Below are 72,089 nucleotides of genomic sequence, written 5' to 3'. Positions count from 1 at the left end.
TTAAATTCCGACACCTATGAGACCAAAAACAATAAGAGCCTTGTAGTTTTAGTTTACTTTAACATAAAATCTGTTCTATCAATCCAGTAACTCAAATCCGTCAGTTTGCCCCTAAGTTATATTTAGAAATGAACCCGGTCATGTCCATGATTTTGCAGTGTCGGTTCCAACTTTGCCTCAAGGTATTGCGCCAATCCTGGAGCAGCAGGTCTAAATATCTTTTGAATATTGGGTCGACTGTGTAAAATACAGCTCTCAAAGCTACGGTTAGGCTTACGGAAATTTAATCCAGTATTATTACCTAATACAAATATTCACATAATATACACTGCAATGGATTTACATGGAAACGCAATATATTTCCCCAGACAAGAAACCATAAAGAGGAATTAAAATATTAACAATTTCTATTTTTTCTCAAAATAGTCATGTTTTGCGTCCATTGAATTTACATGAGGTAAATTGATGAATTATCACAAACTGACACCATCATAAGTATAAAAGTATACATATGAGGCTTTAATTGACTGACTATTTATGTATCAGGTTTTACGTCAATATGATTTAAGTAATAATCACTCACCAGCTCGAAGTAGCCGGTAGTTGTCAGGGCCTGATTTCGGACATCCTGGTCAAGGCGCGTATATGAAAAGACAATTGACACTTCAATAAAATATCTATTCTTAGCCGAGTTATAAAGAAAGTAATAACTAAAGTTAATACAGATATATAACACAGAAATCAATAATCAATAATTTTCCCATTATTGATACTTTTAATTTAAGTATCGACTGTGTTTCCTGGCAAAATTGTAGACTAGTGAGTGAAACCTACACAAAATTTGCTTGGAAGCTAGTGTTTGTTTGTCAAGTTATTGGATAAATACAGGTCAACATCATTACCTGATGGAAGCCTTCGCCCCATTGTCATCTTATTGGCCAGGTGCAAATAAAACAACCTTTTAATGTTATTAATCAGCTTATTCCATCTGAGCCCAGTTACAATACAGAAGTATGATGTATTGTTCCGAGACCGCAGGCTGATAGCTTAAGTAACATACTAGGGACTATTTATTTGGCAAATTTCAAATTAGCTGATTACTGACACTTTTATGAACTTACTTCCTAAACACAACCCAAAAATAAAAGTATTTAGTTTAACAAATTGTAACAAAATGTATTCCCCTGATTTCTTCAAAGACTCCAGGATCGAGCCGATCTTCGGTCTTCGTTTGATGTGTCTTTGAACATTAATCAATCATGATTGATTCATATACTAAGACGTGTTCTCATTGTTCCTTGTGAAGGATTTTAGAACTTTGTACCACGTTATTTGTTTGCCCAGTCTACCACATATATGCCCATTTTATCAATATCGGTTCAATTCTACCAATATTGGTTCAGTTTGACCGATACATTCAAAAATTGCAGGGCAGTCTTCCCACATTATTATCAACATGCAAAAAGGTTAATCAATAAAACAGCCATTCTCGATTCCCAAGCTTAGCCCGAGTGAAACATGATTAATTGAGGGAAAAGAAAGAACAGTGTTTACCTACCATACGGGTATTAAATGTTTTATTATACACCAATAGAACAATTAAATGGCAATGACGAACATCAGACTTCCCATGCCATTGTGGTCGTCTCCTTAAGTCACTCGGGCCTCAGTTTCAAATGATCGGGAAAACTTCAGCAGGTGAAGGGAATATGTTTCATGTTACCATTAAACATGCAATCCAATCAGACACATTGTAATGTAAATGAGGTAAACAAATAGACGCTGTACTATGATTGCCACGATGGAAAGACTTTCCGACAAAATATACGTTTACAAATCATAAGCTACAGAGGCGTAAACCTTGTACATTTATGGAAAAAGGATCTTCTTGGTTTGAAAAAAATCACACCAACGCTTAGTCTGAAAATCTAGATCCAAACAGGTAGTTGATCACTAAGGCTCCGTGATAACAGACACGGACTCCTAAGATGAAGGAAAACTAGTTATCCCCGGCCATATTTTCAATACCTTAGACAGATATAACAGCAATATAATTTGGTTCTAAAGAGACTTCCGTACAACAACATGATATACCTATTGATGTCATAAATATAGTGACACTTATCAACGAATTGAACGTAAAGATATAGTACTCTGTTATCTCTAGATATCACCCTACCTATATGCAACTGTCACTTCATCAAGTGTATATATTCCATGGCAGACAAGTTGATACACCTGTCCAAGGTAAAAGTCAATTGAACGTCATCATAATGAACTTAAGGCCTAACTCTTTAGTCTAGATACAATCCTATTCTCCAAAGAGGTGGATAAGATTATGGTGAAGGTGATGTTGAATTACACTATCCTCTCTAAGTACCACGTCGGCGCTTATCATGAATTAACACGAAAACGGTGATATGAATTTCATCCTTGAAACAAAATTATTCCATGACTTGTTTAGAAAATCTTAATACACGTATAGCAAGAAACTAGAGTCTGGTGAAAGGCTAAGGTGCGATCCACTGCTTTACTTGACAAGCGTTAAGGTTTCTGAATGAATTTTGTCTAAAGTTGATGTTGACCTCCCCCTATCCCCTCTGGGTATCGCACCACTTACCAGATAGTGCGATATTAAGGATGTACTCTTCTGAGGTTTCAATCACGTTCAAGTCTCGTTTTGATCTGGTGTAATGGGTTTTTGTAATATTTAACAACTTATTATCAAGTTTATTAGCAAACACGCATTTGAAAAATATGTCAAAAAACTAGATGCCTGTTGTTTGTAGAACTTTTTTTACAAGAATTTAAACAATTACCAAATCGGCGGCCATTTTGAAAATGTGTATTATTGTGTAAATCTTGTGCTTCAAAAAAGGCCAAAATATCACCTTTTTTTGGCACTAGATTGATCACTTAAATTGTCATTGTGTCGCCATTTTTTTATTGTAGCAGGTAATTTTTGCTGTACAACTTTAAAATGTTCAATATGATAAAAATGATATGCAACAAACTGGAAAATTATACATTATTGATATTTTTTTTACGTATTTAGTGTAACTGAAGCACTCTTGATTTTTGACCCCGAAAAAAGTAAAAAAATAACACAAATGATAATGGGACAAAAAAAGAAACGCACTGGCCCCCCATTTTTGTAGATGTTTTAGAAAGAGAAACACGTTTTCATTTAATTCATTAAATATTAAAAAAAGTTAATTACCCGAACTTTTTATATCAAGCGTTTAATCTGTAAAAAAAATGGTAAAACATGAGTATTTTTTCATTAAAAAATAGGGGGTAGGGGTAACTAAAATCGACTTTTTGAGTTAAAACAATAAGATTAAGAAATTTTACTTCCATGATTTTAAATAAAATAATATTTTCAACAATTCTACAAACATTTATACATATCTGATAACACACTTGGAAGAAATTGTATGAATTTGTTCTGCAAGTGGTCAAAACCCTAAAAATCACCTAAAATCACATGTTGTGGTAAATTTGTATCTTTGACCGATCATAGCACAAAAACGAGCACACGGACATATGTTTTTTTTTGCATTTTCTTCTATGCCATTTACTCCTTTTTCCAAAAATCCATATAAGAAAAAAAGTTTAATACAGGAAATTTTTGACTTCTCAGAGGTGTACATTCTTAAGACGCTGAGTGGGATTTTGACATCATTTTCCTTCTAAGTAGTACTTTCATCACGAACCAAGGAGTTGCGGTGTTGACCTCCCTAGTCCCCTCTAGGTTCTATGTACAACACTTAACAAGAGGATTACGGGTTAAACACTGAATGTAGCTTTGTCCTCCCCTATCCCCTCTCGGTACAACGTACACCACTTACCAGGGAGTTGAATGTTAAAATGCTGAGTGTAATGCTGACATTGACCGTGGCAGCTGGCCTAGTTTGTATCTGGTATTCACGTGTTGTGAATAGATACGTTCGAAGGGAGTTTTCCGCAGAATAGGTGAAAGCTGACTGAACAACCGGTATCCCTGAAAGGAATAAGACTGTCTTAAAGCAAAAGTCAGGTTAATATAAGATTAATATATCCTTATGGAGTAGACCATACCACCAAAGGGCCATTTACCCAATAAAAAACACTGTCTGCAACTATCAAGTATGTAAGTATTGGTACCACCAGGATTTAGAAAACTGATAAAGACCTGCATGACAACTGAGAATCTGATCTGTAATACGTGAACTGTAAAACAAAATAGTTTGGACACATTTGGAGATATTTACAAGTACCAAGCAGGACTTAAAAGAGGTATGGCGGGTTGCTATGCCTATTTCCCCGAATGTTATGTTACGCTAGTGCGCGCATCCAACCGTGCACTGTTATGACGCGTCATCAGGTATTTTTATACAGGTATACGCAGCTATATTGGAATCCTGTGTCTAAGAATAGATAATTGTAAACAGACGAATTTAAGGCCATGTGTATTAATACATGCGTTTAACGATAAAGGCTCAACACAATGCTTATTTCACGTTTTTTTATATTGATTTATAACAAATTATCCGCTTATATGTAATACAAGATCGTGCAATCTATACGAAACAGTTTTGAACGGATTTAATTTTCAACACTACTACCTGTGTTCGGTAAATCGGTAGCATTCAGAATGTGTTCTGAGAAAGTATGGGGTCTCGGGCGATAATCCGCATGTCGCACTAAATAGTAACGAAATTATTACTAACAAAACTGATAAATCAATAGGTATGTTATTAAAATGTAAACAAAAAATTTCATCTATTTGAAAAACAAAATATTGCTTTATTAAGGAAAATGATCACTTGCCTAAATATTTAAAAAAAGAAAAGAAAAAAACCTGAGGGAGGATTCGAACCTGCACCGTTTATTTTTTAGTCACAAGTAAACTGCGATACACATTCGGCTACATAGAACATATAGATATTGGCAATTACAAACTGATTTAACCCTAGAAACACCTGTCGCAGTTTAGAGAAACTTGATCAACCCTGTTTTTCATTATTTGAGCACTTTCCCAAAGGAGGACCACTTTTCCGTAATACGATTTGATTTTGCATATTACATCACGGTCACAAAAAGTTTATTTAAAAGTTGGTCCTCAGATGGGAAAGTGTTGAAAGTATTTTTTTAAGTCCGGGAAACCCCATCACTTTCATAGATATAGTGTATATGGCTATATTTGCAGTGTCATATTAGCAATACCTAATTTCTCAGCTGTTTAAAAATTCATATTCAATTGGTTCTATATCTTTTGTATGCATTTTTGATACCCGAAATGTTTTATTCCCTAATTTGTTTTCCCGTTTTCATAAATGCCGACTTAGGGAAATATGGGCAGTTTTCCGCCATACCTCTTTAGAAAAAATCTGACATGCGGGTCTCCAGACTCAAGAATTACAACAAATGTATGCTTCATTTTAAATTTGTCTTTTTTTATTTTAAACATTCAATATAAAAATATAGTAGAAAAATATAGTCAAATATCACCAAATGTACACCTATTTCTAAGAGAAATCGTCATTATATAGGTATTTAAAATTTGAATTTGATCTTAAATGTTAAGTGTGTGTTACGATCCTGGTGACTGATATGGACTTTTAAGCGTTGACAGGTATGACGTCCTGCCAAGCGTCAAAATGACGCTGACTTCAATTGTACCAAGCGTCACCATGACGAGTTAAAGATTGATATAGATCAAGCGTCACAATGTCGAGTTAAAATTTGATACAGATCTAGATCAAGCGTCACAATGACGAGTTAAAGATTGATACAGATCTAGATCAAGCGTCACAATGAACTTATAACATTGGCGTCATAACTACACTGTGCGTTCTTCATTTGCATTTGCAATACAATAAGATTGTAAAGTTAGATTAAATATTAAAAAAAAAACTTTTAGTTATGTTATGCCTCATAGTTTGTTTCTAAAAGGCAGCACGGAGATTTTATCTGAGACAAAAAAATGTAATCCACGCGTTTTCAATTTAAATTATGCAAAAGATTGTGCATTATTTGTATTTTTTGTAGGTAATATTTAAACGATGTGCCATGTTTTATTTAACAGGACAAACATATGGGTTTGTACATCGTCTCGACAGAATAGCTATTGTGTATTCAGACTCACAATATGGTACTTATCTATAATAATTGTCATCACCTACGCATTTAGACATTTCGAGCGTGTATGACACAGATAATTATTTTGTTAAGGTAAACCATAATATTTTGCATCCACAAAATAAAGTATCTTAGCTGTCTTTTTATCTAGGTACTCGATTGTGTACTCGCCTTTACTATGTATTATGTAGATCTTACTCATATTGTGTTTAAGATTTAGTGACACAGTGGTCGGTATATGGAATAGAATTTATTGCACTGGATATTTGTTACATTTAGCTGAGCTGACTAAGAAATGCATATCCTACAATAGATAGATTCTAAAATGTGTTCTGACACTTCTGGTATGCAGCTGTATATACAATATGTACAAGATTTACAATCCATTTATACACTAGTTACCTCTTTAATAGAGAAATAGCAACATATTTATGGCATAATTGTTAAGTTCACAACTAATTGTTCTTGGTTTTTCCCTGCAGTCTGGGTTATGTTATTGTTTCAGATTAAGGTGTCATCGAACCTTGTCATTACCTGACGCTATTATTATATAGGTTGAGTATGTCTTTTTTTCTTAAAGAAGGCATTAGACTTGATGATGTAAATAATGATACACGTTTTTATTCAATTAGTAAAACACAGCTAAAAAGAGAAGGTGTTCCGAAGGTTTGAGTGTCCCCCCACTCGGAACTTCTCGGCCGATTCGGTCTGAAGGAACTGCAATCGGGGCGAGGTGTTCTGAAAGTTTGAGTATCCCCTGGTCCATCGAAGACACCTGCCATGTGAAGCTAGATCAACTACAAGTAATACCACGTCATTAAAGTGGAAACCGGGATAGCGTAAACGAAACGGTGAACACTAATGAGCATAATAAAACTTCGACATTCATATCGCAATAGTAAACAGAATATTTACCAATGCGATCAAAATGGCAAACATAAAACTGTCCCATAACCTTTATAAACCAGCATCTTATGGAACCTTTTGTTGAAAAATAGACGTTATATATCAACTTCAGTCATGGAAATGGTAAATATCTTAAGTTTACATTTTTGAATTCCCCTTATATTGTATTTTAATGATTGCAGATATAAATGGATGATTCATAAATAACTAGTGTGATTACAATATATGGTTAACAACAGCAATTGTCATTATTTAGGAATGCTTCAATATACACAAATTATACGTTATTATTTAAAGACGTTTTAAGTGATTAAATATAGCTAAAATATGTACTTTATAAGTAAGTCCCCTCTGTCCTCAAAAAGTGTTTGGTATAATTATCTGACGCATGATTATTTTGTATTAATAGACGAGTAGTGCCTAAGGTGATTATCCTCCTCAATTGTCAAGCCTGACGGTCCATATGTTCTAGATAGTTACCGTAGTTTAACAAACATGATATGGGTAGTCATGTGTATTTTTGTGTTTGCCTTGCACCTTAGACATTGATTTAATGATTCGAGGAATTAAAATGAAGGTTTCACCCCTAAGTCATAACGAGTGGATTTAGATATTTATTTTGCACGTATATTTGCGAGCAGAGTATATTGCGTAATAAGACATCTTGATTTTCTCCTGTAGAGTAGTGAGGTGTGCTTCGTACATTGAAGAAGCAGTACGATTTGTTTTCCTGTGAAAGCTGATTCGTGTTATTTAAAGAAGCTATAAGCTCTTTTTATTGTTCAGTTCGAAAATACAAAATTCTTACATATAATCAATTAAAGTTAATTACAAAAATAGGTACCCACGAATATCAAACGATTTTATTAGATAACTTGATTAATTTATTCAATTACACAACGTGCATTGATTATCCCATCCGCGATATCAAGGGGTTACGCTCACGTTCGCTCTCTGCACACCTGAACTGATGTCATAGCTAAATTGAAGGCACGAAGATATCTGTTTGATTGGTCTCAGGAAAAAAAACTAACCAATCGCTAGGCTGATACCTGTCCTTTGAAGATTACAAAAGAGAAACCCCCGACTTCAAAGCCTGTCATTTTTTACGGTTATGCGACCGCGAGATTCTTTTGATGTACCTCAAAGGATCAAACTAGTCTTCTTAGTACACTGGACCTTCGATTTTGCTATGACATATTCCAGTGGGTGCAGAGAGCGTAGGTGAGCGTAACCCCTGGATATCGAGGATGTGATTATCCTAACCATACAATAACAGTGTAAAACCGGATCTGTATGCTAGTTAGCAAACGACGCTCACCATGCGAGAATATCTGGGCCCGTCTTCATGTAATCCAAATTCTTTGCCCAAGCAAAATTGTTCGTGTCAGTGACAAATTAATATAGAAAATCATATTTTGTCAATGTTACGTAAGAAGTTTTGTAAGACTATAGCCAATTACTGTTTTCAGTGTTTAAAATTGACTATTGACCATGATGAAACCGTTCTCATGTGTAAGCATGATTTCTGCAATTTCTTGTAACCTGCTGAAATAAATGTAGTGTACATTTATTTCAGCAGGTTACAAGAAATTTGGCTTCAGTGCAGAAATCATGCTTACACATGAGAACGGTTTCATGAATACGGGTCCTGGTCATACTCCCCGTGCATTTTTTCAATTGTATTCATGTAAATCTTCCCTTTGTTTATATTTTACCCGTGGTTTATCGATTCTTTGTTCGAATTACGGTTTAGCTGACTTGTGGTATTCTGTTGTTGTTTTAGCATGTTAAACATAACTTCCACCCTTTAAAAATTATGTTATTGCTTACTTTTCAGAAGAAAAGGGTAACGAAAAGAACAAATGTTTTATGCTTTATCTTTACTTTTTTCATAATACTGACTTATCTCACGATATGTTCGCAAAATAATTGAAATATTTGATTATTTCACACCTGCAAAAAAATAACACAACACTCGTTGATGACATAGTAGACGAAAGGTAAAAAAAAGGGGGGGAAGGGAACCTACTACACTTTCTCTCAAAATGCAAATATAGCTACAAAACTAGAACTTTTCACCGGGAGAAAATTCTAAATGTGATGGTTTGCACAACCTGGACAAATCAGCAAAAGAATTCAACCGGAAACCTTTACTTCAAACGATATGAACTATCCTTAAAAAGAGAAGATTGAAAATACATATTATCCCTAAGAATCATACAACGAACTATGAGATATCTAGTTTTTAGCGTTGCTCATAAATTACCATGGCTATATTGATTTTTAATTCGAATAATCTCTTTTATCTGATTTTCGAGCAAAGACATGAACTAACAAAGCTATTGTTTTTTCCCTTAATGGCAAACACTACTGAGATATAATTTACAATGATTTTTATTACATATATATTCCTATATACATTTAATCGAGATGCACAGCGTAACAAAACAAAGGACAAACTTCATACAAAATGATACCAAAACAACAACAAGATTTCATAAGCTCTAGCCAAAATGAATTGTTATCTTTTAAACGAATAAGCTTACAGTCAATTATAAATCATCCTGACCTTAAAGGAATGATTTTCTCTACGAATTTTACAAGAGGAAACTTACCTGTAGTAAAAAGACCGAGTATATATAAAATCCAAAACGTGTTCATGCTGGTGCCGTATATATCCGCTTCGATGTTTATCATGTACCTTTATAAAGGTAAAAGCACAGGTAAAAATAGGTATTGACGGATGTGATGGTAAGGCGAAACTAACTCCTTAGTGTTTCAGCGGCGAAACCATCGTGAAGGGGTGTTCTATAGTCAAATATACCCCCTTGAAAAGGCGACAAATAGTCGATAAATAATGGTTTAGAACTGATGTGTTAATTATGTGCAGGAACAGAACAAGTTTACTGAGAAACTAATCTAATATGTATCTAGAAAAGGATACAATCTACTATTGACTGTATCGATTATCCTCAATATGTATGGCAAGCCAACTGTATGTATACGGTTTATTTGTTACATTCAATGCTAGCTGCTGCTCATATTATTTCTTAATTACTTTTTTCCCTTTTTGTTACATAACGTTAACCATGCCATCGGTGTATGTTGTAAAAAGATATTACAATATAATATGAGCAGCAGCTAGCATTGAATGTACCAAATAACCCGTATGAAATCAACAAAAGGATTAACTGTTAATTGCAAGCATTAACTTGAACGAACAACTTAGTCTCTCTTTGCGTTTTCAAAGCATAAACTATCTGACTTTTGGTCAGTGTAGCATGTCAAACGCCCCTCTTACTACTATAACACTCTACTGAGCCTGTTTAATTTACATACATTCATATAGACTAGTATTGTCAGAAAATATTTGGTGTTAGGCAAGGAGATGCACTTTGGTCCTTGTACTCTAAATCACAGGAAAATGTGTTTTTTAGTAAAAAGGCATTGTGGGATAAGTATGAAACTTTCACAAATTGAATATCATCATATAACTAAACTCTATGCCAAGTTACATGCTTATCCCCAAATGCTTTTTATGTACAATCAGCGGATAAACATTGGAAATAGGCAGAACATTTGATAAATCAATCGGTTAACTTTAACGATTAAAGCAGATACTTTCCTTGAGGCTAGGAGACTTAAAATTACCAGCAAATCAAACGTCATATATTAAATCAATCATTTTACAGTAGTTGTGGTGGCAAATGCCATTTTTGATTTGTAAGTTAACTTTGATAAGTAAAAAACCAAATCAGGACCTGGACCTCACTTCAGCCACAGGTGTTGAGCAAATTTTATATGATATATATATAATATACAATACTAACAATTGATATCTTATACTTATAGCATATAAAGGTTGTCATGCACCTTTAAATTCACTTGCAATTGAGAGATATTTGAAAGGTCAAGTTTGAGATGAGTCCAGAAGCCATAACTCAGTATAAAACAAGAGGAAAGTATGTAGTCAATATGCAATTTATGTAAGTCTACTTAAACGAGTGAAGTTGTAAATTTCAAGCCAAAAAATTAATTAGAAAGGAAATTATTGAGAAAACAAATTACCTTTCAATTGAAAATGACCAAAAAGACCCCCCTGACGTAATCCTTCGTTTTATAAAAACAACCTTTAATTGACTATTGAATTTCTGTCATTTTTTATTCTGTTACATATGCTTGTCTAATTTATACATGTTTTCAAAAACAGAAATAGTATTATTTCGGTTTTTAAGCTCATTTTGAACAGCAAACTATATTTGTGATTTACCATACCCCTTTTGGTACCCTTAGAAACCCACTTTCGGTCAAAGTTTTTCCTTAGTTGTTCCGCAGGTCATACAATAGGACATCTTTGAACAAAATAAGGACGTAAAAATCCGAATATACCGTGGCCCGTGGTTGTTGGTTCGCTGATATTTAACATATCGACCCCACGTTTCTATTTTTGTCTGGCACGTGACCATATCGATATCATATTTCTAAATCTAAATAAGAGATTTCAGTATATAATCGCGATTTTGCATGTGGATACCTTAGAAGATGCCCAGTTGTGGTATTGGTGTGAAAAAGCGGCATAAGACCTATAACAATATGCCCTGGCCTGTTGAAAACGAAAAATTAACGATTATGTACTGAAATTCGAAATGATGCCCAGTGGACATCTTTAGCCTGGGATATCGTTGATGCCGGTTTGCATGTGGATACCTTAGAAGATGCCAGGTTGTGGTAAAGGTGTGAAAAAGCGGCATAAGAAGTATTATGTTAGGTACATTTAGATATATTACTATCCCAATATTGAATAAGTAACCAACTTCACGCTGGTTTACTACCGTACGCCAGTTTGTGATTGTTGACGTCACTACCTTTCATTATATCAAACATCTGGTACATTCTGTATCCCCAAGGATACATCGTATATTTAGTGGTTCCCAACTCGTGATGGTTGGTTATAATGTTTGTCTTCCTCGAGTTAGCACATTTTTAAATTGTATAAAGACACGAGACTTGAAGATATTTATTTATTTTTACAATTTGTAAAAAAAAAAACGATTAAGAACCGTGGGTCGAATAGAATTTTTCATTACCGCCGGAAATGCGGATATTTCGGTTTAGTATGCAAAAAATCCTTGTCCTTCCCTAGGGTTGAGACGGGGGAATTCCCCTATTCATAACAATCCTACAACGTCATTTCTCCAACTCTCCACAGGTGTGTATCCCTTTTAAGCCTAAACAGATCAGCTTTTCACCCTAGGGGGAGATAGCCTCGCGCATAATGGCCCGATACAAGCCATAGCAATAGTATGTCGTCACGTCATCAATGCATTGACGTTACGTCAACAGTAGCAGACTATGGAAGACAACTCTGAATTTGCTAGGAACAAAAACATGCAACAACGCTTGTATTCTATGCAATCACTGCTTGTCGGCGGATTTGTGAGTGAAACAGGATGGGAGAAAAACGATCACCCCCTACCTTGAGGGTGTGACAGAGAAATATCGAACCCTCAGGATGATATTCTCGAATATCTTACCCTTGGCAAAGCCTCGGGTAAGAACCTCAAGAATATCATCCCTCAGGTTTTTGTCATGTCTCGCGTCAGTGCTTTTTGCTTCAAGGTTTACTATGTCATATTCTCTTTCAATGGGCTGCACGCAACAAGCTTACTGTCCTCCTACTTCACAATGGTGTTACAACTCACTATATAGAGGTCAGTATACTTGTACTGAATTCTGTTCAGCAGATTTGACGAGGCAAACATGTTTCAATGTTAACGACGTGTGTATTACACTAATTTCGCGTTATGACGACTTATATTTTTTACTTATTATGTGTTTATTTCGCGTTATTACGTGTTTATTTCACACTTTTCAATGTTTCTTTCGCGTTTTAACGTTTTTGTTTCATGTTATTACGTCACGGATATTTCGCGTTATCACGCGTTACCACGTGTTTATTTGCGTAAAACGCGTTTGGTCAATTTAGAACGCGTTTGTTTGCGTAATAATCTTCTTCTTCTTCTATTACAAGGATCAGATCTCCAAGATTGGTGTGCAATTGACCCTGGGAGGTGGCACTTCAAAGAATATATTTTTGTATTTTTTAGGTATTATTTTAAAACTATGTAAATAACGAGGATGCAAAATTAGTAGAGAGATTGGTGATAACCTTCAAGTGAGGACTTGAAAGAAGGTAAATCCTCATTAAGGGCCAGTGACGTTGGAAATGAGTGTGTGTTGCTAGCCTAATGACAGTCTGCCACCATTTCAAAATATTAACAGAAAACCCTTATATTGGCTGGCCCCACTTCCCCTAATTTCTTGTGTTCTTATAATCACAACTCAACCGTATAATGTACATTATGTGTATGCATGACTCACCTGTGTATAAATGTTCATAGTCGACACACGCGCCACTTGGATAGGGTGCAAACCCATGCTTTTTGTGGGATTTGAGCTCTGTCCAGGTGATGGCCCTTATGTCAAGGCGTACGTTATATCGACATTTTATATAAATTATGAGCAAAGGTAACCAGTGATCTAACATGAGGCATGAATTATTAATGATTTATATATACCCTCACATACGTGAATGCATTCTTCTTTTATTAATTTTCATAGTTTAGGTCAAATTTATTTATAGTCATCACACGATCAAAACTGTGACAGTGTTATACTGTACCGATTTCTTTCAACTATTCAGTGTTTTTTGTTTACATAACATGTCCTGTTTGTTCGCTTAAATATATTGTAATAAGGTTTGACAATTTCAATTGCTGGTTTGCACATCATATTTTTTTCATGAAATTCCGGGTATAGATTCGCTATTCTACTTCATGTTTGTGTTACATAATTGACAATGGATACTTATTTGATGTGTCATAGAATAGCGATCGGTACCATCTATTCTAAGGTCTACGGAAGATGTGTGATGAAGTCATTTATCGCTTTTTGTTTTGGTGTAAATTCTGTGTTAAAACTACTTCATCAATTGCATAGCTATCTTTTTTGGTTAAATATTATATTTATTTCTTGTTTCCGAAATTTCGAGTTTTCAGTGATTTTGTTAATAATATTACTACAGCATATGGATGTTGAATCCAATCCTGGTCCAAGACTTGGCGAGCTTTCTATATTTTATTTAAATATTAGGAGCGTTAGACACAAATTAGACAATATTGAGGACATAGTAAATGAATACGACATTGTGTGTCTAACCGCAGAACTCGTTTAGATTTTGATTTATATAAATAATCTTTTGAAAGTTGATCGTTTGCCAGAATTGGAATATCCTGGTGATGAGGTAATATGGACATAAATTGGCCTACCCCACTCGACTTACATTATAGGAACAGCTTATAGACCAGAAAGCTCTATCCTACCGTTGTAGGGAAATTTAATGTCATCTTTAAATAATGCTCTTGATATCTCTCCTAATGTTATATAGTAACAGGGGACTTAAACGTTGACTACTTCACTGCTTCAAATAATCACGTTCTTTTTGACATCATTAACTCCTTATCACTAACTAATGTTATAAAAGATCCTACTCGTACTGGACGTACTAGATCTATCTTACTAAATCCTATACTATTATCTGACTCTATTTCTTGTATTGACTCTTCTGTAATTTCTGTTGATAGATCATTTAGTTTCCATGATGGTTGTACTGCTTCCATTAACCTTCCTTGTCTTTTTAAACCAGTCTATAAACGTAAGATTTGGCAGTACAAGAGTGCAAATAAAGAACTTATATCTAATCATAATTGGATATATTTTTTTTATAATTCTGACTCAGTTAATTAAGCATGTGGTCGTTTTACGAACATTTATCTATCTTTTGCCAATGAATGTATTCCTAGTAAAGAAGTAAATATAAAACATAATGATAAGCCATGGATGACCTCTGAGCTTAGACAAAACTTAAGAATTAGGGATAGATTACATAAAATAGCGAGGTCAACCAAACGTTTGGTAGATATCAATAAATTCAAATCACAGCGAAACAAAGTTAATAGTATGAAAAAGCATGCACGTGTTACTTTTTATGAAACTGTTTATGATATTATTGGTGGGTACTCATCTTCTGATCCTAAATCTTATTGGAAATTAATTAAAAGGTTAATTAAAACGTCTGATACTTCACAATCTATACCTTCCTTAATCGATCCTATTACTAATGACATAGTTACAAGAGATGAAGATAAAGCTGAATTATTAAATAATTATTTTTGTAGTATTTCTAGAGTAGATGACAGTAACACGGATGTTCCGATTATTGAGCAAAAAACTGACAAACAAATTAGTTCAATTAGATTACATTCAACTGAAATACGCGATGTTCTACAGATATTGAAGCTCGGCAAGGCCTCGAGTGGGGATGGAATCAGCCACCATATGCTAAGAAAAACTGTTCACACTGTTTGTACTCCGCTCGAAATAATATTTAATATGTCCTTATCAACAGGGATTTATCCAAATAAATGGAAATTAGTTAATAGCATGCCATTGTAGACCAATTTCCTTGCTGTCCACTGTTGGTAAAGTTTTTGAAAGAGTGATTTTTAAACAATTGTACAACTATATATATATATCTACTTTATAGAAAATCTTTGTCTTACAAATATCAGTCTGGTTGTATGCATGGTCATTCTACAGTGTATGAACTCATTTATATTTATCACCAAAATTGCACTTGAATAAAAAAAAAAAAAGCATACGTTTGTTGTATTCTATGACATATCCAAAGCTTTTGGCATAGAGGTATTGTAGTGAAGTTATAATCGTACGGAATTTCAGGTGAATTGCTTATGTGGTTAGACATTATTTGTCTCTGGGACACCAAAAGGTATTTGCAAACAGTTCATATTCTTCTGTAGGTCTAATTGAGGCAGGGGTTTCACAAGCCTCTATTCTTGGCCCACTTTAATTTCTTATATTTATTAATGACATAGCAGATTTTTTTGAATCCACGTCTCGTTTTTTTGCAGACGATACATCACTACTTAAATCATCTTCATCTTGTCTAGAAATTCAAGTTCAAGAAACTTTATATAGAGACCTAGAGATCTCAAATACTTGGTGAAAAACCTGGTTGGTTAATTTTAATCCTCAAAATACTGATGTATTGTTTATTTCGAATTCAATCGATATCGAGGAAGACTTAGATTTAGAATCTGATGGGAAAGTCTTAAACTTTACGGATTATCATAAACATTTAGGGGTAACTTTTAATTCGAATGCAAAGTGTGTGTGTGTGTGTGGGTTGGGGGGGGGGTCATGTAAATGGAAAAATATCAATGTCTTACGAAAACTGAAACACTTATATATAAGTAGGGATGCTCTTTTTATGATTTACAAGACTTTTATTTTACCTGTTTTAGGATATGCTTGTGAGTTTTGGGACGGTTGCACTCTTTTTGAATCGGATTATCTCTTACTAACTCTTATTTTATACCGTCTACACTTCACTATTGTAATAACTTAGAAAATTCGGTTCGACCCCTACCCTCTATTAATTCAATCCTGTTTAACATCAAATATTCAGTCAAGTCCACCTATTTACTTTAAAATCGGAAATCGTAAACTTAATATTTTGCATACTAAGCTCCGACACTAGTGCAGTTCCCTTAATTATGACCTTTTTAGAGTTAACCTTGTTGAGAGTACATCTTGTAATTGTGGTCATCCTTGTGAGAATGTCTTTCACTATGTTATGGAATGTCACCTTTTTACAAACGAAAGACGTATTTTTGGTTCAAAAATTGATTAATTTGAATGTTGCGTTACATTTAGAAATTATTTTGTTTGGCAATTCACAATTTTCCGTGGACCTTAACTCAAACATTTTTAGATCTGTGCAAAACTTTATTTAAATCCAGCAATAGATTTTGAGTTCAAATTGTAACAACAATTGTATATATTTATTGTCATTATTATAATGTCATTTAAAATTTATATTGGGAGAAGGCGTTGATAAGCTGTTATAGCTTGTGCCTAATCCCTTGTCTAATTTTGGCAATAAATATGTTTAAACTAAACTAGATAGTTATTGGGGGGAAAAAAGAGAATTTATAGGCGTCTTAGCGGTAGATATTGTGTTTATTTTATGTGCCCCCCTTGTTCGTCTGTCACCTGATGTCCAGTATGATGATGGGTTAATTTGAACGATGTTATGCGAGATCTTGTATAGCATTGACAATCTGGCTTTGCCCATCTTTGTGATAAAGATTTCCAATCTATTGATTTCATCATGTTTGTAATACAGCCTGGATCTACAGACCTGTACTCATTAAAAGTGTATCTCGCTGTTCTACGTTGTACATGGTCTAAGTGTTGTATGTGGTTGATGGAATAGCATAGGGATCCCAACAAGTTGAGGCATATTCTAAAACTGGTCTTACAAGAGTAGTGTATGCCTGTGATTTAACTTTCCTAGTACTTTCAACATGTATTTCGACGTAGGAAGCCCAATGTCGTATTGGCCTTGTTGGTCACTGATTGAATGTGTTTGACCCAAGTTAGGTCTGAACTGAAAGTGACACCAAGATATTTATTAGTATCTACACTTTCTCAAATCTGATTATGAAGGATACAATTATAATTAATTGTGTTGCTGTTTTAATAATAGAACATGTACTGGTGTTAAAATTCATTTGCCACTTTTCTTCCCATTTTCCTGAAGACTTCGGGTCATTATTCAACTTAGCACAATCTTCAATAGAGTTTAAAGACACTAATAGACTCTCCTACTCTTAATATTTCAATTATAAGGCAATGTTTCCTGTAATCCATACTGACTACATATGTATGTTATACCAAATTAAAAGAAATCAAATCAGTGGTATACAATGTTATATAATTATTCAACCATAAAATAGTCCGACTAGTCCCGATCCTGCTCGATTCTGCCCGATCCTATATATCGCCGCCCGATTCTGCCCGATCCTGTAAAGAAAGCAAATAGATACATTATGTCTGCGCATTTTGTTTGTATATTACATCATTATTTTAATATTTGTTTAATTTTCTCGTTTATCAGCTATAAAATATCCTTAAAATTGAAAGTTAATACTTAAAAATGTATAGGTTGCTTTTGGTCTGGTGCTCCTTATCTTAACACTACCTCACCCCTTAATAGTTTATTTACTTCCGGTATCTCTTCCGGTAAGTGTTGCTGCCATATCATGCAATCGACTTGCCATGCGGTTAAAAGGATTTCAAGATATTTTCATTTTCGCATCATACCAATAGGCAGATCACCGAAAAGAATGGCTCATTGCAATGTTCGATTTCTTCCTGATGAAGAAAGGGCAAGTATTTCATTTCAATATGGCCTTCAGCCTAAATCACTGAAGAAGTTTAATTTTGAACGTCGTCTTGATGAAACAGTAGGCGAATTCATCGAACGCTTAAAAACTGGTATCGAAAAGAAATGTCTAAAAAGGAAGAAAAAAAGTGAAGCAGCAGAAAATGAGCCACTTATTCCAGCTATATCAATTTCTTTAAATGGAATCGTATTCACAAAAGAAACGATAATCAGAGACTCAATGGTTGATGGTAGTATTTTGAAAATTGACGATTGTAGACTTCCAGTGATTGTCAATGCGCCGTTTATTAAAACATTGTCTATTCCTGAATCAACAATGGCCGGATTCCCTGTTTTGCCAGTGATCGATGGAGAATTCCTTGATATGAATGACACCGAATGTGTGTGGGGTAGGTTTAAACTACAACCAGATGTTGTGCTTAAAGCTGATATGAGGTTCAGTGACTGTGAAGAAGTTGGTCGGACATGTGTCTACAATACCACTGTTGATGATGTTGGTTGGATGCTTATGCTTAAGTGTATTCCTCGAAGAAAAGACATATCAGGGACTGAAGCGTTTGCAGTGATGAAGTATCCTATAGCCCCAGGACCAGGAATTTGTCCTTTTGAAGCCAGACATGTTTTTACAGATTCAGTTACAGACTCCAACTGGTACAGTAGTTATATGATCTAGGTTGTTTTGTCCTGAATCCTGTTCGCTATACAGTACAGGTCTTTTTGCCCTAATATTAATGTTTATGTTTAAGTTATATATAACTATTGAAGTGTTTTCAATGATTCAAAAACTTGATGTTTTCATATCTATATATATTTCAAGAACAAGTGTGTAGTCAGAAGGATTTCATCCAGTGTAGCTATATTAACATTGTATGAAGATTCTGGCTGACCACTTACACATCCGGCAAGTCTAGTGACTAATAAAACATAGGGAAGCCTTGAAAAAAGATTTTTTTTTAAAGACTATAAGCCATACACAACTAAACAGGGCTTAAAAGTTTTCACCCTAAAAGTATTTTTAGGGAGAAACAACTTAGTGCGAATCAAACTGGGGCGAACAGAATTTAAGGCGAAACAACCTGTCACTGTAATGCACAGCGCTGGCATTGCTTACTGATGTTTAGATACGTTTAGTAATTTCAAAAGATGTTTTGAAACTTGAGAAATAGATATATAAACTGTAAATAGGAAAATCAATAATTTAAATTTTAATGTAATGTTTTTTAATAAAAAAAATGACCTAATTTGATAACTCAATGGGGTTCAGACATTTCGATACTTGGTCCTTTCTTACAGTAAAACTGTGATGTTTCCATCAGTGTTTCAGATGTTCTTCCCAAAAATTATTTTAAAATATTTTAGAACTAACTGTTAATCTTTTTACAGTGTTTGTTTTTTGGGCTTGTGTATTGCTGATTTCATATTTTTCAGCATTTTTCGTCTTGAAAATCTTTCCAGAAATATCCTTACTCTCAAGTACATATGTACCAAAACAGCTGGGTACCGAAATTACTACAATTCAACTCTATGTGGTTTTCCTTTAAGTAGCCACATACAAAACACATACTTATATAATTAATATGATATCCTCTACAGAACTATTATTATATGACGCTGCTAAGGGCTATCGGTGCTAGGATAATCAGCAAATGAAATCTCTGTGCCATCAGAGAAATTGAAACTATATCTGTTATCCCCCATTTTTCCCTTACCAAGAGCTCAAGGGAAGGAATGCAAATTGTATAAGGAACTTCCGAGAGGGGTCACAGCGGAAAACAAATCAGTCTTTTTTCCCATGTAAACGATATTATGTGACACCTAGGAATAAGGCTGATATTTAATATAAGTGTATTCAAGACATTGGCAGAGTTTCATAATTTCTTTTGGCTTTGTCTCCAACTTGTCTTATACATCTAAATATTGTCTCCACAGTATACGGGTGATGAGCTATAACATCCTGGCTGACTACTACGCTGACACTGACTACACAAGAGACATCCTGTACTCTTACTGTGCACCCTATGCCCTCAAAGGGGACTACAGGAAACCGCTGCTCTTAAAGGAAATCTACGGTAATTCGTCTTATTGACAAAACATTTAGAAATGGACAGTTTAAAATCACAATTGGTTTGTAATCAGAGGTAGTAAACTGATTGATGATTGGTTTCATTAATCATCAGCTCACTTTATAATTCAATGGGAAAGAATATCAAAATAAAGTGACAACATTATTTTTATGTTTTTCGACAGAATTGTTTACTATTTATCAAATTTCTTCTTCTTTACATTATTGGTTGCTTAATTGTATGATTTGTTTGATTGGACAGGCTACAACTGTGATATTATGTGTCTTCAAGAAGTGGACAGAAAAGGATTTAAATCCTATCTCTTACCAGCATTAGATTCAATTGGATATACAGGGATGGCGAAATGGAAAGGTACTAATGCACCAGAGGGAGAAGCCATTTTCTTCAGGAAGTCTAAATTCAGGTATCTATTCAAAATTTATAGTTTAACCCTTTCACCCCTAGGTAACTTAAGTAGACTATACCATACATTTATCTGGGTGAGTCCACTCTATAATGGACTACAGTGGTGAAAGGGTTAAGTAGTTCGGTGATTTCTCTATGTTGAGTCATGTTATTTTGAAATAGAACTGATGTTTGAAGATTTAGAAATTATGTAACTATCTTTTACAAACAGTTTTTATTTCACTAAGGCTTTATTAAATATTGCATCTTACACAATTTCAAAAGGAATTGGGAAACAGGCGTAACGCCTATACAAGGCGTAATGCCTATACAAGGCTTAATGCCTATACAAGGTTTAATGCCTATACAAGGTGTAATGCCTATACAAGGCATAATGCCTATACAAGGCTTAAAGCCTATACAAGGCGTAATGCCTATGCAAGGCGTAATGCCTATGCAAGGCTTAATGCCTATACAAGGCGTAATGCCTATACAAGGCTTAATGCCTATACAAGGCGTAATGCCTATACAAGGCGTAATGCCTACACAAGGCTTAATGCCTATACAAGGCGTAATGCCTACACAAGGCGTAATGCCTACACAAGGCTTAATGCCTACACAAGGCGTAATGCCTATACAAGGCGTAATGCCTATACAAGGCGTAATGCCTATACAAGGCATAATGCCTATACAAGGCTTAATGCCTATACAAGGCCTAATGCCTATACAAGGCGTAATGCCTATACAAGGCTTAATGCCTATACAAGGCGTAATGCCTATACAAGGCATTATGCCAATACAAGGCGTAATGCCTATACAAGGCGTAATGCCTATACAAGGCGTAATGCCTATACAAGGCGTATTGCCTATACAAGCGCCCTCCCCTTTACAAACAGTTCAAGCTGTAGGCTACACAGACATTTTTTCAAAGCATTTCAATTCCAAGCTAAAAAAATGTGTTCCTTGTTGATATGACATAAAAAAAATATCAATATTTAATTATACATTCTAACATGAAATTAACATTTGTTTTAACCCTTTCACCCCTAGGTAACTTTAGTAGACTCTACTATCATTTTATATTTTATCTAGATGAGTTCATTATGGTCGACAGTCATGAAAGGGTTAAAGGTTGAATTTTTTAGTTGTTTAAAAAATGTTGGATTACAACATTAATCTAATGTATATATTGTTTTAACAATATTTTTTATCGTTTCAAAACTTCAAACATTACCTTGGTATATTCATATTCCTGCTCTTATTTGAGACATTAATGTTAGGCAAGGCAGACAAAGAAAGTTCCTACAGTAATCTCAATTGTTTCATTAATTTGATATTTTAATTGTTTATTTTAAATTTGAAAAATCAAAAAATATATAGACTGTAAACAATATGTAATGATGCATGTACTTTTGTACAGGGAATGTATTCATGGATATATTATATGTACATTCATAAACAAAAAGATGAAACAGGATAATTACATATTTTTTTTAAAATTACAGTATTTAGCAAACAAAAAAGAACTGACTGATACTCACTATTCATCATTCAATGAAGATATGAAAAGATAAGTTTCAGTTGGCAAAAATGTAACGCTCGAAATCAGGCCAAACTCTGGGAAACGGTATTTCCATTTTTTTTTATTTTTCACCCAGCCACTTTCATTTCAAAAGGACAGCAAATAAACAGTTGCTATTTGCCATCCTCAAGATAAACACTAAAATTTGCTCGAGAAATATTCTCTTTTTTTGAAAAAGATAATTATGTATGTTTTCCTATAACTCTTTAACAGCTTTGAAGCAGATCACAGCATTCTCCTCTCAGAACAGCTTAAGAACAACCCAGCATATGCTGATATAGGCGAGAAGATCAGTATAGATAAAGAACTTACAATATTGATAGAGGGCCACGGAGCTGTACTACAGGTTTGTACGGCAATATTAATATCACTCTGAGTGAATGGGAATGGAAGAAGTGATGTCTAATGTCTATTCATAATTTTTTACTTCATCAATTTTGAATTATTTTTATAAACTCTTCATAAGGTCTATGTTATTGGTAGGAGCTGTGAGTTTCTCTAGACCTTTGGTCATATACATGATACATGTATGATGATCAAACATATTTCTTGTTTTTCACAGCTTAATCAGATATTAATGTTTTGTATCACCCAGCAACAGTAGTTTATAGATTTATAAATGAAATTTTAAAAATAAAATGCTTATCAGAAATTTTTGTCCCTCTGGTGTGGTGCAATAAACTCCAAATAACTTACTTGTGTAGAAACGCAAAATGACTTTGTATAAATTCTTTTGTGCTTATTTTTAAGTAGAGTCCTCAGCCATTCACATATATTGTTAACATTAAAATTAGTTTTGAAATTAAATAGGATTTTTTTATATCAAGCTAATTTTTAAGTGCGTTTATGCTGTGGCGCAGCGTCCGTCGTACCTCCCTATGTTGCCCGGTGTCAAGATTTTATTTTTATAGACTTCTTAATAACCAAATGGCCTAGGGTGATGTTATTCGGCCAGAAGCATACTGGCATCAAGGGCTACTAAGTTTGTACAAATGAATGACCTTCATCCATATTTAAGGTCACAGGGGTCAAAAATGTGAATAACTTTTAACAACTCCTGTATAACCAAAATACCTAAGTTGATGATATTTGGCCTGTAGCATGCTGGGATGATTGCCCCCCAATTTCGTTCAAATGAATGACCTTCACCCACATTCAAGGTCACAGGGGTAAATTGTCTTAAAACAAACTTTAAACAAGCTCACCTAAATAACCAAAAGGTCCAGGGTGATGATATTTAGCCAGTAAAATTGCTAGGATGAATGAATGACCATGATCCACATTAATGGTCACAGAGATCAAATATGTTTGAATCTTTTAAAAGACTTCTTGAAGTTCTTCTGAATAACCAAAAGGTCCAGGGTGATGATATTTGACCAGAATTTGACGGGTCAGTTGTTTATAAATCTTGAAGGTCATCTTCTCAATAAACAAAGGGTGGTGATATTTGGCAAGTTGCATTCTGGGATGAAGGACTATAAAGATTGTTCACTTTAATGTCCTCATTTGATTTTCAAGGTCACAGGGGTTAAATGTGTCTAAATCTTTTAGCAGGTACTTTTGAATGACTTTGAGTGAAGACACTGATATTTTGCCTGTAGCTTTCTTTTAGTCCACTTTTAAGGTTACAAATGGTGTATCAATACCAGGTAAGCAATGCAGACCCATTGGGCCTCTTGCTAACCTATCTAGTAGGCCACGGATGGAAGTGTGCAGTGTATAAACTATCTAAACAGTTTTGAAATAAGATATTTAGGGAAACCTTTTGTTTTATAATTCCAAACCTTTGTGTTACAGGTGGTTGCGCTAAGGAGCATTGATGACCCAAGTCAGGTGTTATGTATGGCCAACACTCACCTGTACTTCCGACCTGATGCCGGCGCCGTGAGGCTCCTTCAGAGCATCCTGTGTATCAAACACTTAGAGCAGGTCAAAGCAACATACAAAGAACAGGTGAGACAAGAACAATAATAAAGAGATATATATCATCTAATTTCATATTGGCCCAGTTTTCACAGGATATTTTACAAAGTTAGATAGCATAGAAAGGATTTTTTTACAAAAGCAATATAAAGTTTCTGTCATTTTTATCACATGTATTTTACTAGTAATAAAAAGGAGAAGTTGCAGAGAAAAAATCACTCCACTGTATATGTATAAGGCAGAAAATCTCAACCCTTAGGGTGATGTTATTTAATGGATACTTAATAGCAATGCTGCATTGATTCATGTTTTCCCATTTCATTCCCAAAAGGGTGAAGTAAGTCTTTCGAATTTATTGAAGAATTTTTAATTTTTCTCTCTTGTAAAAATTCTTAAATTATGTCTAAAATATCATTAAATGAATTTTTTGTTTACATACATTTTACTTGTTTTGATAGGGAGTAGATTTGGCAATCATTTTCTGTGGAGATTTCAACAGCAGACCTACCAATGGAGTCCACCAATTTGTGACCCAATGCCACGTACCCAGCGATCTTTCAGACTGGAATACTCCAGGTAAGGGGAGACTACCCAGTGAATCCAAGAGCAATATAAAACTGGGACTGTTATATTAATGCGAGTGGAATGGTTGATATGTGAAATAACTGCATCTATGAAAAAAAACACAATATATATTGATTTCTGACATGTTTCATATAGAAGTTGTCCAAAAAAAAAATTTCAAAAAGTCTTCAGACCTCTCGCAAATATTATCCGATTGTCTTCAAACTTAGTGCAGGGTTCAATTCATTAAGGGCTCTTCCAAGTTTGACAACCCCTTTAATCAGACTCATTTGGCGGAGTTTTTTGCCCCTTGATTAACTCTTTGGTTTTGTAATTTTGTATGCGCTCCTACTTATGCTAAGTTTGCCAACCGATGTGATTTGTGCATATTTACGGATAATTAATGAGGTTAGTAAATTCTGATGGATTAAACGATTAATTTACACTGTAATACCTACATGTTCAATAAAAAGTCTCACTTCTGTATAAGGCTGGGTTTTTTCAAGCTATACATTATGTCTCAACAGCCGATGCTCACATGTTTAAATCTAACCTCAATAGTGTTTACCTACAATGTATCCTACAAGCGGGGGATATAAATTCCACGAATTTGCTTGTTAAATTTGAAATTACTTGTGTCACTTTTTACTGATTTTTGACAAAGGTGACATTATATTATCAACCACTTAATACAAGTTTTCTTCCATTAATATTGATAAAAAGTGGATGGATTTTTCAGAAATATTTTATAACTTCATCAGTCTATAATAAAAAGAATTCATAATCTTTGCTGTATATTTAAAAAAAGATTGCTTTTAAAACTGGAAAAGCCCAGCTATTCGAGTTGAAGTACATAGTAGACTATCATGTGAACTGGACTTTTTAAGATGTTTGTTTGTATAAAATTCCCATGTAAACAATTTTGTGATGCGTTCTGTGTCAGTTAGAATATGGTCTGGCCATTCTGTCTACTAGAGTGTTGCTTCAAGATCCTGGGCGCGTATTTATGAAACCTTTCTCATGCTCAAGCATGGATTTTGTGCACAAGTCTAATTTCTTGTTCCAGTTATAAATCATTGAAAAAATCTTATTTTGTTAAAGCTTTGGACAAAAATTGAAGAAACTTGAAGTGAAATACTGTTTTCAATATTTTTATTTGACTTTTTGATCGTTGACATGATTTAGGTGGCTTGAGCACAGAATCCATGTTTGAGCATGAGAACGGTTTTATGCAGGTCAAACCCACCCTACCCAAACCAATTGTTGCATAGAAATGGTTGAGAAACCTTGAAGAAATGAACACAATCAACCTAGCAGGATTAGTCCTTGGAAAGCTTTGTCCCTGATGACTTTAAAAGTCTATGGGTCTCAACATGGATATTTGATAGGGCTGAGATTACCACCATATCATCACAAGACAAATACATAAGGATTGTCCCCAGGTGTAAGCTCAGCCCTAGGTGACTTAATAACTGGGTCGTTACATATAAACAGCTGTGATTCCAACCCTATAACCATTTGTATCAATTGCTAGGCAGCATATGTACTCATGCTATTGGTCCAGGGTTCAGCCTCTCCCCGTCCCCGGATATTTTGTTTAAAGGTTATTACATGCGGATTAAGGATGTGTGTAGCTCCCACGGGGTCTGAAGTGCAATGTAAAAATAGGGGTTTAAGTGTTAAATCTTTGAAAGCCCACTTCTCCAGACCAGCTGATTGTGTTTCAACCAAATTTGCTGTAAAGTGTCCCTTGAAACAGAAGGTAAAATTGTATATCATGAAGGGCTGTTGTGCCACTTGGTGCAAAGATGCTGACCCAAAACGGAAATTCTTTGTTATACAATTCTATTTGATACAAGTGTTTTGCCATTATTGCTTTAAAACCCAGATGACCTATACAGGCACCACGGACTCCTTGTGCAAGTGAAGAATGGCATCATGAATTTAATTAACATCTTCATTTTTGCAGGTAAACCAGAAGAAGCTCATCTTACCGATATGACATTTTCCCACAGTCAGTCGCTGATCAGTGCATGTGGCTATCCAAAGTACACCAACTATGTCGGAGAGTTCAATGAAATGCTAGACTACATTTTCATAGACAGCAATAAATTCACTGTTGAAAAAGTTGTTCCACCTCCCGACCATGACGAGGTAATTTTGCACACAGCCCTACCCAGTGTGGTGTTTCCCTCCGACCACATAGCACAGGTTTGTGATATCAAATGGATAAAAACTGACCGGCCCATGGAGGAATCACAATAGAACAGATAAAAACTGACCGACCCATGGAGGAATCACAAAAGCACGCACCTCTTGTGAAAAAATCAGCCAGTATGCAGAACTTGATAATCTGACACCAGTTTGATTTTGACTGATTAAGTTGTAAGAATTGAAACTGTATTAATCTGGTAAAAAATTTGACAGCGTTGCAGTGTAATATCTTATTCAACTTTCAAGATTAGATTTAATATAGTCAAGTATTTTGACAAAAACAAAAACAAAACAGTTTTACCGCTTTCAGATTGTTTTTTTCTTAATATCTGCATCACTTTTATTAAGCAAACAGGAAAGCTTTAAAATCTGGGTGATTTATTTTAATAATAGGAGATTTTTTTAACCATGGCTGCTATAGAACTTTGTGTTAAAGTTCAAATCCAAAATATGAAATTAATACAATGGGCATAGTTTTGGTCTTAAGAGCTGATCATACCATATGTATTTATGTGTTTGACAAATAAAATAATTGCATGTTCAATATTTCCTTTTAAAAGATATTTCAGCTTGTTCAGTCTGGTTTCGTATGTTAGAAATATTGATAATTGTTGAAAAAAACAGCAAGCTGAAACTATTGATCTAAGTCAGGAAAGTTGATAAGTCCAAGCAGTATAAGGCTCTGTATAGAACACATAGGAACTGTTGTATTGACATTATTTTGGGTACCTCAAAAATATCTAATAATCAGTTTTAAGAATTATGTGCTTGTCATGTTGTTATGTAAACTAAATCATCAGTAACTTAATGTCTAACACATAAATTAACTTAATTTTGATCAGTCCACTAAATTATTCACTGTAATGTCAAAATCAAATATATCATATAAAAATATCATGCAAATGAGGTGGTTATGAGGGACATTATTTTGCCTTATTGTTCAGTAAAGTATTTGTCATTTGTCCATGTATGCAGTTTTTATAATGCTCTATTTCCAAAAAATAATGCTAGATAAATGTTACAGAAAAAACAAATTTTTGGATAAACACCGGAAGAAGATGATTAAAACTTGTTATCACGAAAATCTTTTATCGACAGGCCACAAAACGTATCAGTGAAATCAATTATTTTCTCTCTCAAGTACCTTAAAATTAATCAAAACAGAATGTTACATATTCTTTTGATATGATGCAATGAAATATACTGATTTCCAAACTGGCGTCATCTGTTGTAGATATTCTCTGATAGTCTGGTGGCATTTTTTGCAATCGATGAATTATTCACTTGACCAAGGGTTCTTTTCATGTGAAATGGAAATTTATCAATAGATATTTGATGACAATTGTTCCATAGTTGTTGTTTATTTTCATTTAGTTCAGGTTTACAAAGCTTTTTTAAAACATTTATGATGATATGAAATACAGTTCCGTTCCAACATATTCTCGGCGTGTCTTCGGGAGTATGTTTAAATGAAACTGTTATATGTCCACACCATCATTAATGTTTAAAAGGTTCTTTTCAGTCCTTACATTTACGTGTAATGTGCAATGCTATTTTATTGTTCTTTATGGTCCCATTCATTACAAAATACATTTTAAACATTTTTTTTACCAAATGGAGGAATAGCCGTTTTACGGGAACAAGATTGTGTTGTCATGATCAATGGTTACTATTTCTTTCGGGCCGCAAACATCATTCGGAAACCATTCGGGAATTTCCGACATAATTTGAATTTGACGTCATGTCATGATTGGTCCCCAATTACTCAAACAGTTTCCGATTGGAAAACATTCACGTGTAGTGATTCTTGCTGTTAAATACAATCATGGCATAGCCACTATGCAGAAGTAGTTTAAGGTTGGTCTATGAATGCAATACTACCGGATGCTTTTGTGACAGGTTTTAATTGTACATGGGATTGCGGTCGGCCGCTAGATTCGTGCTTGAGGGAATTTCTCCTAAGCTCAATCTGTAGAATGACGGACTCGGAATCAGGCTAGGGGTATGTAGCGGGACAATCCCCACTGTTAGCATATTACTCTCTTTCCTGTTGCACTATATTTGTGTTTCCATTCACCATCGACTAAACAATCCTGACGTATTGTCCAGCGATTTCGCATGTTTATAGAAATAGTAATACAGAATATGTTGATTGTAAAATGAATATATCAGTAGTATGCTGTTATCAAACTAGTGAAGGTATCACTAGACAGACAGTTATTTGAGCACAGAACGTTTGTTTTGAGTCTGCAGCGGGAGACACTGTTTTGTAGATCGCAGTTTTGACTGTCTCTAGCAGCGAAATCATTATAATCTAATCCACACTTTTGTTTAGCTCTGGCAGTGATGCAGTGTTCTTCTAGTCTGAAGTTTTTGATGAGCAAAAACCGATCTCGTAAATGTCGACCCAATTTGTCATTAACTCCAAAAATGGTACAGTGGTACTCAGTTGTCAGTGTTTCTAGCAGCGAGTCAGTGGTACGTTAATCATCATTTTTAGCTCACCTGGCCCGAAGGGCCAAGTGAGCTTATGGCATGGTGCAGCGTCCGTTGTCCGTCCGTCCAGCGTCTGTCGTCCGGCATCAATATTTTACTTTAAAAAACTTCTTCTTAATAACCGCAAGTCCTAGGGTGACGATATTTGGCCAGAAGCAAACTGGGATGAAGGGCTACAAAGTTTGTTCAAATAAATGACCTTCACTTATTTTCAAGGTCACAGGGGTCAAATATGTTAAAAACTTTAAACAACTTCTTCTGAATAACTTAGAGGCCTAGGATAATGATATTTGGCCAGTAGCATGCTGGGATGAAGGGCTACCAACGTTGTCCTAATGAATGACTTTCATCCATTTTCAAGGTCACAGGGGTCAATTGTTTTAAAAAACCTTGAAACAACTTCTTCTGAATAACCAAAATGCCCAGGGTGATGACATTTGGCCAGTAGCATGCTGAGATGAAGAGCTACAAAGTGTGTTCAAATGAATGACCTTCACCCATATTAAAGGCCACAGGGGTCAAATATGTTAAAAACTTTAAACAACTTCTGCTCAATAACCAAAATGCCCAGGGTGATGATACTTGGCCAGTAACATGCTGAGATGGAGTGCAACAAAGTGTGTTTAAATTAATGACCTTCACCAATATTCAAGGTCACAGGGGTCAAATATGTTAAAAATATTCAAACAGCTTGTTCTGAATAACCAAAAGGCTCAGGATGTTGATATTTAGTCAGTAGCATGCTGGGATCAAGTACTACCATGTTTGTTAAAGTGAATGACTTTGACCTATATTCAAGGTCACAGGGGTCAAATTTGTTTAAAATTTGTAAACGACCTCTTCTGAATAACCATGGGTCCCAGGATGTTGATACCTTGCAAGTTGCATCCTGAGATGAAAGGTTATAAAATTTGTTCGACTTTCAATCAGTGGGGTAAAATGTTTTAAAAAATTTATCAGGGTCTTTTGAATGAATTTTAATCATAAATACTGATATTTTGCGTGTAGCTTTATTTTAGATCACTTTTAAGTTTACAAGTGTGAGATTTATATAGATCACTTTTAAGGTTAAAAGTGTGAGATTTATACAAAGTGAGCGATGCAGGCCCATTGGGCCTCTTGTTTAATAGCCCTAGTAGATTTTGTAGAACCCATTTTTTTACCTGCGTTAAACAGCTCCAGCAGCAAATCAGTTTTCTTTCAGTCCTGTTATTTTACTATCGTGGACAGCGACAGTATTCGTTTAGCCCTCAGTTTGTGACTAGATTTAGCAGCGATACAGCGTACTTTTAGTCCTCGGTTGGTTCACCCCTTGTCAGTATAATGTGACCGGGCGGAATGCTATGCTTGTTGCCTTCCGCATGGTATTTCAGTGAGATAGCACTATAAAGTCGGCATCAGATCCGCGCTATCGCAAGAAAGCAAGGAACATACCCTATCTCCTGCATACACACACGCATGCTCGCATACACTACACACATGAAGGCACGTCCTTAAATGACCTTAGCTATTTATAGGACGTTAAACAAAATTAAACCAAACCGAACCTCAGTTTGGTAGATCACCACCTTGCTATTGTCGTGGCAGGACTGAAGTGTGCGTGTGAATTCATACATTAATATTGTACGTGTTTAAAAACAGGGAATTTCATATGTATCATTAAAGTACATGAAACATGTATACTAACACATTTGTGATGATAACGTGTTCCACAGTTGGGACCTGGCCTATTCCTATCCAATACTTACCTGTACTGTATAGTTGTTAATTTTTGCGGGACTGATATTTCGCGGTTGTAACGATCATGGAGAATAGATTTCGAAATCAATGCCAGGTAACAATAGTAACCTCAATTTGGTACTTTTGTATTTGAGTGATGTGATTTATCTTTGTTGACCGCGTATATAGCGAAATTAGATTTCAATTGCGAAAATTCTAAACTATACAGTTTTCAAATCTTTACCTTTATAGCTAATAATGCCTCCCTTGGCAAACCAATTCTGTTTATTTTGAAGACCTATGTGAGGAAGGCAATTCAGATTAATAGTGACTGTTTTTTCAGATGTCAGTATATGACCGGGTGAATACTGTGCATGGTACCTTTAGTATGGTAATTCAGTGAGGTACATGTAGCACACTACAGATGGCATCATATCGACGTTAACTGAAGGTGGCAAATATACCGATATACACAGCCTCTAGCACACATACACGCATACGTTACACACATGGAAACAAGCCCTTTAATGAATCTAGTTGGAGAAGCGACACAGTGTTGTTTTATTCCGCGGTGTGTGACTGACTAGCCCTTAATTGTTGCGACACAATGTTCTATAAATCCTCATAAATCCCAAGGAGATCTTGTAGATCAGAGTCTGTCACAAGATCCAGCATTTTCGCTCTCTTCACCCCTGGAATATGTCATAGCAAAATCGAAGGCTCAATATGCAGCAGCACCTTGTGGATGAGACAAGAAGACTAGTTCGATCCTTTGATGTACACCAAAAGAATCTCGCGGTCACGTAACGGTAAAAATGACAGGCTTTGAAGTCGGGCATCGCTCCTTTGTAATCTTCAAAGGACAGGTATCAGCCTAGCGATTGGTCAGGTTTTTTTTACCAGATACCAATCAAACAGCCATCTTCGTGCCTTCAGTTTTGCTATGACATATTCCAGGGTTGCAGAGAAACCTCTGGATATCGAAGATGGACGAACCCTAGCAGTTAGACAGTGTTCTAACTTGTAGACCTCAGTTTGTCTCAAAACTTTAATATTGTTTTTGACTTGACAAGCAGTGAGATATGAAAAAAAACATCTTGTTCCTTTGTGAACGACTTCGACACAGTGTTATGACTAAACCTGGCAGGTCTGGTGTACTTCCTTTTTCTAACAGGTCCTGTGGACCGCAGATATGTTTATAAAATACCCTTTAATCTATATTTATTGTAGCATCCAAATGAGACGGTAATCTTAAACAAGTTAAATACATGCCATTATCATTGGTTCAGCAATATTTTTAATAAACATGTAGCTGTTAATTTTTCTCACAACGCTTCCAGAAACAGTGTTTCCAGCATGACTGTAGCTTTGATAAATCATTTGTGAAAAGAAAACCATCTCTTGCGGGACTTTAATGGAAAACCTAATGACGGTATTTTTAGTGTAAAAACTTAAGCAGGGCTAACCCAGGATTTGAAGCCTAGATGTTTGATTGTTTTATTGTCGGTCTTACCGACTGAACTACCTCATCAACTGAAGTTTCTTGGCTCAACTGTGTGCACTGGGACAGGATTCCTTCAGGGAACCACTATGCAAATGCTTACTTCAGTTGCGGCACAAAATTACTTTCTATAAAAGATGTTCTATTTCATTTCAATGTCTCAACGACGTAATAGAAAACTAGAATGTGTACAAATAGTAGAAAATTTTATTGTTGAAAATCAAAAAAACATCAAATTAACAGCAAATAGGACGATTGATTAATACATTGATAAAAAAAATGTCAATATTTGAAAAGACAAATATGATTATAGATTATCACAATATTCATAGCACATATAAAGATATTTTAAATCGTTTGCATGGAGTTTTAGTATCTAAAGATTGAAATTTTTATGATTTATGATGACATAGCAAGATTGGGTTGCTAGACAAATGCCACGATCCGTTAGCCTCTTTTAGTCGTGTTATGTGTGCAATGCACTATAAAGTTGAAAAGTTTATCGGTGAACATAGAGAAAATTAAGCTGATACGAACACTGCAGTAAGTTTAAGCTTGCAGTATAAACATTGATTAAGCACGGTTCAATTGTCATACTATTATTTGTTGACATTAATTTCACGCAAAACCTTCCGGAAGTTTATTTATATAAAAAAAAAAACTTACAAATCAAAGCAAAAATTTAACACAAAAATTATTGTATTTTTTTCGATTTTTCTAAAAAAAAAGTAAACCATCAGGCGTTGAGGAACCGGACCTTTATCTTTGTAGGATTGAGTATTAACTGAAAGCAATTAAATACTAAAATAATGTCACACAATTAATCTTTATGATTTCATATGGGAACAATGTTTTATGATTTATAAAGTTTGATTAGTATTTTGGAAGACAGTGTACGTAATAGTATTGTATACCAGTACAAACAATATTCTGGGTCCGTATTCATGAAATCGTTCTCATGCTCAAGTATTAAATTTGTGCTCAAGCCTAATTTCCTTTTCCCGTTATAAATTCATAGAAACAATTTTTTTTCAATGATTTGGAAAAACATTGAAAAAACTTTAAGTCGGAAACTGTTTCCAATGTTTACATTTGACTTTTTGATCGCTTGACAAGATTTAAGCGAGTTACAAGAAAGTTGGTTTGAGCACAGAATCTATGCTTGAGCATGAGAACGGTTTCACAGGAAACAGAGACGGGTTTGCTTGCTTAAGGCATGACGTCATGTCAACACAATAAAGTCATACAGGACCGCACAGTAGGAATTTACTAAGAGATAAATGTGTACACGCAATTAACAAACATTATGTTATAAACAAGGTAGGATATATACTGGCAGTGTCTAAATTCCGTCTTTGCGTATTGCAGAGTTATCTTCTCTTTAGAGCAGGTATTGATTGTTCCGTCATGGGTTTGTGTGAGAAAATTATGTCGTTTTCTCACACAAACCGATGACGTTACTCTCAAACACAAATGACGTAACAATCAATACCTGCTCTCTAGAGAAGATAACTCTGTAATACGCAAAGACGGAAGAGTACAATAAGTGGAGCTGATTGAAATACGAAGGATAAACTCCGGAATAGATACTGTTACTAAATATTTCGTATTCTACATGGCGATTCGGGCCGTTGATACATGCTTTGTCGTGTATGAACTTCCATACACGGAAAGTAATATATGGTGATATATTAGTGACATATTTTTCATAACTTGATCACTTATCGTTTAATTTGGGTCTACTTCGACCCGATGGGAATTTAAAGACATGATTTCAAGATATTAAGTTAAGTATCTTAAAAATATCCAGCCAAAATGTTGAAATATACTCACAACTAGGTATTGGAAACAACAACACACTTAAAATGTTACTCACACAAAATAAAGGGAAAATGTATGAGATGCTTATATACTTTTATATTTTTATCATAGACTAAGATAAATAGGAGAACAAATACTGTTCCAATAGACGTTTACATTCCGATATAACGATATCTTGATTTTGATATAGAAGTGTATTCATATATGCATTACTTTTATTTCCGGTCTGTTAAGCGACATAGTACAAAACAATAGCCAGTTCCATTAACGATTGTTTTGTAGTGTTACGCGCGAGTAAGATCACAGAATATGACAATTACCTGTTGCTGACAACACGTATTGTCATGTGGTGATATATGAGAAACAATATTGATTGCAATGAAGACCTTTGGTATTTTTTACGTTTGATAGTTATGATGAAAAAGCCTTGGGAGTTCAAATCAATAATTAATATGTCTGCCTGGACAGTTGTACGTTTAAACACAACGCTTTTGTTGCTCCTACATTAAGTATTTCTAGGTATCTGTGGTGTCCATTCTCTGTGGTACAGCAGCATTATTACCAAACAAATACTCCCTTAGTTGTAACGTTTTCCACAATAGATATGGTCTTTATTAACAGATAACGATATTTGTTTGATTAGTGTGTATAACAGAAAACAAATATCGTGAGACAATGACTAATATGGATCTCAATATCAATGTAAACGCATAGAAACAGGCCATGATGGACAGAATGAAAAGGATAATACGCACCCCAACAAAAACAGAAGGTGTGGCCCTGAAGGGTACGTTTGTTCTGCATAAGACGTAGACACTTGCTTATGTCACTACTTAGGAAATAGTTAACGATAGTAAAATTCGAGTACAGTAACAACGATTATTGTAAACATTGGTAGCGATATAACCCTCTGACTATAAATATTAACAATAAAAAACTGACAAAACAGTTACCACTTTAGTAAATGAAACTAAAGTAAACAAATGATACATGTTTTACCTTTCTTCAAAGTAACAAAGATTAAACTTATGAATTTGAACTTCTACACATTGAGTAGATTTGCACTGAGTTCAAGATGCTTTTACAAGATCTATTCAGATTTCCGTCCCCCCATTGAGAATCCTTGGCCATACCTCGCCTATAGCTACATGATAGAGAGTCCTTGGCCGGCTTTCCCTTGTACGATCGAGAGTTCCAAGTCATATTGCTATCTCATGTTCTGTTGTTTTTTTCTCTCGCCCGAATGTGTAATTATAAATATCTTGTAAATAAACGTCTTCAAACATGGACAATATATATATAAAATAAATTTCTAAACACTTTTTAACTAAAATGTACCACAACGTCGATGTTCGAAATTTCGAATATTTTCCTTTTTCTTTGATTGTTCAGTGTTTCAATGTAACAACCACAAAGTAAAACAAAACGTAATGCATTTATCAACGCTCAATAAGCTAAGTTAACATTGCTGCCTGATACACTGACAGTCAAAGGTGTCTGAATAGTAAGTGTATTAGCACGTGTATATGTTAGCGGCGTAACTCACTACACATAATACAGGTTAGGACGTAAAAAAAGCGGTGCTAATTCATATCAATTTTGTTTAATTCACTTACACTAATTAATTCTACTTATACACAGTAAAAACTAGTTACCTCTTAACAGCTATATTTCGTGATGAACGTAATATGAATAACAATCGACTTAAAATATATGAAACTGAATATATTCTATATAAAATTTTAAACAAAATCTGTTCACGGTGTCAGTTCTATATCGAAGTGTTATTCAAAAATAGGTACATACGTTTAAAATGTACTTATTCATTCAAACATCCTAAACAGATTAAAGCAAGATTGTCATCTTTAATTTGAAAAAGAATAAATACATATTTTGGAATTTTATCTGAGTGTGATAATTATATATATCGTATAAGGCATGGTGGTTTTGATTAAATAAAATCTCGGCCGTGAGAACGTACTACTGGTTCAACCACACATTTAGAATAGAAGGGTGCTCTATTGCTGCAGTGTAAACTACTTGGACAGCATCGCAGAACACGACACAATAATATGAATCTTAAGGTCATTTGCTGAGAGCGGGATCAGTTAGAAACGCATGAATCTTCCTGAATGTATCATGCTAAATACACCTCCAGTTCAACAAAAAGATAAACAACTTCATGATGTTGTAGATAAAAAATATATATACATTTGTTTAAGAAAAAGGCATAGGATTAGACAGGACACGGATGAACTGAACACGTCATGAACAGATATTCCTTGCATAGGAAAAAGTCTGACTGTGACTCGGCTTCGGTAACGAACTACTTCCGAACTCTTTGAACGTTCTTAACCGAAATGTTCCTTAATTGCTTGACTTAGACTCAGTAACTACTCCTTCTGAACATTATGAACTTTCTTAACTAAAATGTTCCTATAGTATACATTGCCATGTGCCTACAAAAATGGTCGATTATCCGCAATTCATTCATTGTTTCTATTTTAGAGTTGACTTATTTCAAAACAAAAATCATGGATATTTTACGTTTTTCATAAACGTTGATTTTGAGAATTTAGAACGTTGTTTAAGTTCAGAAGTTTTGTTGGTTTGAAAGTCAAGGTGATAGGATTAAAGTGACAGGATCGTAAACAGTAAAATAGCGGTGAAACAGTGTATGATATAATATGATTGGCAATTGACGTCATAATAATAATATCTAACCTGATAAACCATGTTTCCGACATTAGCACAAGCAGCTCCTTGTTTTAATCATTTTCGTATTACTAGGTACACCATTGTATATGTAGACGTCCCTCAATGGATGCTGATTGGTTATCATGCATGGTTGAATAACATGTTAATCTCACTCGAGTTAGTTAATTTTCAAAGGTTTACCAAGTGTCTTTCAAAGTTCGAAAATCAACTAACTAGAGCTAAATAAAAATGACGATTAACCATCGCGAGTTTGGGGATTTGGGAGAGGGCGTTCCCATAATCTTCGATTTTTTTTACAGAAAACCACTTTGTTTTGGGGAGTACATTACTCCTGTCTCCGTTCGGGGGATCATTTATAATGAATTATGGCATTACATCGGAGAATGACGTCGCAAAACACTGTTTCTTGGGGTTTTAATTAAAAGATTCACCAATGAAAAACGTCCAGGGTGTCACTCATTAAACGGGTAATCAATCTGCTTACCAACTCGATTCTAGTAGGTTTATCCAATGAGTTGGGATTGAGAAAACCCAAAATGCCTGAAGGGGAAACATAGGTGCATATGCAAATACAGAAAAGATTGCTTTTAAATCATTCGTGTATATATTATATCGAAGAACTGTCGGTGGAGGCAAAGTATACACATAGGTTCAATGCATAGACACGCGACAGCCACGTAGTCCAGATCAGAACCACGCTCATACATGAAATAACAATTCACGGAATACTTGTGCATATATAGCCTGAAGTTAATGAACAAAACATATGATAAATATTTCAAAATTGTTAAATATGTATTACAAATGCAAGGATAAGACACATGAAGAAACGCTACTTAATATCTTAAAAACTGTAGGTTTTACAAGACATATTGGCACAGTGTTTGCGTACAGCTTGTATTGATGATATTGACATTTTTAATAAAACTATACATTTTAAAATTCAAAATGACACCTTAAAAAAATGAAATACAAAGTCGTGTTTTGATTATAAAACCTTACCATTTTTTAATAATGTGATGTTTTGCATTATTCTGCACAGTTCAGGCTGTAGAAATTCAAAGGAAATAGCTTAGATCTTTACTTTTGTATTGATTATGTCAATTAAAAATGTACATCTACATTCAAGTGCAAACTACATCTTCCATATAAATAATGCATGCAGTCATAGTAGAAAACAATATATTGTGTCAGTAAATTCCGTCTTTTCGTATTGCAGAGTTATCTGCTCTTGTGAGCAGGTATTGATTGTTACGTCATTTGTTTGTGAGAGAACGTTGAGAAAACGACGAATTTTTCTCCCACAAACTGATGATGTAACAATAAATACGTGCTCACAAGAGCAGATAACTCTGCAAAACGAAAAGGCGGAATGGAAAGCTGTTAAGAAGATAACAACCAACAGGATGGTTTGGATGAGAGTATGAATTTCGCAATCAAATTTCGGTACATTTTTAGTAAACTCAACTAACCATTGAAATTTAGATATATCAAATGATATCGACTCCAGTAGAACTTATGAGCCAAAGACTGTTCAGGAATTGTACATTTTTTTCGATTTGGGGTAAATTAATAATGCAAAGCTTGGGGTTATTGTTATGTACGAGATGTTCATCATATTTGTTATAAAGAGACGAAGCCTGTTGATGTTGACCTTTTAAATAAATATTGAAATATTTCATCAGTTATGCCTTGACTCTGCTCTCAGGTGCAACATCGACGGTGAAAAAATCTCAATCTCTCATATACCGTAAGCTTAAGTTATATATATGGAATGAGTTCATGATCTGTGGGTGTATTGTGTAAGTAGCTTAACACTGATGTTTACTGGTAGAACGGAAATGGAAGCTAAATCATCTCGACCAAAGTAATTGATTTTTACAGTCGACAACATTACTTCACATTAATAGTGTAATATTCACGCGCATTAAATTGCGACTAATCGTTTACCAGCAGATGAGAATGTCTAGTTAAGACACGCATTAAGGATCTACAAGCTCCCTAAAGATTGGTACGGCCCCTGTAGTTGTTTATCTTCTGATATGTCATATTCATAGACCCCAATTTAACATTGGAATACAGATATGCAATTTGCCGTAACCTTGATAGCCACATAACCGCTTTTGTGTGTTGGCAAGGTTCATTCTATATACGCCGTATTCATTACGTTATTTGAAATTAAGGAGTTCTCCTCTTGTTTGCAAAATGCACATAATATAGTGGTTTCACTGACCATCCCTTCCGTTTGAAAAAAAAGGAGTCGAAACAAATTTGGATTTGCACATCGTTGGTCCCTATCATTGCTGATAAGTCTTAGAAGGACGAGACGGCTGTATGTTTCAGTGAAATTAATTTTCGACATACTGTTTTATTATAAACTTTCAAGTTGCAATCAGCTGTATGTGTTTGAAGTTCATGGTTGTTTATGTTGAATTGAACTTGAATTTTAAACATGTTGCATAGCTACGTTAGTTTTGACTATTGTATGGTATTAAGGCTGTTGTTGCCTTCATAATAAATACTCAGTAGTTCGTCTACAGATACTAAAAACAGTATCTTCTGAGTGCTACGATATGACACATTCTATGAAGTATACCAGTATGAAGGTTAGGAACCGGCTTCAAAAGATGATGGTTGTGGTCATCCGAAACTACAAAATCTATGGTGAAATACAGCGGAAACGGTAGCAGTGTATTCATGAGAAACCGGGGACCGTATCACCTAGATTATTTAATGAAATTGAAATTGGTCATAAGATGTCACGCTCATTTATAACCACACTAAATGCTATGAAATGCTAGATCGCCTCGATAAATTGCTATTATTTTAGGGAACCAATATCACGCATCCTCAAGCCCACACCCATCTAACGTTATTACTTATTATTCACTAAAGTACATGTTCATTGTATCCAAATTACATATAGTTTAATTGTGGCTTTAGATAAGACATTTCAACGGGTTGATATTAATAGTAACCGTACCTGCTTTCACCGAGCTTTTAAATCTTATAAAAATGAAACGACTATAGGAAATGTTAAGTTCTTAATGCTAAGTTTCTGACTTAAACTCATAATATTACCTCTTAAAACATGATATTGACATTTGTTGTCAGAAATATAACACAATAAAACATTTTAAACAAGAAACCATGTTTCTGTGAGACGGACATTTTCTACGGAAATGTAACTGCAGTGTATACCCCAGTACCATATAAATATTGATTGATTTTTCACATGGTTCTGCAAGCTCACATTATCATGAAATGCATCAATGATAGCTGATAAGATAATATAATTAAACTGCTTACACTCCGGTATTTTCCGTAAAAGTCTTCACTGTTTTGATATATCATTTTCCATTAATTCCTAGAATTTTGTTCACAATTTAAAGCTAGAATGTAGCTAAAGAAATCTTCGTCTCTTAGCCAGAAGGATGCATGTGCCATTTTTAATAGATATCCTTTTCTTATCCGTTTGTGATGAGCACTGGTGTCACTGTTCTTGATCTACAAAAAACGGAAGAAATAATTTATAAGCATTGTCGGTGTCCATAACAGAAATATAGACTGTCTTGTATATGGTTTATGGTCCATCCGCTATTCCAGTCAAAACAGTTAAAATGTTATATATGAGCATTTCATATTATATATAAAAATGTCACGATTGGAAATTTAAGTCAGAAGATGCTTTCGGATGGAAAAACTGAAAAATATTGTTCTTAAGTATTTTGTAAAATCAAAAGTTTGGAATATGTTTCAACACAGTAACAGCAAAATCCGCAAGGACCCAATAATGGCCTTATAGCCCCAGCATCTTGTAAACAGTCAATGCTTATTAACTTATGAAAGCTTCGATATGTGTATGGATATGCTCGTACTTTTGGCGTTGGGCTGATTAGCCTAAAACTATCTACACGCGAATACATTTTTATATAAATTGTAGATACATGTGTATAGAATACATGTAAATTGAGTTCAAACGGTTGCCAACGTAACACATCCTCACCACGATCATTTATAAAGAGTCGTAACGCGTAATTTTTCATTATTATTTCATTTTGACGTGCCGTGTCCATACATTTTACTATCTTACCTGAAGTGTTGATAAACAATATCATACGTAATCGCTTACCTGGTGTACTGCATCCTAACAACATGACGTACCCGATACACAATATCATACGTAATCACTTACCTGGTGTACTGTATCCTAACAACATGACGTACCTGATACACAATATCATACGTAATCATTTACCTGGTGTACTGTATCCTAACAACATGACGTACCCGATACACAATATCATACGAAATCACTTACCTGGTGTACTGTATCCTAACAACATGACGTACCTGATAAACAATACCATACGTAATCACTTACCTGGTGTACTGAATCCTAACAACATGACGTACCTGATACACAATACCATACGTAATCACTTACCTGGTGTAATGTATCCTAACAACATGACGTACCTGATAAACAATACCATACGTAATAACGTACCTGGTGTACTGTATCCTAACAACATGACGTACCTGATAAACAATATCATACGTAATCACTTACCTGGTGTACTGCATCCTTACAACATGACGTACCTGATACACAATACCATACGTAATCATTTACCTGGTGTACTGTATCCTAACAACATGACGTCCCTGATAAACAATACCATACGTAATCACTTACCTGGTGTACTGAATCCTAACAACATGATGTACCTGATAAACAATATCATACGTAATCACTTACCTGGTGTACTGCATCCTAACAACATGACCTACCTGATACACAATATCATACGTAATAACTTACCTGGTGTACTGTATCCTAACAACATGACGTACCTGATAAACAATAGGATACGTAATCACTTACCTGGTGTACTGAATCCTAACAACATGACGTACCTGATAAACAATATCATACGTAATAACTTACCTGGTGTACTGGCCAGTATATTGATTAAAGGCACAGTCATCTCCTGGCCTGAATGAGACACATGGGTTTTCGTACCCTCCTCCTCGGTGTTTCCGGTTTTGCTTACGTCATTTGAGCTTCGGTGGTGTAATTGTTCTAAATATACAAACATTATTCATTATGCGGTCTTATAGAGTCATGCAAACAACGCGGTATTCTGATTGGCTCTCTTGACTTTGGTTCTCCATAACAGGATCACTCTCACTTGAGTCAAATTCGTGTACATTGTATACATATTCATGTATATTGTGTATTTTTTGTTATTCTTTTCAGCTTGAAAATTGTACAAAACTGCGATATATAATAATCCGATTTTCTGTCGGAAACATGCTGTATTTTTTTGCATGAAATAATTTGTCTCTCAGCGAGATATTGCCGGAATTGTCAGAGTTATTTCCGACGAACGAAATGTCGCGATGACTTCGGCATTCGATATTCAACAATTTCGACACCGTTTTTGTTCTTTTAGTTACAATACACATGCGTGCTGGTACATTAATCTATAGATAGCATGATGCATAATACCGTTACCGTTAGGTGCTGGACATCAAATGATGCGGAGCCGCTGGTAATCTTTGAACATGCCAACTGGGCGTGTTTAATTTGTAGTATTTGCTTTGTTACATTACAAACAAGTTATTGATTTATTCAGAAATTACCTTATAATTATACATAAGTATAGGTCATTGTTTTAATCAGGTACTATCACGCAGACTTTCCGTCTCTCAATAAGCCGCTTTTACGCCATCGTTTCTCTTATAAACAATCTAAATTGTACTATTAACCTCATCATCTGCGACATACATTATGTTTACGAAATTAGAAGATAATTTCTGTATGGTTAAGCTATGCAAACAAAAAGGGTTTTTCCCCCTAATTTTCGAAATGTTTGAACTGATGACTATCTATGACAGCGCTGTTTTTGTCTCTTTGAAGTGTAGCTAGTCTGTCCATGACGTTCACAGGTGAATGTGCCAATGTCTAGTATAAGATGAACATTTGTATGTCAGTTTACAATTTGATTATGATTTCACAATGACATAACGACATAACGACATTTCCTGAGAGGTCATGATCTAATGACCACTCAAACTGTACTTTGATATTTCAGTCTCTTGTAGAGTATCTAGCTGTAAATATAAAAATCAACTTTTGACGTAAATGCCTAAACATTTTTCGAATTGTATGACGACCCTGATTAACTTACCAGTGCTGTTCTGACCGTCCACACGTTCAGTAAAGCCTATTAGCTCAGTATCAGGCTGTTCAGTCGGATTCACTCCACCTTCTGACAGATAAACTGTGCAAAAAAGGCAACATCAGTATTATGTGGAGCCAACCAAAATGAACTTTAAAGATTATACTATAGAGTTCCCGTGAATAAAACAAAAACTTGAAGTGGTAATGGTATCAGTTATATTCAGGGGAATAAGGAACACTGCAATGTTCATGTTTTGAAAACGCTCGTGGTGTTCATTCTAATTGCAAAGAATCTCCCGGGGGGGGGGTCAAAGAATCTCTCTGGACATGAATAATGCGTTCAGAAACATCTATACAAATTAGACAGCTGACTTCACCGATTCAGCATACCGTTGCTATAAATGAGTTGCTTTCGGCTGTTCATAGACCAAAAAATCGGAAATTCACCCACTGCTTGAAAAAGGAAACAGATGTTTTCGAAAGGTTGTAACATTTAGTTTCTAAAAAACGTTTGTGTACAAAAACAAAAGAAACGAATCCCATTGCTAATTATTGTTCACACTTAATCCTGCTCGCTTGTTGATTGGTTTAGTGTTTTTGAAAATAACAAAAGTGTAATTTGCCACATTGATAAAATGACCATCAACACATACTTTACCTTACCAGTTAAACAGTAAAAGAGAAGAATTAAGATGTTTTAGACGCTATTGTATATCAATAAAAGCTATGGGTACATGTTTTAAGTAAGTAAGCATCTATTTTTAATTTTGTATTATTGCAAAAAGCCAAAAAACATACATGCTGTGCAATATATGATCATTAATTCAATTTAAAACTCATCAGTTGCACTTAAAGTCAACAGAATAAACTTTCATGTTTAAAGTATTTATAGGGGAAAAACCAAGAGAGAGTAGATACCAACGGAATGGGTTTTGAACGGACTTTAAAATTATACATCATGGCATTGACATTCTACAAAATATGCACTAGTTGTGTCAGTAAGGTATCTCCGAGGGTATTCCGTCTTTTCATATTACAGAGTTATCTTCTCTTGTGAGCAGGTATTTTTTGATGGTTACGTCATTTGTTTGTGAGAGTAACGTCATCAATTTTTGACAAAACAACGTAATTTTCTCACACACAAACCAATGACGTAACAATCAATATCTGCTCAAAAGAGAAGATAACTCTGCAATACGCAAAGACGGAATATGTAGATAATGTAACCAATTTAAAGGAATCACCCTTTGATCATAATTCTGCGCATAAGTGATTATATAGTGGTACGATTCTATTAAGATGGCGCTTGGGACGGTTCAATGACAATAAAATAATTACTGTCTAGGAGAGCGAGTGTAGTGACTGGAATTATCAATGATAATAGGACAATTACAGGGTAGGACAGGGAATGGTGTACTTGTAACACAATATAGACCCAAATGTCTAATAGTCTCATTAAATAGCCCTAATATTATATTGTTAATAAATTATTTACCGGAAATAGCTAATTTCTCTCTTGTGTGTTCTGAACAGTTTAAATCGCGTTCTCCAAAGGTTATTCCTAACGAAGATTCGGGGATATCACACAAGAATCGGCTTCAAGTATTCCTCTGTGGATAGGACCTATGAGGCGTCTAATGTGGGTGTATTGGGTACCGGGGACTTCTATTTGTGTCCCTTGTTAGTGAGACACTGGGGCAATCTTAAGTTATCTGCTGCAAATACCATAGTTGGATAATTATCTTTCCCGTATCCAACCCTTTATTACTTAAACACATAATGTTCAGTAATCTTGAAAAGCTAACCATTGTCCATGACTTACCTAATTGTGCGTGTGTGCTGTACTGATTAAATAATAATGTCAATAATATCATATTATATCGAGGGCTGTCGGGTAGGCGCGAGGGATCAGGATTTACCCAAATATGGTTGTCATAGAAAGAATAACTAGAGGGCAAACAGAAAATGAAAAGTATTGATAACTTTACTAATTAATCTTTAATTTTTATGTACATTTGACTTGGTTTTGTTAAGCATCGGAAAGCTTTATCAATATAAATGTTAACTGGCACGTGACCAATTTCAGGAAGAGCGCATGTGCTTCGGGTTGAATTCTCACGTTCCAAATGATACTAATGTCAACTGAAAGATATTCAATACTTTGATTTCCATTTTAAAAGGTTTTATTTACATAGAAATCTTAATAAATTTATCAAAATTCGGCATTTATTTCATATAGTTGCATTATCGTAGATTCATGTTAAACGGACAGAAGAAAAAGGGATCTAAAGTATGTCACGCTGCCATTGTGACGATATGAAAAGGAAAATTAAAACAAGAACCGAACAGACATCAAACTAAATCAAATGACATCACGAACCGCCACAAAAAATACTTATGGCGCTAGTCAAGTTCAGCATTAAATCTGAGTAAATCTAGGTACAATGTATCAAATGTAACAAATGTGCTCACCTGCCGTCTTAGAATGCACGTGCTCACCTGCCGTCTTAGATTGCACCTGCTCACCTGCCGTCTTAGATTGCACGTGCTCACCTGCCGTCTTAGATGGCATGTGCTCACCTGCCGTCTTAGATTTCATGTGCTCACCTGCCGTCTTAGATTGCATGAGCTCACCTGCCCTCTTAGATTGCACGTGCTCACCTGCAGTCTTAGATTGCACGTACTCACTTGCCGTCTTAGATTGCACGTACTCACCTGCCGTCTTAGATTGCATGTGATCACCTGCCGTCTTAGATTGCATGTGCCCACCTGCCGTCTTAGATTGCACGTGCTCACCTGCCGTCTTAGATTGCATGTGCTCACCTGCCGTCTTAGATTGCATGTGCTCACCTGCCCTCTTAGATTGCACGTGCTCACCTGCCGTCTTAGATTGCACGTACTCACTTGCCGTCTTAGATTGCACGTACTCACCTGCCGTCTTAGATTGCACGAGATGTTGATGTATATATATTTACGAGGGTTTTAGCCCAAGTTAAATACTTTATACCGGGACTTTTTCGCTGCAGTTTAGTTTTCGCCTCCCCCCTCCCCTTACCATTGAATGATGTTACAATATGTCTTATTACAGGAGTTCATTCCCTAGATCTAGAGTGTGGCTCATTAAATAACATTGCGGTGAATAAAATATAAATAGAACAGACGACTTCGACTTCTCAAATATAACCTTAACCTAGTCAAAGTAATTTCTACTATTTCAGGGCAATTCAATTTAAGTGTGCTGGACTGCTAGTCTGTTTATCTTTAATGATTGGTTTTGTTTGTTGATATTTTGTTAATTTAAGGCCGTGTCTCCATGTGTGTACATGTGTTATGTATGCGTGTTTGTATGTATATGTGCTGGAGGTATACATCGATAAAGTTCGTTTTTCAGTGGCTGTTACAGTACTCACTTTCTTTTTTATTAGATTTCCGTATCCATACTAATTTCCCAGAATGCACTTCCGGTCTACGTTGACAGCAGCAACAGTAAAGAATAAGACAAAGGCTTATCGGGACCACAAAGAGGGGAATCAACATTAGCAGCATCCTGAAACAGAAATACAAGTCACGTTTGAAAGGGATCTTTGTGTCCACCATCGTACACGTTACCGTCTTCATGAGTTCTATGCAAAACTGATCTGGGTTTTTTTCTTGTATCTGTTGGATTGAGATATGTAAACAGTAAATGCACCTACTGTTTTTTACTAATGAAATTATCTTTCTAAGTGATGTTGTCATTTGACCTATTTACTGATACAATACTTAATGTGTAACAAGGAGCACCTATCACTGAAATTTGAGAAAGATCTGTCTAGTACTTCTTACCGGAAATAATGATAACATTATAAAACTGGCAAAATCCAAGATAGCGGTGATCTTGTTTTTCCGATCAGTCGCAAAATTAAAGATGCACAACAAACGGCCAAGCGAGCACGCATATAATTTATCAATTGCACAATAACTGTACAATAATCTGTAGCTTACGTATAGCGTTATTTTGTGTACTGCTTCTTGTGTCCGTGGCTTGACAAAGACTTCAGTTGATAGAGAAACGCAGCATTAATAAGTATACTAATGATCGAGAAATAGCATCACCCTTACAACTGTATACTTCTGAAACTATTTTAGAAATAAACATGTTTTTCAAATAACGAAATCAGTTTACACACTGCAGAAACGACTGCATCTATATTCTATACGAAATTTACTCTTGATTGTGAAAGATTAGGATTTTATAAGCCCCGGCCGTTCATCCGGCCTCTCACTCTCTCCACTCAGGTGGCAATATTCAACGAATTTTCTATTTACATAAAAATTCGAGGGACAACTGATTATTCGGGTCTTCAATTATCTTTGAATAATTATTACAACATAAGAATGTATAAATGAAATTGTACATTACCAATCGGAAACCGTCGGAACTTTCTGTGAACGAGAAAGTATTTTTTCGTTTACGGAAAGTGCCGACGGTTCCCGATTGGATACCATACTTACGTCGTTTCGTCATGTGCCGGTGGTTTCCGGCCTCCAGCTACTACTGGTTTACAACAAAATTGTCCGTCTGCCTCTCCACAGCATTTGGTCTCTTCTTTAGAATCGTTGGTCATTGGGCACAGGAAATGTCCGTCTATTGTGTCATTATCCGTTTTATTGATATGAACACACATCGTTGGTTCTTTAAAAAAATAAACAATACGAAAATATCAGTTATAAATGAACATCTTAAGTAAGTAGGAATTTCAGAACTGCAGAATAACGTAACGTCTATAATAACTTTCAATGAAATTTCTGCCAGAAAAACATGGATACAGTTTACAGATGCAAGTGAATTCAAGACAAACGTTTACAGGAGCTTAGAAACAGTACTAGTATTGAAGAAAAAGTCAGCCTTGGGATGAAACAAAATAATTATTAAATACAAAGTAAGGACCTATTATAAAAGATATAGTTAGATAACTCAGAAAGTCTATCAAGGCAGACTCCCACTGCTTTATAATATATATAGTAAGGCCAGTTGGACCATATAGGGACTTGTCAGTTTTATAGTATTCTTAAACGTCGTTTTGTTGCAACAACCCGAGTTATCCACGTGAGGACGTGACATTACTTGGATTTGACTTAGAAGCAGAAGACGGCTTCCCTTCCGGAACACCTGGTCTTATTCCCGTTTTGCTTTTTCAATGATCTCTATGTTAATCTTTACTTTGCCTCTATTTTGTCCTAGATTTATCGATTTTGCGTTCGAATTATGGTTTTAGTGACACATCGGTATTCCCTTACTATTTTATGTTATCTTTTTAACTTCTTTTTCGAAAGGTCAAAGAAATGAACAAATATAGCAAAATGGGAAGGGTACAAATAAAACCCCTTATAACGTCACCAATTTACAACGTGTGGCTACAGCAGATAAGTCATTCACAAACTAGCATTGCCGTGATGTAAATCGTGCAGGAATAGATTCCCTTTAAAAGGTTACCGCGAACCTCGATCGGCGACAACACGACTTCAAATAAGAAGTCACAAATAACTTCAAGACTAGACTCATTCTAATTTTTGTTTCCAATCTCTATATAAAGGCTCCTTTTCCCAATGCATACAAAACATTCGATATATCCACTTTATTGTTTAGTAAATAAAGTTATCTCTCCTAATTTTGATGTTGGCTATAACTGTAGCGCGATTTGGCAATGATTCTTGGTGGGACAGTATAATGATCGGATGTCAAGGGTTCTTGGTGGGACAGGATAATGATCGGATGTGAAGGGTTCTTGGGGGGACAGTATAATGATCGGATGTCAAGGGGTCTTGGTGGGACAGTTTAATGATCGGATGTCAAGGGTTCTTGGTGGGGCAGTATAATGAACGGATGCCAAGGGTTCTTGGTGGGACAGTATAATGATCGGATGTCAAGGGTTCTTGGTGGGACAGTATAATGAACGGATGCCAAGGGTTCTTGGTGGGACAGTATAATGATCGGATGTGAAGGGTTCTTGGTGGGACAGTATAATGATCGGATGTCAAGGGTTCTTTGTGGGACAGTATAATGAACGGATGCCAAGGGTTCTTGGGGGGACAGTATAATGATCGGATGTCAAGGGTTCTCAGTGGGACGGGATAGTGATCGGATGTCAAGGGATCTTAGTGGGACAGTATAATGATCGGATGTCAAGGGTTCTTAGTGGGACAGTATAATGATCGGATGTCAAGGGTTCTTACTAGGACAGTATAATGATCGGATGTCAAGGGTTTTTGGTGGGACAGTATAATGATCGGATGTCAAGGGATCTTAGTGGGACCGTATAATGATCGGATGTCAAGGGTTCTTGGTGGGACAGTATAATGATCGGATGTCAAGGGTTCTTAGTGGGACAGTATAATGATCGGATGTCAAGGGTTCTTAGTGGGACAGTATAATGATCGGATGTCAAGGGTTCTTAGTGGGACAGTATAATGATCGGATGTCAAGGGTTCTTAGTGGGACAGTATAATGATCGGATGTCAAGGGTTCTTAGTGGGACAGTATAATGATCGGATGTCAAGGGTTCTTAGTGGGACAGTATAATGATCGGATGTCAAGGGTTCTTAGTGGGACAGTATAATGATCGGATGTCAAGGGTTCTTAGTGGGACAGTATAATGATCGGATGTCAAGGGTTCTTAGTGGGACAGTATAATGATCGGATGTCAAGGGTTCTTAGTGGGACAGTATAATGATCGGATGTCAAGGGTTCTTAGTGGGACAGTATAATGATCGGATGTCAAGGGTTCTTAGTGGGACAGTATAATGATCGGATGTCAAGGGTTCTTAGTGGGACAGTATAATGATCGGATGTCAAGGGTTCTTAGTGGGACAGTATAATGATCGGATGTCAAGGGTTCTTAGTGGGACAGTATAATGATCGGATGTCAAGGGTTCTTAGTGGGACAGTATAATGATCGGATGTCAAGGGTTCTTAGTGGGACAGTATAATGATCGGATGTCAAGGGTTCTTAGTGGGACAGTATAATGATCGGATGTCAAGGGTTCTTAGTGGGACAGTATAATGATCGGATGTCAAGGGTTCTTAGTGGGACAGTATAATGATCGGATGTCAAGGGTTCTTAGTGGGACAGTATAATGATCGGATGTCAAGGGTTCTTAGTGGGACAGTATAATGATCGGATGTCAAGGGTTCTTACTGGGACAGTATAATGATCGGATGTCAAGGGTTCTTAGTGGGACAGTATAATGATCGGATGTCAAGGGTTCTTAGTGGGACAGTATAATGATCGGATGTCAAGGGTTCTTAGTGGGACAGTATAATGATCGGATGTCAAGGGTTCTTAGTGGGACAGTATAATGATCGGATGTCAAGGGTTCTTAGTGGGACAGTATAATGATCGGATGTCAAGGGTTCTTAGTGGGACAGTATAATGATCGGATGTCAAGGGTTCTTAGTGGGACAGTATAATGATCGGATGTCAAGGGTTCTTAGTGGGACAGTATAATGATCGGATGTCAAGGGTTCTTAGTGGGACAGTATAATGATCGGATGTCAAGGGTTCTTAGTGGGACAGTATAATGATCGGATGTCAAGGGTTCTTAGTGGGACAGTATAATGATCGGATGTCAAGGGTTCTTAGTGGGACAGTATAATGATCGGATGTCAAGGGTTCTTAGTGGGACAGTATAATGATCGGATGTCAAGGGTTCTTAGTGGGACAGTATAATGATCGGATGTCAAGGGTTCTTAGTGGGACAGTATAATGATCGGATGTCAAGGGTTCTTAGTGGGACAGTATAATGATCGGATGTCAAGGGTTCTTAGTGGGACAGTATAATGATCGGATGTCAAGGGTTCTTAGTGGGACAGTATAATGATCGGATGTCAAGGGTTCTTAGTGGGACAGTATAATGATCGGATGTCAAGGGTTCTTAGTGGGACAGTATAATGATCGGATGTCAAGGGTTCTTAGTGGGACAGTATAATGATCGGATGTCAAGGGTTCTTAGTGGGACAGTATAATGATCGGATGTCAAGGGTTCTTAGTGGGACAGTATAATGATCGGATGTCAAGGGTTCTTAGTGGGACAGTATAATGATCGGATGTCAAGGGTTCTTAGTGGGACAGTATAATGATCGGATGTCAAGGGTTCTTAGTGGGACAGTATAATGATCGGATGTCAAGGGTTCTTAGTGGGACAGTATAATGATCGGATGTCAAGGGTTCTTAGTGGGACAGTATAATGATCGGATGTCAAGGGTTCTTAGTGGGACAGTATAATGATCGGATGTCAAGGGTTCTTAGTGGGACAGTATAATGATCGGATGTCAAGGGTTCTTAGTGGGACAGTATAATGATCGGATGTCAAGGGTTCTTAGTGGGACAGTATAATGATCGGATGTCAAGGGTTCTTGGTGGGACAGTATAATGATCGGATGTCAAGGGTTCTTGGTGGGACAGTTTAATGATTGGATGTTACGGGTTCTTGGTGGGACAGTATAATGATCGGATGTCAAGGGTTCTTAATGGGACAGTATAATGGTCGGATGTCAAGGGTTCTTGGTGGGACAGTATAATGATCGGATGTCAAGGGTTCTTGGTGGGACAGTATAATGATCGGATGTCAAAGGGGTATTAAAGATCTGCGAGATGTGATTTTCCTTTTCAGAAAAGATATATTAAAAATAAAGATTTTGGTAGTGATACAGAAATCCTCAAAGTCCCCCAAGGCTAAATGTCTGCTGTACTTTAGTAGACATGACTGCACACTCTTAGAAACACATTACTCCCACGCTGCATGTAAGTACGTGTGGTATAAGTAAACGTCCACAGTACGCACTTCATCATGATTAGCGACAAAGCCCATACCTCCCATTACTGCTATAAAATAGTAATATGTTGTGTCAGTATGAAAATGTTCGCTGTTTGGACTATAAAATGCTATTCATTCCTCGTTAGTCGGACGTATATATATATACATGCTGTCAATATAGAGCTTTCGAAAATTTTGTTTACCAGTTATCTGTCAATAAATCAATACACAGACACTGTTCCGTGCATGCTGATCAAAGGAGGCTCGCTCACGAATCCTTATCGGTGTACTTTGCATCAGCAATTGTCAGAGTTGGTCCTCATAGAAGATTAGTACAAACTTATTTCCGTAGAGATATGTTTTGTAAAAATAAATCAAAACGAAAATAATTAAGAAACATTTCAATAAAACAACAGACTGGGTCTCTCTGATGCAATATATAGTACAGTAACATGTAGAATCGTGCTTGTCACTTTCACGGTGACTCATGTGCTACAATCGTGCACGTCATTTCCGACAAAAAATCGTCAACAAATCATAAAATTTTCGACATTATCTCACCGTCTTGTCAGTCATATATACATGTACACGTCAAACATGTCACACAGTAAACCAGCAATGATTTACCTTATCTAGCTGTAACTGTTCTAAATATAAGAAAAAATGTACAAACTGGCAAATGAATTATACACAAATATATGTCGGTGTCTACACAACAAAAAACACGAAACCACGGCACGAAAATACAACAGCAAATCCAAATGTGCTTGTCTGTTCGTTCGTTCTTTTGTTTGTTTGCTTTCTTTTCGTCCTTATAACAGCTACGGTCATACAAATGATGTGCCCGTGGATAATGACGTCACCCAAGGGCCATTAACCCGGACACAGTAGCACGACAATCCGCATTGTCACATTTTACAAACAAATGCTTACCAATACTTACCATCTGAACGTCAAGCAGAGAGTAGTAAATACCAATATCTTAACGAATTCGTTTTGTCTCGGTCATAGGATAGAACCTTTAACCTTCCTCACTAGCCAGAAGTATCCCTGCAGGTGGGGGATCGGGAACAAAATACACCTGCTGTTACCCACTGCATGTATCGTACTTGTAGGAGGCGACTATTGTGGGAACCTCCTGAACAAAAGAGGATTTGCTTTGGTGTCCTCTATTTGGAGACAAAAACGCGACCGAAATAAATCTGCTGCACCAATTGCAATAGTTGGGATCTTAACGTTTCTCTCTACTTCTAACTACCTTTTACTTCCTAGTGCCTTGCTTGGCAACACCTTAATTTTGGCTTTAATGTGGAGCGTTCGCCCAGGTGAGGAAGGCAATGGGTTCTGTCCCCGGGCCAACACACACCAAAGTCCTTAAAAATGGTAGTTGTTATTCCCTGCGTAACGTTCAGCAGCATTTAGGGAAATGGCAACAAGGGGTTCACCCCTTGTCAGTATAATGTGATCGGGCGGAATGCTGCGTTGCGTGCCTTCGGCATGGTATTTCAGTGAGAAAGCACTATAAAGTCGGCATCAGATGCGCGCTATCACAAGAAGGAAAGCACGCCAACATACCCTGACCTTAAATGACCTTAGCTGTTAATAGGACGTTAAACAAGATTAAACCAAACCGAACTTGCCATTCTGGTCAACCCTAAGGTCAATCGCAAGGTACATATACTGTCAAGTAAGGTATATTGGGACTAAATTAAAGTCAGAAAGACGCTTATTCAACAGCAACAAAAATCACTCCAGACCTGACGTACAATTAGATATCCTTAGCCGAAAACACAAGACCAGACGCTCCGGAAGAATAAGCCCTTCCTACAAAACATGTGACGCCTTACCTTAAAGACTTCCTGTCAATAATGAACGACAAGTTTGACAATTTGATATACAAATTTTTAAACAAGATTAACAAACAAATGATAATAAAGCTAGATATGTATATAGACATAGTAATAATTTAGCAATCTTACCGAAATCCGGATCGTCTTTGTACCGCTTGGTCGTTTTGTACTTTTCCATCAACTGACTCAGTGTGTCATTTTTAATGTCATATCCGGTAGTGTCTGCCTTAGTTGTGTTTTCACCTAAACTAACATCTCGTCTGACCAGGAAGTGATCTACCACGTCATCACCGAAGGTTAAGGTCTTTGCATAGGTTGTATCTGTGTTGATTGCCACAAACACTGACGCCATCAAAACTGCAACAGAACGAATAATAATACCATGGTTTAATACTGGAAAGAGACGAATACAAATCAATTTCACCTTCACTCTTCAGCGTTTTCTATAGACCGGTCTCAATTCAACCCTGTTAATGCTGACATAGTTAAAAAAATGTTTTACATCATTTGCACTACAAAAGACTAGCATAACAATACTGACATATAACTTCCAACATACATATATATGTGCAATCCCCCCTCTAGTTTTAAGTATTCCCCCATCAAAACATCCCTATTTACAACACAGGTACGGGTATCCCCATGCCAAGCATTCACCCAATGCTTGAAAAAAGGATTAGTCAGAGGCACAACTGTAATAAGAGAAATGCTTTGATGTGATATTTTCTTTGAAGTCATAATATTCGTTACCTTATATATATTTTATGTGACATTTTAGTCTATGGTGAACATTTTACTTAACTTGAGACCAACGATAGAAAAGAGCGGGATTTTTTTCTAAAACAACTCCCTACAGGTTAGGTTTTTTTTAATCAGCGTTGTTATACCATTGGAAACATGTTATGGTGGCATACGTGTGGGCAGATAATTAGCTTCAGCTTACAAGGTTTTATGTCTACAATAAATACAGATAGTTAGGCATTTATGGCATTCTTCACACTAAAATATGTATATCCTGTCACACTTGAGAAATATATAATGTATTCAACAAACTATAAACTATGAAGCATCGGGCGATGTGCGCTTCTTCATACATTTTCAAGGAGTCGTAAAACATATTTATACAGTATAAAACGACCTTGCCTGTCACCATTTTACCCGGAGACAATCACACAACTGTGTTAACTATATACAGAAGAAAAAGAGAGAAAATCAATTCTAGCCCAGCTTGATCAGAGAAAATCACCATAGAATGTACATTTGTATTTGACATCAGAGTCCCAAAGACCATGGCGGCTGTCTTCACCGGGGCTTAATTTTGATCAATCGGTAACTATTGTGCACGTCAGCGCCGAGCACAGAAATTAATTTACAGAGATGTGTTGTATCGTGTTACATAGCGAATGTCTCGGAGATTAATTTTCTAAATAAAGCAATACAGAAGCAATTTAGTCGGCAGCAAATTGATCTCTAGGGTAATATGTACCTTCCGTATACCGGATACTACTCTAAAAGAATTTTAGACATTTTTAAGTTTATATTCATTGTACAAATAACTACTGCAAATGTGTGGATGAAAAAAAAGGAAATATATTGGAAATGCATTCTCTGACTTTTACTTTTTTACTTAATTTTACGTTCTCATTGTACAGCCTCTGTATAAATCTACCAACTCTAAATGCGATTTAGACTGGATTACATGCCTAACATTGTAGTTCTATATTTCTCTTTGCTAGGCTTAGCGGTGAGAAGGAAAACTACGGAAGGAAAACCAGTCTGAGGCAGAAGTGCTGGACGTAAAAGTCTTCCAATCGGAAACTGTCCGACTTTTCCGTGTTCCTGTAGGAGTAATCAGGGATCAATCATGTCGTGACGTCAAATCCAAACGTTAACGGGAAATCCTGAACGGTATCCGATTGTCACCAGACGGAAATCGTAACCATCAAAACACGACCTTGTCCTTCAAAAATGTCTGCCACTTAAATAAACAGTTGATAATGCAACATCACACAGTAACCCAGAATTGTGTTTGCTGCATTGAATAGTATCAGGATTGTTTCCATTAAACATCATTTGAATGAAAGAATAATGCCGGAAATCAATACAATGCTTTTGGAAATAACAATATATCAACCTTTTGATTTCCTTTGTGTGAAAAGAATTTATTTAAAAGTGACGGAAGTTAATTTTATTTCTACGGTCACCTTTGACTGTTTCTGAAGTGGGGGTATTGCAACATTTTTGATCCGGATACAATGTAACCCTTACCGTCAACTCCTGCAATCTAACCCGACTGTACTCGACTAGTGATGCCACCTTAGGTTACAAATTCTAATATCGGAGTCGGAATCGATATGACTGTTCCGGAAAATCGTTTCCATCAAATTTGTTTAGGCAACATGTCAGTTGTTGTACCGTCGCGAAATCACGCCTCGGTTTATTTCCAACGTTCCCGTACACGTGCATTTACACGATTACATCATTTTATATATCGATTGTAACAGTTGAGCGATGAATCAGCTTGTGGAGCGTCTAAATTCACCCAGAGTTTTAAGGAACGTTCGATTTTTTACATGGAGGAATTCGCTAAGCTACTATATGTGGCCATTTTGACATTTCACAAAATGTTTGGTAGACCATTTTACCATGTCTGTGTACATGCATTATTCATGTATTCCAGGAAACTTATATACAACAGTTTCACCAACGATCCTGTCTCACTGAGTTAATCTAAACCCATTGCATATCGAGTTCCGTTGATACAAAATACTAATACAGTTAAAACTCGAGTATCTTATTTAAATCGATTTAATCCCTATTGCAATGATCATACGGTTGATGCACAGTGCTTTAATTTGTTTTTTGTGGGTTTCAGATTAACAGTGTTCAGTTGTGTACAACGTATGTGCATTTATATGCACTTATCAGATATGCACAGGGACATTGAAGAATTGCAACATTTGGAATCTTTGTATTTTTTCTCTCTACTATCTAACAAGCTTTTTGTTTCCTCGAGCCTTCTTTGGTTAAACCTCATTTTTGGCTTTAGTGAACAAGATACAAGATACAGGATAAAAGAAGCTTTATTTAACGTCGAGTAGGGTGAACAACGAGAGCTTGTAATTCGACAAACATAAAACCTGTTGAAAGTTTGCCCTGGTGAGGACGGCAATGCGTTCTGTTCCCAGTCCGGGACATACCAAAGCCCTTAAAATGTTAGGTTTCCCTGCTTAATGTTCAACATTAAGGGTTATGACGACAACTGGTTCACCCATTGTCAGATTATCGTGACCACGTAGATTACTGTTCTTGGTGCCTTCAGCATGGTACTTCAGTGAGATAGCTCTCTCAAGTCGGCATAAGGTTAGCGAAGAGGCAAACAAATCAACATACCCTGCGTAAGAAGACGTAAAACAAAATAAAACCAAACCAAACCAACAATAAGTTTAACTTTTGTTATAAAAGAATTGTGTACAGTGACTTGAATTTATAATTATGTAAAGCGAGGTTAGATTGTACAGAGTCCGGTTTAAAGAAATTATATTGTATAACGTTCGGCTTAACAATGACCCATGTTTAACCGATTTGATGCATATACTGTACACAGTCCGAATTAACCAAATTTTACTTAACACAGTCCTGAGTACCTGAGTGACGAGGTGATAATGTTCACAGTCCAGATTACAAATATCCTAAAATATACACTCCGGACTAACGAGGTTTTACTGTACACAATCCATATTACCAAAATCTCAATCTATACACTCCGGACTAACGAGGTTTTACTATACACAATCCATATTACCAATATCCCAATCTAAACACTCCGGACTAGCGAGGTTTTACTGTACACAGTGCATATTATCAATGTCCTAATCTAAACACTTCGGACTAACGAGGTTTTACTGTACACAATCCATATTACCAATATCCAACTCCATACACTCCGGACTAACGAGGTTTTACTATACACAGTAAGGATTTACAAGGTTTAACTACATACAGTCCTTATGAAAAAGGTTATATTCTACACAAATCAGATTGACAGTGTTTTACTGTACACAATCCGGATACCAAAGGTTATATTCTACACAAATCAGATTGACAGTGTTTTACTGTACACAATCCGGATACCAAAGGTTATATTGTAGATTGTTTGGATTAAGGAGGTTTTACTTTATACAGTATGGTATTCCGTCTTTGCGTATTGCAGAGTTATCTTCTCTTTAGAGCAGGTATTGATTGTTACGTCATTGGTTTGTGTGAGAAAATTACGCCGTTTTCACAAAAATTGATGACGTTACTCTCACAAACAATTGACGTAACAATCAATACCTGCTCTCAAGAGAAGATAACTCTGCAATACGCAAAGACGGAATAACGAGATTCTACTCTCAAATGTTTTGAATAACGAGGTTCTACCGTACGAGTTCCGGATTACCAATGTTCCACATACATAGTTCGGATTACCAAGGTTTTAACAACACAGTTCGGATCACCAATGTTTTAGTTACATAGTTTGGAATACCAAGGTTTCAGGAACATAGTTCGGGTCACCAAGGTTTTAGGTCCACAGTTCGGATTACAAATGTTTTAGTAATATAGTTCGGATTATCCAGGTTTTAACTACACAGTTCGGATTACCAAGGTCACAAAGTTCGGATCAAAAGCGTTCTACTTTACATAGTACCCATTATCAAGATTTTACTAAAAGAAGTTCAGAATGACGTTAGTCTGCTTCACTCGTTAATGATAACCCATGTTTTTTTCTGAAAACAGTTCAGATAAACGCGGCTGTATAGTACAGCCAGAGGAGCAGACATTCTATTCTAAAATATCCGGAGTAACGAGGTTATACTGTTTAATGTCCGGCATATCGAGGTCAAATACTATACAATATCCGAATTTAAGAGGCTCCATCAGGATTACCAATATTCTTTTCTACACAGTTTGGCTAAAAGCCGTTTAAGTACATACAGGCCGAATACACGTGATCCCACTCTACCAGGTCATGCATAACAATATTCTACTGTACTCAGTCTGGCGTACCGAGGTTTCTGTACAGTCTGGTTGACTCTCACTGTAGTCCGGAGTAACAATTCAACGTAATAATCAATATCAGGCATTGTTTTAAGATTATGGATTTGCCATACGACTGAATGATAACTAAGTGGTTTTCAGAGGAAAGCTTTTGTGTTCAAATCTTATAGTTTAATGAATATGCAACCAACGAAGATACTCTTGCTTAGAAATGAAAAGAAAAAGTAATTCAATTTGTATTCTACGGCGCCATATTTTATTGACGTCACGCTTTACGACAAGGCTGCGAGTACATGTAATTTTAAATGGCTACTAAACATAATTGTACCATTTTCTACCAATAGAGTTGTGCCCGGTAAAGATTTGCTTACACAATCGCTCAACTGTACGCAGCATACTAGTACCAAAACAACAACAAATTCAAACGTCATTTTTCATGCAAATGTATTTTAACAAGAGTCTGCGGCTTTGGATGCAGTGCTACCCTCCTATTGGTCTTTTCTTAAACTGCTATCGTCAAAATGTGACTAATATTAGTTTGTTATCTGTCATAGTGTGAAGGATATCAGTTCATTCAAGTTGATACAATCTAACATCTCACTGGCAGAATAAGTTACAAAGATTAAGTACCTTTTGTTCTTCCTAACACTAACCATCTGCCAGAGAACACTTAACTATAGACGTTGGGAGCGTGCAAAGGTGAAACAACTGTCTAGGTCTTATTTTTCATTGCGTTCGATTTGTTACCGTTCTGTGTTACAGATAGCTGCTCCGACATGCAAACAGTCGACGTTTTGATCAGTTGCACGGAAAGCCAGAGTACTGTTCACGCATTGTAGGACAAACAATATGTACTATTTTAGTACGAAACAGTTTCTGACAACGTTACATCTATTTATGATAACACAAAACGTGTACGTAGATTATCAGCTCTAGCCACATGGTTTATGACACTGGTAAATGGTTGGTGTCTCGTGAAAACAAGGGAGATAAAAGATGGTAGACGGAGATTGTGGTACCATACAATGGCGGCAGCTGACTTAAATTGGTTTCTCCGCTAATCATCTGAGTAATAGATACGGAACGCATTCCCTGTTATTTTATATTATTATTACAAAATGTATCTCTTTTTGAAGTGGGATGGTGGGGGTGTACAGACTTAACGTCGTATCAACAGCTGAGGTAATTTCAGCACGTGCCTCCTTGTGTAGAGAGTTCACATCCTAGCAACAGCTAATCAATAAGGTCATGTGAAGACGGACGCCTGTTCGTCTATTCCTTTTCTAACATCCCCGAACATGCAGGGGCACTTTCATTATGAAATTTATTTTTTGGCTATTTTCCGATGGTTTTGTCACATCACTCATGTATATTGTACGATCTAACAAAAAACACAAAAAGTGATGACGTCATATACAGTTCTGTGCAGTATTTGAAATTCTCATTTATTTTTTTCCTCGGCGACGAAACTACAGTGCGATGCTGTATTTTGTGCGGAATTGTTTTAGTTTTTTTATCAGGAATGAATCAATATCAATTTACTATACACTTCAAAGTGTTGCCTGTCTTTTAAACTGTCTTTTCGACATAATTGTATTATACCGTATAACCCTTAGTTCTTGGTTTAATGAATGAATTTCTTGGAATGTCTTGGAATGTGACAGAATACATGACTCTTTGATGGTTGTAAAAAAACAAGTGAATACACAATTATTTCTATAAGAACTTCAGCTAGAAGCTTTACATTACTGTTTGCACGGTAGCTATTTCCTGGAAAACGGCATCCTCGCAATGTGCAGAGAACGTTAGTGAGCGTTACCCCTGGAGTTCCCAGGATGTGTAACGAAATGACTACACGAACATTCAATACCTATTAGACATCTTATATACTGCAGGAGATATTTTATAAACCAAATGAAATATCTCTAATAATCCAAGCAATTTAATATATTTTACTTATAAAGAATTATAAAGATAATTCATTAATTTTAATATACATATATATCAATTTCATTAGGAAATAGAGAGGTCTCAAACACGTCGACGTCTCACATGAACTTATATAATTACCTTATAATTACCTCGCACATTGCGAGGATATGCGTTGTGTCTGACGTCTGTCAGTTTAAGTTTCTTACAGACCTGATGAGTAATGTGTTATCATTTTATTTCTAAAATATTGATTCCACGAAATTTAATCCGAACAAATTTGGCCCCTCTTGCGTAAATCACGAAATTCAAATCCATCGAAATTAAATGCTTTTACAGTATCGTTTTTATAATCGTGTAGCGGAACTGGACTGGGTCGATCGTTTTTCCATCTCCTGTTACAATTGCATTGTAATTGGGTACCTATACGATACCTCCGGAGTGATAACGAGGCAGGGAAGGTAGAACCTCCGGAGTGATACCGAGGCAGAGAAGGTAGAACCTCCGGAGTGATAATGAGGCAGGGAAGGTAGAACCTCCGGAGTGAAAACGAGGCAGGGAAGGGAGAACCTCCGGAGTGATAACGAGGCAGGGACGGTAGAACCTCCGGAGGGATAACGAGGCAGGGAAGGTAGAACCTCCGGGGTTACAACGAGGCAGGGAAGGTAGAACCTCCGGGGTGATAACGAGGCAGGGAAGGGAGAACCTCAGGAGTGATAACGAGGCAGGGAAGCCATCTCCTGTTACAATTGCATTGTAATTGGGTACCTATACGATACCTCCGGGGTGATAACGAGGCAGGGAAGGTAGAACCTCAGGAGGGATAACGAGGCAGGGAAGGTAGAACTCCGCGTTCAACAGGGAGTGTTGAGTGGTGGTTCGGTATCGTACCCACGGATCTCTATCGAATACCCTAGATGGAGTGATAACGAGGAAGGGAAGGTAGAACCTCAGGAGTGATAACGAGACAGGGAAGGTAGAACATCCGCAGTGATAACGAGACAGGGAAGGTAGAACATCCGCAGTGATAACGAGACAGGGAAGGTAGAACATCCGGGGCGGTAACGAGGCAGGGAAGGTAGAACCTCCGGAGAGATAACGAGGCAGGGAAGGTAGAACCTCCGGAGGGATAACGAGGCAGGGAATGTAGAACCTCCGGAGTGATAATGAGGCAGGGAAGGTAGAACCTCCGGAGTGAAAACGAGGCAGGGAAGGGAGAACCTCCGGAGTGATAACGAGGCAGGGAATGTAGAACCTCCGGAGGGATAACGAGGCAGGGAAGGTAGAACTCCGCGTTCAACAGGGAGTGTTGAGTGGTGGTTCGGTATCGTACCCACGGATCTCTATCGAATACCCTAAGGGAAGGTAGAACATCCGGGGAGATAACGAGGCAGGTAAGGTAGAACCTCCGGAGTGATAACGAGGCAGGAAAGGTAGAACCTCCGGAGCGATAACGAGGCAGGGAAGGTAGAACCTCCGCAGGGATAACGAGACAGGGAAGGTAGCACCTCCGGAGTGATAACGAGGCAGGGAAGGGAGAACCTCAGGAGGGATAACGAGGCAGGGAAGGTAGAACTCCGCGTTCAACAGGGAGTGTTGAGTGGTGGTTCGGTATCGTACCCACGGATCTCTATCGAATACCCTAAGGGAAGGTAGAACATCCGGGGAGATAACGAGGCAGGTAAGGTAGAACCTCCGGAGTGATAACGAGGCAAGGAAGGGAGAACCTCCGGAGTGATAACGAGGCAGGGAATGTAGAACCTCCGGAGGGATAACGAGGCAGGGAAGGTAGAACTCCGCGTTCAACAGGGAGTGTTGAGTGGTGGTTCGGTATCGTACCCACGGATCTCTATCGAATACCCTAAGGGAAGGTAGAACATCCGGGGAGATAACGAGGCAGGGAAGGTAGAACCCCCGGGGTGATAACGAGGCAGGGAAGGGAGAACCTCCGGGGTTACAACGAGGCAGGGAAGGTAGAACCTCCGGGGTGATAACGAGGCAGGGAAGGTAGAACCTCAGGAGTGATAACGAGACAGGGAAGGTAGAACATCCGGGGCGGTAACGAGGCAGGGAAGGTAGAACCTCCGGGGAGATAACGAGGCAGGGAAGGTAGAACCCCCGGGGTGATAACGAGGCAGGGAAGGGAGAACCTCAGGAGGGATAACGAGGCAGGGAAGGTAGAACTCCGTGTTCAACAGGGAGTGTTGAGTGGTGGTTCGGTATCGTACCCACGGATCTCTATCGAGGCAGGGAAGGTAGAACCTCCGGAGTGATACCGAGGCAGAGAAGGTAGAACCTCCGGAGTGATAATGAGGCAGGGAAGGTAGAACCTCCGGAGTGAGAACGAGGCAGGGAAGGTAGAACCTCCGGAGTGAGAACGAGGCAGGGAAGGTAGAACCTCCGGAGCGATAACGAGGCAGGGAAGGTAGAACCTCCGGGGAGATAACGAGGCAGGGAAGGTAGAACCTCCGCAGTGGTAACGAGACAGGGAAGGTAGAACATCCGGGGAGATAACGAGGCAGGTAAGGTAGAACCTCCGGAGTGATAACGAGGCAAGGAAGGTAGAACCTCCGGAGTGATAACGAGGCAAGGAAGGTAGAACCTCCGGAGCGATAACGAGACAGGGAAGGTAGAACCTCCGCAGTGATAACGAGACAGGGAAGGTAGAACATCCGTGGAGATAACGAGGCAGGGAAGGTAGAACCTCAGGAGTGATAACGAGGCAGGGAAGGGAGAACCTCAGGAGTGATAACGAGGCAGGGAAGCCATCTCCTGTTACAATTGCATTGTAATTGGGTACCTATACGATACCTCCGGAGTGATAACGAGGCAGGGAATGTAGAACCTCCGGAGTGATAACGAGGCAGGGAAGGTAGAACTCCGTGTTCAACAGGGAGTGTTGAGTGGTGGTTCGGTATCGTACCCACGGATCTCTATCGAATACCCTAGAGAGCACGCGATAGAAACGAATAGCCATTTTGTTTCCTAACCTGACTTCTGTGTAATGAGTTCCGGGACAGAAAACAAAATGGCGATATAGTTTTATGACCCATCCAGTATACAAGCTTTCCTTTCATTATTCATGCAGTGTAGGTTATGAATATTCATAAAGACTCGGGGCCCCGATGATTGTATAGATCAATTTCTACATTGTACATGTAGTATCCCAAGACTACGACTGCTCTATATTTGTTTTATGCATTGATCTGTTTTATTTATTTTTATATAAATCTTTAGTATCCTTTTATCAAGATTTTACTTAGATTAGAAACTTTTTTTTTAAGTTTCTTTCAAAATAATTGTTTTAAAACATTGATGCATGCAATCTTAATTTTCTCATGTGGTTATTAAAAATAAATATTTGAAATGGAAAATTTGCGAAAGTCTTTCAACTGATAATAATGCCACAGGCTGGAGAAAAGCCTTGTCAACTCATTTTCGGCCCTATAGCGAAAACCGTGCTAAGGTTTATTGACTGATTTCATGGCAGTCTTACACACTTTTTAAATACTTACACTGGGATATGAAAGAATGTTTACGTAAACAATTAAAAAACAGACACGAAAAATTAATAAGCTAAGAGATCAGCGTGCTCCAACGACATGGCTTCTCTTTTTAAGATTGCGAATTGTTGTGAACTGATATCACATCAATTTTTGCGTAAATTTTGTCGGCCATTTTGAAAGACGTGACCCTAAATAGATCGATTTCGGTTTGGAAAACGAGTGTCACAGTCCTGTTACATGTACACATGTGGAGTAATACGCACGTGACATAGTCTATAATGTTTGTTGGGGGATTCAAACAGTGACATAACAGACAGTGAAGACTGTACCTGTCTATTATCAGATTCACGGTCTATTATTGAAGATAACAGTAATTTATTTCCGAGTTTATATTAACAGCTTATTACAGGCTGCTTTCCGTAGCGAAAGGGGTGCTTAATTTTCCCAAAATGAAAAAAAAAATGAGAAATATCTTCCTTATTTCTATCATGTAAAATCGGGCTATATTTCCAAATTCATGTAGGAATAGCCTGTTGTAAAATTTAGTTAATAAACACTGACTTATAGACAGTGAGATTTAATATACTATATCTCACAGAGATGCGTCATATCAGTATTTGTCGTTTGTCTGCTGAGCTGATTAAGAATTTAAGATGTTGTGATGCCGTGCCGATGTGGATTGTCCATGTCAAGATCACAGGGGACAGTAGATTTATATAGACCTGCATTACATATTAAATATATATATTGGATGTATCCCCTCAAGTCTATAACAACGTATCAGGCCCCTGTGTCATTATAGTCCGCGTGAGTTATCCAACGAGTACGTCACGCACAAGAAATAAACCCTTTTTACAAGATACAATTCACTATCTACTTTTCCTAACCAATTCCCCAATGAACACCAACACAAATGCTGGGTGAATCACTGTAACTACTATAAACCGTCCATTGGTATAGCGGAAACATGAAACATCAACTTGCAGGTATTACATTTAGAACCTTATAACAAAGTATATTACTTGTTTATATGCTGTACCACGGAATTAGATTAGATATCTAAGTCCGTGGTTGTACTTGGATTTACATCGAACCGTAATTGCCACCATGCGGACCATCCCCACCAAGATTGAACTGAACAGGAAAACAACTAATACGTATGTAGCAGGCACTGTCATATTTCCTTTGCGAACATAGATAGTAATTATGCTTCATCTGTATAACATTTTAAACTTATTAGAAATTTAAGTAAGTACTTGACTCAGGCAACTGTTAAGAGAAGTCGTATATTATGAAATACAAGCTGTATCAAATTCTTGCTATAAACGTTTTGTTACTGTATAATGCGATTATTTCACAATAAGTTATAATCTCATTTCATTATATAATATATAGTACTCGTTCTACCTTCATGTTGAGGTTGTATGATTGACTTTGAAGTTTTGTTATTTCCTAGGATTTGGTTAGATTAAGGCTTTATTTGTATTATTTCCTAAACGACTAAATTATGCAACTAAATTATGCTTCATAAGAGTCCGCTAAGTTACCTTAGGAAAACCTTAAAGTTTTCCCAAACTTATGCCAATTTCATAATTTGTAAATATTATGTATGGAATTGAATCTACTGCATATGTTCTCCGCCATTGCACAAGATATTTGTAAAGTATTTATCTATATGTATATTTCTGTACGCCTATATGCAATGTGCATTTGGTAATAAATTGAATTGAATTGAACAGCAAATCTTATTGGAGTATATTGATCACATGACGGGGAAACAAAACATCGTGTCTCTCTCACGCACTGGTTCCCTGGTTATAATCCCATCATTCGGGTGTCTCTCGAGAAAAACGACCAAAAAACATCACACCTAAGTTCGAGTGACTGACTAAAACAACAACAATAGGGAGTAAGGTTGATCATCTTAATAAAATGCGTATTGCCCTTGTGGTAGAGAAACAAGATTCTTTATTTCCCTCCGATCAATCTTCTTTGACCCAGGCTTCGCTCTCGTGTAACATAATTTATCTCGTGGAAACAAATAATCGTGTTTCCCTATCTCAGTGGGAATACATTAATTTAGGAATGACGTTACGCGGTTAATTAGGAACTCGATAATCCACGCATTATGGTTTCATAGGAAAAAAACCAGGCCTGGATAACAAATTCGTCACATTACTGTACTAGTGTAATTAGTATTACAGCCGTGTATTAAGTTCCTGGAATGTGTCGGCATTACCGTTTAGGATCGGGGCCACAGATAGGGCTCGTATCGGCTCACGTATAATTAAAAGTTCACACGATGCTGTGGTCACAATGTATATTGAAAATATGGTATTTTAATGTAAATTATTAGTGTACTATGTAAAACGTGTACATTAGATTTTTGGGTTCAGGCACTATATATTAAAGTAAAAATACGATCATTGGATATTTGTACTTGTTACTCTTTGAATATTAGTGTACAGTACGTATATTGGATATTTGCAATATGTAAATAGTAATTATTAGCGCATATTTGCTATTTTTTCTACATTGTAAATATTAGTATAAGTTTTTCGTATACGTGCAGTAAATTAGATATTAGCAAACAATGTGTATTATGGATATTTACAATCAGTGCCAATAAGTTAAAAATGCACTCATACATACATTGGATGTTTGCACTATACTGTAAATATCAGTACAAATACTAATATAGGATATGTGTACTACATTGTAAATGCTAACACGAATACAGTACTTCCAAGTGACAGTAAATATTTGCACTACATTGTAAATGCCAGTACAAATACTTACATGGGATATTTGCTCTACACTTTAAATGCCAGTACGAGTACGTACATGGGATAGTTGCTCTACACTGTGAATATCAGTACAAATACTTACATGGGATATTTGCTCTCACTGTAAATGCCAGTACGAGTACGTACATGGGATAGTTGCTCTACACTGTGAATATCAGTACAAATACTTACATGGCATATTTGCTCTCACTGTAAATGCCAGTACGGGTACGTACATGGGATAGTTGCTCTACAGTGTGAATATCAGTACAAATACTTACATGGCATATTTGCTCTCACTGTAAATGCCAGTACGGGTACGTACATGGGATAGTTGCTCTACACTGTGAATATCAGTTCAAATACTTACATGGGATATTTGCTCTACACTGTAAATATCAGTACGAATACGTACATGGGATATTTGCACTATACTGTAAATTTCAGTACGAGTACGTACATTGGATATTTGCACTATACTGTAAATATCAGTACGAATACGTTCATGGGATATTTGCTCTACACTGTAAATATCAGTACGAATACGTACATGGGATATTTGCTCTACACTGTAAATGACAGTACGAGTACGTACATGGGATATTTGCACTATACTGTAAATATCATTACGAATACGTACTTCGGATATTTGCTCTATACTGTAAATACCAGTAAGAATACGTTCATGGGATATTTGCTCTATTCTGTAAATATCAGTACGAATACGTACATGGGATATTTGTTCTACACTGTGAATATCAGTACAAATACTTACATGGGATATTTGCTCTACACTGTAAATGCCAGTACGAGTACGTACATGGGATATTTGCACTATACTGTAAATATCAGTACGAATATGTTCATGGAATATTTGCACTAAACTGTAAATATCAGTACGAATACGTTCATGGGATATTTGCTCTATACTGTAAATATCAGTACGAATACGTACATGGGATATTTGCTCTACACTGTGAATGTCAGTACGAATACGTTCATGGGATATTTGCACTATACTGAAAATATCAGTACGAATACGTACATGGGATATTTGCACTATACTGTAAATATTATCAGTACGAATACGTTCATCGGATATTTGCACTATACTGTAAATATCAGTACGAATACGTTCATGGGATATTTGCATTATACTGTAAATATCAGTACGAATACGTACATGGGATAGTTGCTCTACACTGTGAATACCAGTACAAATACTTACATGGGATATTTGCTCTACACTGTAAATGACAGTACGAGTACGAACATGGGATATTTGCACTATACTGTAAATATCAGTACGAATACGTACATCGGATATTTGCTCTATACTGTAAATATCAGTACGAATACGTTCATGGGATATTTGCTCTATTCTGTAAATATCAGTACGAATACGTACATGGGATATTTGCTCTACACTGTGAATATCAGTACAAATACTTACATGGGATATTTGCTCTATACTGTCAATATCAGTACGAATACGTACATGGGATATTTGCACTATACTGTAAATATCAGTACGAATTCTTTCATGGGATATTTTCTCTACACTGTGAATATCAGTACGAATACGTTCATGGGCTATTTGCACTATACTGTAAATATCAGTACGAATTCTTTCATGGGATATTTTCTCTACACTGTGAATATCAGTACGAATACGTTCATGGGATATTTGCTATATACTGTAAATATCAGTACGAATACGTACATCGGATATTTGCTCTATACTGTAAATATCAGTACGAATACGTACATGGGATATTTGCACTATACTGTAAATATCAGTACGAATACCTTCATGGGATATTTGCTCCACACTGTGAATATCAGTACGAATACGTACATGGGCTATTTGCACTACATTGTAAATATTAGTTTAAGAATACGTACGATGTATGTACAATTAATATTTGCATTACACCGCTAATACGTGAGTTGGTATTCGAATATGTACGATTGATATTTGCACTACACTGTTAATGTTAAAGAACTAATATTTCACCGATATTTGCACAACACTGCTTGAATGTCCTACACTGTAATTAAGAGTGTATAATAAGTCGTATATTTATTCATACCCTGTTTATGTTTAAAATAAATGTACTTACCTGTTACTATCAGTGCTGTTATACCGCGTCTCACCAGGACACACATCGCCTTCAAAGCCATAGCCATCTCATATATATATATATATATATATACAGTGTTACGTTCACACAGCACGTTCATACGACATACACAATCCAAAATGGCGTCCAAAAAATGTCATCATCAGTCGTAACAACACACGCGCGCGTCATGTAAGTCATGATGCGCACATATCTATTGGATAAAAAGGGACGAAGGGACCATTTCGGGTTCAGAGAATGTAAATACAACGCTAATACAATTAATACCACGTTAGTGGTCTACTGTTGGCGTAGCTGAGGCATCACAGGAGGAAAATCGATAGAACCCCTGTTTATGATATCTCCATTGACTCATACGCTCCTCATCCAACCATAGAACGGCACAGCGTAAAGCATGTTGAATGGGACAGTGGCTTCGCTACTGCAAAGCCAGTATGTACATGAACTCGTTTATAACAATCACACTGACTTTCCTAGAAAAAAAAAACAATGTTAACTCGCATATAAAAATATCAATCGAAGCCACTTCCGGTGAAGGATCACATTTATATACAAAAAAATATGTCTAAATCCAATATTTCCGAAAGGAGGAGTCATCGAAATGCAAGGGTGTATATAGAATTATAATTATGTTCTTCTCGATACAGGTTGCAGAGAGGATTTGTCTGTCAAAAGTGGAACACTTGGATAGAGAACTTTGCACGGAATAGGCAGATTTTCGAATAACAATTAAAGACTTACTTTGCTTAAAGACAGGCTCCCGCTGTTTTTGGCAAAATTTCAGTATTCAAAAGATATGAATTCTTGTGATTTTTTTTTTCATTATTAAAGAGGTTCTAATATTTAAAAAATAAAGGATGACGTCGCATGCCGCCATATTTGGTGCGCCATTTGTAATTCGAAGTTCTGAATGGTTGAAGTTGCTCGGCAACGAAATTACAGAACAATGCGTTGTGTTTTGTGCTGAATTCTTTTGTTTTTATCAGAATAACTATTTCTTAACTCTGAGCTTAACTCTAAGTGTTATCTGTCATTTTAAATTCAGTTATTGGGAATGACCATGACCATTTTGGGAGTTATATACAAAATAAAAACAACCTATGGTATGCAGGTATGTGAAGATTTACACAAAGTGCAAGCCGTTTTTTTTTTAAATACCGTATTCGTGAAACATCGTCATCGAAAGAAAATTCTACCAAAAGACTACGTTAAGTTGGAGAGTTGTTCGTTATTCATTATTGGTGAACTTTGAAATAAGAATTACTGCTTTGTGGTCTTAGTTAACTATGACACGCCAGTTAGTTAGGCTACTATTTATGAGTTATTGATTTGGGAATAACGAATAACTGCCCAACGTGTGCATGATGTTCAAACAATATGAATATTTGCAGACATCTTTTGCGCTTATGATCTGTATCTGTCTCCTCAGAGAAGTGATATATCAAGAGCGGAATCATTTATTGGCTTACAGGCAATTTTTAAAGGGAGTTTGAAGTGCTTCAAAACACCATGTCTACCCTAAATATTTATGTTTACTTTAATCGCTTACGGCAATTTTCAAGGAAGCACTATAAAGTCAATATTACGATTATAAATACAAACCTGGTTATCTTCTTACACAATTTTTTTAGACATGAAAAGGGATGCAAACATCTTTATTTGTTTTTTGGTTTTTTTTTGCCTTACAGCAATTTTAAAAACCAGCGGGAATCCGTCTTTAATTAGAGATTCGAATTACAGAGTTTCGATCTAATCCATCACAGTCTAAAAACAAAGAAGAGTAATTTACATAAAGATTGAACGGGTGTTTTTTCCGATTTCATGCGTGTGTGATCGCAAATCGGTTACATACATATACCATGAAGTCCTAGTGGGCTTCATGGTAAATACACATGTGACCAATTTGCGTTCGTACTTGTATCAGCAAGAAGATTGGAAAAAATGCCGTTCAATTCTTATATTCACATTCTAAATGTTAAGTTGATATCAATTTAAATACAGAAATTCTCTCCTATTTTTTTATAATGGAGTGTCTGTGTCGTCAGTGCAAAAAGAGATTCCTGGAATAACGTCACCAAAATGTTTGATTATATCGGTTGTCTCGTGTTATTCGAGGCGGGGGTAATAGACGCTGATCAAATGGCGTGCATAGCTCTATGAACACAATTTGATCTAGCACTGCTTATAAGAGAGCTTGCAGTTGAAGTGTTAATATAAAAACATGCATGAAACGTAGCTAAGGTCATTTGAACACGGTATCTACAAATGATGGGACCATCCACAGGCCTCTTCAGAGCGACATATAGCTGGAAATATCAGCCTGATTAGTGTTGTGTTACATGTACCATCCCTCCGGTCACATTAATCTAACAACGGGGTGACCAGCGGAAGGTTTCTATGGAGACATCGTCGAAAATAAAGAATAGCAGATACATTTTTTATCACATAATGCATTGTGTTATCCACTGAATATACCCATGT

At 36.3% G+C, this 72,089-nt stretch overlaps 2 protein-coding genes across 2 annotated transcripts; one reads left to right on the top strand and one right to left on the bottom strand.

Annotated features, from left to right (window-relative positions):
• Window positions 1-18,196: 18,196 nt before the first annotated feature.
• LOC110450766 (2',5'-phosphodiesterase 12-like) lies at window positions 18,197-28,457 on the top strand. The gene is made up of 7 exons (XM_021498470.1): window positions 18,197-19,012; window positions 20,291-20,430; window positions 20,686-20,848; window positions 22,625-22,757; window positions 24,209-24,364; window positions 24,793-24,910; window positions 26,868-28,457. Exons 1-7 carry the CDS (start codon window positions 18,219-18,221, stop codon window positions 27,161-27,163), a joined length of 1,800 nt encoding a protein of 599 aa, XP_021354145.1. The 5' UTR covers window positions 18,197-18,218; the 3' UTR covers window positions 27,164-28,457.
• A 5,834-nt stretch (window positions 28,458-34,291) lies between these two features.
• Window positions 34,292-69,898, bottom strand: LOC110450765. Its single transcript, XM_021498468.1, has 7 exons — window positions 69,588-69,898; window positions 54,333-54,560; window positions 48,052-48,232; window positions 46,968-47,104; window positions 43,565-43,657; window positions 42,319-42,453; window positions 34,292-40,874 (listed from the first exon to the last, which is right to left on the bottom strand). Exons 1-7 carry the CDS (start codon window positions 69,706-69,708, stop codon window positions 40,861-40,863), a joined length of 909 nt encoding a protein of 302 aa, XP_021354143.1. The 5' UTR covers window positions 69,709-69,898; the 3' UTR covers window positions 34,292-40,860.
• Window positions 69,899-72,089: the final 2,191 nt, after the last annotated feature.

This window comes from Mizuhopecten yessoensis, unplaced genomic scaffold (assembly GCF_002113885.1).
Source record: "Mizuhopecten yessoensis strain PY_sf001 unplaced genomic scaffold, ASM211388v2 scaffold5503, whole genome shotgun sequence".
NCBI lineage: Eukaryota > Metazoa > Mollusca > Bivalvia > Pectinida > Pectinidae > Mizuhopecten > Mizuhopecten yessoensis.
Note: the sequence above shows the minus strand (reverse complement) of the source record. Positions and strands in the feature narration are given on the sequence as shown.

What these genes read in the sequence shown, in the direction of transcription:
- LOC110450766 (XM_021498470.1), top strand. Translation starts at nt 18,219, where the DNA reads ATGCAATCGACTTGCCATGCGGTTAAAAGGATTTCAAGATATTTTCAT. An exon ending in GCTCTTAAAGGAAATCTACG is followed by an intron (nt 20,431 to 20,685) that starts GTAATTCGTCTT and finishes TTGATTGGACAG; the next exon opens with GCTACAACTGTGATATTATG. An exon ending in TTCAGGAAGTCTAAATTCAG is followed by an intron (nt 20,849 to 22,624) that starts GTATCTATTCAA and finishes ACTCTTTAACAG; the next exon opens with CTTTGAAGCAGATCACAGCA.
- LOC110450765 (XM_021498468.1), bottom strand. Translation starts at nt 69,708, where the DNA reads ATGAACGTGCTGTGTGAACGTAACACTGTATATATATATATATATATA. An exon ending in CAAAGACGATCCGGATTTCG is followed by an intron (nt 48,233 to 54,332) that starts GTAAGATTGCTA and finishes ATTTTTTTAAAG; the next exon opens with AACCAACGATGTGTGTTCAT. An exon ending in GGACGGTCAGAACAGCACTG is followed by an intron (nt 42,454 to 43,564) that starts GTAAGTTAATCA and finishes TTGTATATTTAG; the next exon opens with AACAATTACACCACCGAAGC.